Source organism: Malania oleifera, chromosome 2 (assembly GCF_029873635.1).
Source record: "Malania oleifera isolate guangnan ecotype guangnan chromosome 2, ASM2987363v1, whole genome shotgun sequence".
Lineage (NCBI taxonomy): Eukaryota > Viridiplantae > Streptophyta > Magnoliopsida > Santalales > Ximeniaceae > Malania > Malania oleifera.
The window spans coordinates 50,379,258-50,451,346 of NC_080418.1; positions in this window are offsets into that span (position 1 = coordinate 50,379,258).

The window sequence follows — 72,089 nt, forward strand, 5'->3', positions numbered from 1 at the left end:
CATCAAAATAAGAATATTAAGCCTTATTAGGCCAACACCACAGTATAAATTATTCATAGTAGTGGCATTCAATCTAACAACTTTCATATCATCATCATTATATTCTTCCTTAGTTTTAGGAACTCTAGTCTCACCCTCTGTTTTCATAGGAACATAATTTCCCTAAGAGACGATTCTCCACACCTTCCAATCTATATTTTGAAGGTAGATGCACATCCTCTGTTTCCAGAAGGTGTAATTAACACCGCTGAAAACTGAAGGTCATGTGGAAGATGGTCCCTCAGGGAAATGGGCCATGGTGCTATGAGCCATCAAAGATCTTTTGTAAAATAATTATTGAGTATATGTCACATGACTCTAATACTAATTGTTAGCTTTACTGTGATCCCAAGAGGGGAGGTAAATTGATATTTTAAAATTAATGCCCTAAGTCAATATCCTAATAGCAGTATTTTCACAACCCTAAAGTCAATCTAGTGTAAGAAAAATAAATCATTTTCAATATATAGCAAAAATTCAATAGCACAATCTAATCAACTAAGCATGCACTTAAAAGCATTAAAAAATAAGTGACACCTAGAAGTGTTATCGAGGTTTGGCAAATTGCCTACGTCCCCGCCTTGGCTAACAAGCACAAGGATTACCACTAAAATGCTCACTTAAGTGGGTGGAGCAGCACCTAAACAACAAGGTCAATTAGCACATGGCTGATCTCAACATTTACACACAATCCTTACTAGGATGGATTACCACCCTCTCAGGCCAAGCCTGGAATACAACAATATGTTCATAATAATGAAATTGGTACAGTGATTATGCTTTTATGTAAAGAAGATATGTAGCCGATATAAACAGTCACATACACCACTGAATGATATAATGAAGTAAGCTTAATGTGGTCTAAATGTCTACTCTCAAATATTTATGCAAATGTTGCAATCAGTGCATAAGAGTGTAAATAATATGATCTTTGTATCAAAATAATGATTTCAATCAGAATGTTCAAACAAAGATCCTTAGCACACTTTAAATATCTCAAGAAATATTTTTCTCAAAGTATAAGCCTCAAGAGATATTCATAGTTTGTTTGTAAAAATGGTTTGATCTTTGTGTTCGGAAAATAATGCTAATCAAAGAATATTGCAACAAAGATCTTTAGAACATAAGCAAATATCTCTCCAAAAATTTTTCTCAAAATGAAATATACGAGATATTTGAAAATGATTTGAAAATATTTTCAGCAACCAAAATCGAATGAAAACTCCTTAAGATATTGCAATAAAAAGCCAACACTCAGAAGCTCAAATGAAGTTTTCTTAGGGAATACTTATTGATAAAGTCTCCTAAGAAAAACTTAAGGTCTTGCTCTCAAACAAAATAATCTCAATCAATCACAAATTTGAGAGAGCAAACCTTTAAAGAAAGAACACTCAATTCACACTTACAAAGGGATTTTTGACAATATGGCAAGGTAAGTATGAGTGTAGGATACTTGGAAGTGAGTATGAGAGATTATGGATTTCAGAGAATTTTCACTGATCAAGTTTGTTAATCGGTGTCTAATCTTTTCAAATGAGGGGGTGTATATAGACTACCCCATGATTATAACCGCCCAGGACACATAGAGGATTATTAGTACTGTTTTAAACCATTTTAACCCAATTAACCCTATTTAAAAATTTTAACCATGGTAAAAATAATGTAGCAACCCGAGAGCACTGGTCGACCGGACGTGAGGTTTGGTTGACTTGGTGATGAAGTTTGATCAACCGGGTAAAATTTCAACTGGAAGTTTGATCGACTAGAGAAGGGTTCCCAAAGGCCATTCTTCATTTTCATGCGGTTCGATCAACCGTGTGGATCAGAACTAAGTGGTTCAATTGACCGGGGTTGGCCAAACACACGTGGGAACTCGGTCGACTAGATGGTTGGCTTAAGCACTAGGTGCAGTCGACTATATGGTCAAACTATTGACTTGGAGAGAGTTCGGTCTACCAGGTGACTTTAATTGGGCTGGGTTCGGTCAACCGTGAAATGGTCAAACTGTTGACCTTGTGACCGATTCGGTCGATTGATAGATTTTCATTGTGAAGGTACGGTCGACCAAAAATGAATTTTTAATGCATTTCGATTCTATTTCCTCATGCAATCACCCTAACCATATAAACACATTATGTTTATGCATGTATAAGTGTCCTAGGGTCATTCTAGGTTTTTTTCGTTTGAGCTTACCTATCATATCACGTATGTGATGCATTTGATTATTACAACCTAGATCATGTTTAATATTACAAACCCATAATAAATAATGAATTTAAATACAATACAAATTAAGTCTTCAGGGCCTTCAATCTCTACTTCTTGTACCATCATTTTGATTTGCCAATTGTATACCTGCACATATCCTCAGACAGCTATCAAATATAATAAGTATTTGTTACTATCAAAACCAGGTGTGACCTATAAGGTCAACAATTATTAAAACTATTACTAATAATTGACCATGAGTAACAATTATAGGACTGTCACTAATATTTTGCCCCCAGAAGGTTGATTCTATAGTGATAGTGTTAGAAAAGGTGTATTCCCAATAAGGAGGGGGGGGGGGTGAATTGGAATTTTAAACTTTCTTCCTAAGTTCAACTAATCCTACAATCAGTATTGCACAAGCCTAGGGTCTTTCTATTCAATTCCAAATGTGTAGATAAAAATGATGTGGAAATTAAAACAAACGCATCATTCACACCATAACATACATGTGCGGTGAATATAAAGTACAGAAATATAAATAAGGTACACGATATGTTATCGAGGTTCGGCCAACTGTGCCTACATCCCCGCCTCTAGCTCGCAAGTAAGAGGATTCCACCAATAGCTCACTTAAGGGTGGAGCGGCACCATTTACAGTAGGTCAAATTAACACAGGGCTGACCTCAACCTTAACCAGGTCAATTAGCGGGGCTGACCTCAACCTACACGCCTTAACAAGATGACGCACCTAGCTTTCCTAACCGGGTCTAAGCCAATATGGGACTATTCCAAGGCTAGTCTCCCTTTTCAAGCCCATGCTTGGAAATACAACAGATGTGTATTACAATCAAATGGTACAGTGATTATGCTTTCCTTTAAAGCAGATATGTACCCAGATGCACATAATAACATACACCACAATATGATTTAATATGTAAGCTCAATGTGGTCTAGATGGTTCAACTCTCAAAAGTATTTTCTATCAGTGTAATGCATACGTGAGAGTGTCAAATAAGCAATCTTTGTGTCACAAGATATTCAACCATTAAGTTTACACAAAGATCTCAAGTCTCAAGTATTTCAATCAGCAAGGTATCTCAAGCATGTAAGTATCAAATGATGTATATGCTTGGTTTGCAAAAGATGTGTAATCTTTGTATTCAGCAAATAATGTATGAGTGAGTGAATATTGCAACAAAGATCACTATCACAAACACAAATATCTTTTCACAAATATATCAATATAAATCACACAAGATATTTGAGTATGTTTTGAAGATGATTTTTGCAACCCAAATACAAATACAAGCTTCCTAAGATATTGCAACACAAACTCAAAAGCTAAACAAGTCTTCTTAACATAGGCTTATTAGCAAAAGCCCCCTAAGAACACTTAGGTTTTGCTCTCAAATAGAATTGTGTCAAGCAAGTAAAACAAGGAGAGAAAACCTTTTTAAATACATACTCAATCCACTTACAAATGATTTAGACACTAATAAAAGGTAAGCTTGAGTGAATGGGGCTAAAAAAATGAGTCATATAGGCTTTTAGATTTTCAGATAATTTTCCCTTAATCAAAGTAGCTAATCCATACTAATTTTCTCAAATGATCTCATATATATAAACATGGGAGAAAATATGACCGTTGGGGACCTATTGGATATTATTAGGGAAGTTTAATGATGTTTAAAGCATTTTAACCCTATTTAAAAAATATTTAACCGTGGTAAAATCAGGGTAACCCGAGAGGTCCGGTCGACCAGAACAAGTTCGGTCGACCAAGTCTCATATGCTCGATCAACCAGGGGACTTTTGAACTGAAGGCTCAGTCGACCAAGAGAGGGCGATTCTCTATTTTCTGAGGTGGTCGACCAGACCGTTGGGATTTCTCCTGAGGACCCTCCGGTCGACCAGGTAGTTGGAGAACAAAAGTGCTCGGTCGACCATATGGTCAAAATGTTGACCAAGGAGGGTTTCGGTCGACCAAGTCTTTTTGAACTACCTGGTTTGGTAGACCAAATTGTCAAACTTTTGACCCAGGGAGGTTTTGGTCAACCAGGACAAAATGAACTGACTGTGCTGGTCGACCGAAAGTGCACCATGTGTGCATTTCGGTCCAATCTTGAAGCATACAAACCCTAATGAAGTGCCTAACAAATATATGTGTAAATGTGTGTGTCCTAGGGTCACTTGAGGTCCAATTTGAAGACACCGAAAAAGGCTGATGTCGGTCGATCGAAAGTTGACCAAAGGGAAAACCCTAAGGTCTTTCTAAGGTCCTTTCTCATTCACGGTTTGTTTGAACTCACGTAATAAATCATACATGTGATGTGTGTGAGCTTATTACAAACCAAATACCTACTTACTATTACAGACCAATTAAACATATTACAATGCTGAATTATAAATTGGTCTTCAGGCTTTGCTTGCTTTGTGCACATCTTGATCTTAACAGTCTTAGTTCCTCCACAAAAACTCAAACACTCATTAGATACAATGAGTATTTGTCATAATCGAAATTGGGCGTGACCTATAAGGTCAATAGACGGTTTTTGTCATTTAGTGATGGTTTCTAAATTCTCACCAATACTTCATCTTCCCATTATTAGTAACGGTTTTGCAAACCGTCACTAATGCTTTGAAAAAATTATAATTTTTTTAAAATTCCTATAAAAACTTTTAATTACATTTGAAAATACATAAAAATGAACTAGAATTACTAAAACATTCATAAATTATTTAAATTTAAAATAAAAATGGTTGAAAATTAAAATATATACAAGTACAAATTCAAATTAAAATATACAAACTAATTCTTTTCAGTTAACAAGAAATACAAAAAAAGTAAAAATTTGCACACATTCGACCCGACTAAAGTGTTTGGCATTGTCGTAGTGTTCTAAGAGCTGCAAACCTTACAAAATAATAATTTCACAAGATATTAGCTAGTTAGTATACAATGTTTGAACATATATATGTACATAACATGATTTTTTGTTCATAACCAAAGAACAATCCATATTTAATCACTTAATGTATGCACTTTATGGCCAGTTTATCATATTTTATTTTTGGAAAAATCAACTAAAATTTTGGCAGCATGCCATCTATAATAGAGCATTTTTCCATAACAAAACATACATACAAGCCTGAAGCAATTTAGTATACCAAATATTTCAATAATAATCCATTCAACACAATCAATTCAGTATACTCAATATTTGGCAATGTTCCATTCAATACACGCAATTCAGTACGATCAGTCCAAACATTTCATACAAACAATCAAGTTAAGTAGGTCCTTGCAAGCATCAATTAAGCATAATTGTTTTTCATTACAATTTTAAAATAAATAAAAAGTACAAGATGATTTGCATCAATACACCAAAATAGATGCAAATAATCAGTAACATCCTTAAGAGAAGCAATGAAAAAGCTTTCTTGACTTCCAAAAACATCATCAGTTCAAGCACAAAAAACAAACAACATCATCATTACCATCCATTTCTCCCCCTTTGCCATTATCAAAAACAGGGGGTTGTCACTGCTGATGATCTAGGAATGGTGCTTAGCTCCTCTATATATGTTTTTAAGCATGCATTTTCAATTTTGGATGAAGATCAATCTTAATTTAGTAATCACTCATCCTTTCAATAACAATTTAAGCATGCATCATATTATAAACATTTAGCACTTGATTTTTGGGCTTTGATTATTTTGGGAAAAATTTTAACAAAATTTTGGCAGCATGTCATCTGTAAATAGAACATTTCTCAAATCTATAAATCAAAAAGATTATACCAAATAGCCTAGTAGTTTTCTATAGCATACAAAGCATAAATCACTGCATCAGCCATGCAGGTGGCATTCCAGATAAGGCATGCAATCCAATAGCTCAAATAATAGGTCATGCAAAATATAAATCATCCATCAAAGAAATGTAATCATTCACTCAGTTTTCAAAAATGAGACACAAATTTTCACCTGCTTGTTTGAGTGCCCACCTAAGAACATGTCTAAACTCTGCAAGTACTTATTGGGTAGATGTGTGGAGTCTCTTCCGATGCAAGCCACTTGTGCAGTAACTTCTAATGATTTACAAGACCCACGAATAAATCCTTTAGCTCCTTAGCTATCATTTATTATGTGGTTCCTGAGTGACAGAGCTTTAATTCTTCTCCAAGTGTAGCATTTGTGTTCTATAATTCCTACTACAATATAAGAATCATAAAATCAATTATGCAATTCGAAAACAAAGCTCCAACAATAGCACAAAATCTCACTTTTATAGTTGATGATATTTTCTAAAAAATTAATAGAAATAAAAATGAAAAAACTTGCCAGGGACTTCAGTTCCAAGTTCCCCATGAATGGTTTAAACCATCCATGCCTTGGTATCTTTTCAGTTATCACCCACGACCTGTAGAAAATGAACAAAACAATGAAAGCTAACTGACAAGGGAAATATAAGTTCTAACGAAAGCAATTACTCCAAATCCAATATAATTTAGTATAGAAATAGAGGAAAAAGCAAACATTGTACAATCAACAATAATAATGCATTAAGTCAATACCTTCCTGTTGAAGATGTTATAATGTGATTTGGATTGTTCAAAAATTCCCATAATTTATCTAGGTTCTCTTTAGAATCCAACACAATGATTCCCCTTGTGTATGTCTTTGAAGACAAACTTGGGAAAATGCAGACTTGTGTTGATATGGTAGTCTGCTTTTGTATGAATTCAACAACTATTCTTGAGGACAAGTCTTTCTCCAAATTGTCAATTAATACAAAATGGTCTTAGCTAGTGATTCTATTCATAAGTGAAGTTTCTCCTCCCATATCTAAATCTTGCTCTATATACTGAGACAAAATTGACTTGTTCTTGACATTTGAACTATTAATATCCTCATGGTAGGCAGCACTTCCAACATTAGAATCACTGCCTTCTTTTGAATCTGAACCAAAATCTAGTAGAGTGGTAAGCCATTTCTCTATCATTAAATTGTGTTTAAGCAAAATATGTCCAGCTCTGAACAGAGTAAAGTATATTAGTTCATAAACCGAAAAAGGAAGTCAACCTCATACCATATAGAATAATAAGGAGTTAATTTGTAGTTTCATTTTGACTAGTAAACCCCCTTTACAAGACTATACAAAAAAGAACATCCATTATTTTTTTATTCACAAGATATGCTAAAAAGATAAAAACATTCACAAAAGAAATTAATCAAAGTACATGTTTTGGACAACTTGAACCTCCTCCCTCATTTCTTTTCTTGCGCGCATGGGTGGGTTGCTCTTGAAGAGGACCATATTTTAGTATGGTCATTATGAGACTATCTTCGTAGCAGTGGACAGATGAAAACAATTCCCGATATTATCCACGAAGCGAAGGTGAATATATATCTAGTGATATATTGACAATCCTCGCCCGTGTGGTTGACACCACATATGAGAATCTGAATGAGTTGACGATAAAATAGAACGAGTAACCTATGTCATTTTAAGTAAAATGCTAGAAGAGAAAGACCGTCACTAGTAGTATGAAAATATATGCTAGCTTCACCTTTATAAGTCGACTCAAGATCACCCCAAGGGGTGGATTATTAGTGTTGGTTTTACAAACTGTCACTAATATAGTGAATTATTAGTGATTGTTTTTTAAAAATGTCCTTAATAATGCACATTAACGAAAGAACAATCTGTGTTTCATTGGTTGAGTTTAGATCATGAGCTACGGTCTTTTGTTAGGTGTTTAGGTGCTTATAAGCTAGTTGGAATCTCGGTGTATGTAGCAAAGTATCTAATCAAGCAAGAATGTATAGGGAAGGTTGCGATTCCTCTACATCAAGGAATCTTAACAAGCATAGTGAAGGACCTTCCAAGTTAAAGGTAGAGGTGGTAAAGGAATGGAGCAACGAGTAGGAAGATTTCCCTCCAAATATGGAGGTTCAACCCAATGATGCAAGTGAAACTAATGTGAAATCAAAAGTGGCCCCAATGGCTCCACCTGAAAAAGGTGAAAGCAGTTGTCATGACCTAATCACATGAAGGAGTACTCTAAGACCATCACCATGGTGTAATGACAAGCTTTCTTGAGAAGTAGTAGCACCGGGAAGCACTGGTTCATAAAGGAAGATGTTAGAATTGGTGTATTCCCAAGAGGTGGGTGAATTGAAATTTTAAAACTTCTTCCTAGGTTAAACCAGATATCAGCAGTATTTCGAAACCTAAAATCTTTCTAAATGGACTCTAATACCCACAAGAATTTAACTGAGCAAATAATCAAAGAAGGTAAGCAGGCTCAGTAATTCACAATCATACACAACAATAATACATAAACATTCAAGTGCAAGAATTTAAGTTGTGAAAATTAAAATCAGGCACAAGAAATGTTATCGGAGTTCGGCTAATACTGCCTATGCCCTAACCTCAAGTTCACAAGTAAGAGGATTCCACTATGTTGCTCACTTGGGGGTGGAGCAACATCGTTTACAACACCTTACCAGGATGGTGCACCTAGTTCTCCTAACCAGGTTTGAACCAGTATGGTGCTCTCCTAACCGGGTCTAAGCAAATTCGGGACTACTCATAGGGCTAGTCTCCCTCTTCTGACAACCCGTCAGAAATACAACAGATAATCAATAATTTTGTATACAAACATATGTGCTTCTAAACTAAATAGATGACATACAACAGTATGCTCAATACACTCATGTACGATGGGATATTAAGCTTAAGTGAGATCTTGTTTAATCAGTATATCACAACACAACAATATGTGTATTTGTATGTATGTGTGTGAGTAAGTGAGACTTTTGATCCAAGTTAATATATTAACAATATGAATAATCAAAGTGTCTCTACAACCCTATGTAAATATCACAACATTATTTTTCAAATAGCAAGCACAAAGGATATTAGGGTTTTAGCTTGCAAAAAATATTTTTATCAAAACTCAAAGCAAGCTTATGAAACTTGTAATAAGGATGCAAGTTCTTAAGCAGATGTAAAGTTTTCACAAATGATATTTAGGAATGGAAACACAATGGGAAAACTTTAGCTTACTTTAAAAAATCAATACACAATCAAATGCAAGTATGTGAGAGTTTAAGCGAGTGAGTACTATGATATTTGCTCACGAAAATGCACACTCAATCTAACTTCGAAGTGTAAACAATATGCAAGTGAAAAAGGTGAGGAAGTATACTCTTTCTAAAAGATATAATCAAAAGTATATGAGAAAGAGTTTTAAACAATATGCTTTATAAAAATTTGGAGTATGAAAGATTTACCAACAAAAGATTCTGAGAGAAAAAGTTTGCTAATCAAAGTGCTAATCTCATGCTAAAATGGATAAATGAGGGAGTATATACAGGATTCCCACAAAATGTGACCGTTTGGGGATATCAAGGGTATTTTGAAAATTATTTAATTATGTTTAGTGAAAATTAACCCTGTTTTACCTTAGTAAAAATTTTGGCAACCCAAGAGGTTCAGCCGACCATATTTAAGGTTCGATCGACCACTTTAACAAGTTTGGTCAAACATGGCAACTTTGAATTGGAGATATGGTCAACCATCTCAAGGCAATTTTGAACCCTCCGTAGGTTCGATCGACCAAGATAAAGGATGGTCGGATATTCATCTAGGTTTGGTCAACCGTGGCAAAAATGAACTACACATTTTTTCGGTTGAACAATTAGGGGGTCAGACAAGTTCTTGTTTGGTCAACCAAGGACGATACCTTCATTAATGTATAACGGCCGACCACGTGAAGTCAACATGTTAACTTCTAACCGGTTTGGTCGACCAAGGCTTTTACACTGCTTGGGGTTCGGTTGACGGTTGATCAAGGCTTAGTTAACACTTTGACTTTTTAGCCAATAGAGTGTTCGGTAGATCAAGCTAGTTATTACTAGGTTGGTTCGGTCGACCGAGGCTATTAAAAACGTAATTTTAACCCTAAGTTTTATCCCTGTTTGTATAAATGTGTTATTTGAGCTTAAGGGATTTATGTGCATGGGGTCCTAAGGTCAACCTATGGCCTCTTGAGCTAATGCAACCATCATGCATGTAATGCATTAAATTACAGAACCATTATTACAAACCCAAAATATGAAACAAAATGCATTACAATAGAAATGAATATGTCTTCTCCTTTTTCCTTGCTCTTGACTTCATGGAATATGCCGGAGTGAGAATTAAGTCCTATCTTGGCTTCCATGTTTTCTTGCCCTTATGTGTGTGATGAATATTATACATGTTCATGTACTAATTACACACATAAGATACTTGCGGTTTGTCATTATCAAAACTAGGGAGCAGACTCAAAACGTCAACAGAAGAAACCATAATACAAAATATTACTTACCTCTGAAATCCTTCACAGGGATTAGTTTGAAACTTTGATCATTCTCTTGGTTTTGATCATTATCTTCTAATTTCACATGATGATGATCAAACAGTGGGCATTTCCTCTCACAGGCAGTTGAGTCAAAGACCATAATATGAAACACCATGTTTCCTTCATACGTAAATTTTCTATGAAAATAATTTCACGTCCATATTCTCTTAAAATGATGCATTATGATATCTCATAGGGCTTTCTTTAATGTTTTTATAGGTTGGCCACCACACAGTCATGTCACATACTAGATGAGACATATCAAGTTGTTGAAACTTGATATGTCTTCGTGTCGCAAATTTGTTGAATGAGGTTTTACAAACCATCACTAATAGTTCATGAGCTAAAAGAGGAAAAGCTAAATGATTGTCAGACTTGATAAAAAATGATTCATATAACTAACTCCTCTAGTAGTTTGTTGACCTTATAGGTCATATCCTATTTTAATAATGAAAAATATCTGTGTATCTTATATTTGCCCTAAGTTTGTGTGTAGGATCTCTTTACACATGAAATGGAAAAGGATCATATCACTTGGTGGTGTATGGAGAGGCTCAAAGAAAAATGAAGACAAATTGTTTACATTTGTATTTTACACTTTTAATCATTTGAGTCTATAATAATAATCAAAGGTCTGTAATAATTAATGCATGGCATGCATGGTAGGAACTATAAGCTTAAAGACCTTAGATTGACCCTAGGTCCTTACACAATCACTTACATAAATCCCCTCTATCTTACAGATCATACCAAATGTATCAAGTGTAAACTCTAGCAAGAATCCAGACTTAAAATAAAATTTGAAAGGGTCTCGATTGACCAAACCCAGCTGTGCATATTCAGTTCAGTCAACTGAACGGTTTTGAACATATCTTTCACAGTCGACCGAACTGGCTCGTGTCTGACACCCAACTGTTCAGCCGACCGAACCTCTAGTTCATTTTTGATTGGGTCGACTAAACTATATGATTAGTAGACTAAACTTAAAATATAGTTGACCGAACCTTGAACGCTTTCAAAATCACCTTAATTCAGTCGACTCTATCTGTAGTTCAAAAGTGCATCGGTTGACCGAACATGGCAATTAGGTCGACCGAACTTAAAATATAGTTGACTAAAACTCTCGGGCCGCCATAATTTTTAATTGCGGTAACTGAGGTTAATTAATAGTAAATTGGATTAAATGCTTATTAAACAAATTTAATAATTCCCTCTATATCCCAACAGTCATTTTTTTTATAGAGTCTATATATATACCCTCATTTGCAAAGATTAAGAATTGATTAGCACCTTGATTAAAAAATTTTTTTTCTTTGAATTTATTTGAGCTACACATTCCTATACAAGCCTATATTCCTCACCTTTTACTTATTCCATTGAAAAATCATACTAAATGAGAGTATCTTGAGATTACCTACATTTCTATTGCAAGATTATACTCTCTTGGTTGTGATTGTTTGTTGATTTTTTAAAGAGAGTTAAGCCCAAAAGTTTTCCTTATTGATTTAATTCATAAATCCATTTTTTGGGGAAATTCTTATTAGCTTGTGAGTCTTTGCAATTTATTGTAAGACTCTTGAGCTTGTCTTGTATTTTCTTTGAAGAAAATATTTTTGACTAGCTTGTGTTCTAAATATCTCTTGTGCTTGATTTTTTGGAAATATTTTTTTAGATATTTGATTATACTGTTGAAATCTTTGAAACCCTATTTGTGGTTGATATACTTATACATATTGTTTCAAAGATATTATCATATCACACACTCACACTTTGATTGCCACACTGACATTATCTTGAGCATTGTAATACTGTCTTCACTGAACTTATAGGTTTTATCATTGTGAAGTGCATTGGTTATACTTGTACAAATTTTCTACTTGGAGAAGCCCTTATTTTTGTACACAAATTATGTATTGATTATTTGTTGTATTCCAAATGCGGCCTAAAGGGGTGATAGTCTAGCCCGAAATGATTGTATATAAAGGTTGAGATCAATCCTGATAATTTAACCTAGTTGTAATCGGTGCCACTCCACCCATTAAGGTAACCGTAGTGGAATCCTTAGGCTTGCGAGCAAAGCAGGGGACATAGGCACATTTGTTGAACCTCGATAACATATCTGGTGTTATCTCTACTTTACTTGCTTTACTATTCTGTGCATGCTTGGTTAATTTACTTGTGCAAATTTAATTTAGTTGTATTTATTAGTTTATTTTATATATGCTCTAGATTGACCCTAGGGTCGTGAAATACTGCTGCTGGTTATTTGACCTAGGAGAGAAAAATTTTAAAAATCCAATTCAACCCCCTCTTGGAATTACAGTAAAGTCAACAATTGGTATCAGAGCCTAGTTGCTTAGACTTAAACCATTTTCTTGCATAAAGGTCAAAATGACTCATCATACTGTAACCTCTTTCTTGAGGGACCCTCTTCGACATGTCTTCTTGTTTTCAGCGATGTGAATTACACCTTCTGGAAACAAATGATGCGCATTTACCTTCAAACAGTTATTTGGAAAGCGTGGAGAGTTGTCTTTAAAGGAAATTTTGTTCCCATGAAAATTGAAGATGATGTTAGAGTACCTAAGACTGAGGAAGAGTACACTGATGAAGATATGAAAGTTGTAAGTATAAACGCAACTGCAATGAATATTGTATACTGTGGACTTGTTGTAAATGAATTTAACAGGGTTATGGCATGTTCTACTTGTATCGGCCCGAAGGATAATGGTATTTAAATAATAATAAAAATGGAATTGGAAATAGAAGGAGGCAATCGACGATGTTGCATTTTGGATGGGATAAATCCTGAGAAAATTTCCAGGACTAGTCGATGAACATAGGGGTTTCGTCGATGAGGGTTCTTTAGGGTCTCGTTGACGAGAAGATACCGAGAGAGGATTTTTGGAAGCCTGAAATTTTTCGACAAGAGTTGAAGTTCATCGACGAGAACTTTCTACAGGAGTCGTCGACGAGCTGATGTGGCTCATCAATGAATCCCGCAGTATAAGTAGGGTTATATGTGATTTTTCAGTCAATTTTTTGTGCAGAACTTCTCTCTCTCTCATCTTTCGGTTTTTCCTCCTTATCTCTAAGATCTTGAGTTGTTTTTCCTCCGGTTCGACAATCTAAAGCCATGACGACGCTCCTGGGAAAGTTCTCTACAAGTCTGCCAGAGCAGATCATCGGTGGGGCTGAGTTGGAAACCATCCCAAATCGAGGGTAAGACTTTCTACTCAATATTTGGTTATTTGATAGTTGTAGAAAGTATTGTACACGTAAAAATACTGACCTTTAGTTCTGGGGAATGTTGTTTCCAGGGTGTTGAGTAGGGAACCCTGCGGGTGCGAGATAGATTTTCTTAGAGGCTTTTCAAGAATCAGGTAAGGGGATAAACTAAGCTAGTTCTTTTATGGAAATTTAAGAATATTATTACAGCATTTGATTCTAGGAAAATAAATATATTTATATATGATTTATATTTAGAAAGTACTACTGAAAATAATGGTATGTTAAATATACAAAAAACCTATTTCGTGTGGCATGAGTAAAAGTTATAATGAAAAACTATTTTCTGGGAATGTGTTAATGATACGGATTTTTATAATGAAAAATTGGCGTACGGGCCAAGATTTTTATATTTTTTACCGGCGTACAGGCCGTGCTATGTGTATGATTTGCTAGTGTACGGGCTGAACTATGGATATATTTTGCCGGCGTATGGGCCGTGCTATGGATGTGATTTGCAAGCATACGGGCTGAGCTATGTATATGATTTGCCGACATACGGGCTGAGCTATGGAAATGATTTGCCAGCGTACGGGCTGTGCTATGGATATGATTTGCCGACGTATAGGCCAAGCTATGGTAAAATGTGAAATACCACCATACGAGCTGATGATTTTCATGATCTACATATATGTGCAAAATGATATGATTGATTTGATAATTAATGATATGAAATATCCATGTATCACAGTTTTAGTATATGTTTTATGATATCAAATGCTGGTTGGCTTGGTCTAGGCTAGCACTTGCACGGTATCATTGCTATGTGTCCATGGTCATCATGATCATGATATTTATGTCAATGCCACTGTATGGAGTGGTCTGAGATTGGATGTTCGATGTAGTTTTTAAGAAGTGTGTGAGTGCCTCTGGTCTACGAACTAGGTCTGGCAGACCCATTAGATTTACAGACTATACTTTTGACTTGGTAGTGGTTGACCAACCATTGTTACGTCCTGCCTTTGAGCCACACAACCTAGTCATGTGGGGGTAATACATGAAAACAGCTAGCTAACCTACTAGGATTGTTTTCGTATTATTATTTATATGAGATAAATCATGCTATGGAAACCATTATGTTCTGCCATGTTGATTACACATGTTTTCCTAAAAATGATGTATATACAGTTTTACTGGTTCTATTTATGATTATATGTATATCACAGGAATGCTCATGTTGCCACACACTAGTGTTAGTTTATTTCCCTTACTGAGAGGTGTCACACCCCAAAATTTTATAAACATTTCAAGAGCCCCTGATAGGAGAGCAGGTAAAGCCCCGCTGATCTAGTGTTGTTGATCTACCCTTCCTAAAGGGTAAGAGTTTTGATAGGGTTGGATGTATTTTTTGGAATGGCCCTAGATATTTTTTAGGTGGTGTACTATGTGTATATAAATACAGTGGATATAGTAACTCTGGTATTGTGTTGGATGATTCTATATTTATGATATTATGATTGCATGTTTCTTGCTGCTTAGGCTTCCGTTATGTGTTCTGATGTATCCCTGGTACCCACGGGTCCAGTTGGATTATGATCTTCTAGGTTTTGTGATATTGATTTTATTATATTATGAAAAAAAAATATGTGGAAATTAAACAGGTCGTCACACTACTACCAAGGAAATTTGGGATAATTTAGAGGTTACTTATGAAGGTACTAGAGATGTTAAAGGTAATAGAATTGATATGTTGACTAGTAAATGCGAAGCACTTTGGATGAACACTGGTGAATCTATTCAGAGCATGTACACTCGTTTCAATCATATCACTAACTCACTATAGGCATTAGGCAAGACTTATCCCATATATGAGATGATTAGGAAAATTGTTAGGGGATTACCTCTTGTTTGGGAAGCAGAGGCTACTGCTATAGCTGAAAGTAAGGACTTAAAAGCAATTTCCCTAGATGAACTAATAGGGTCACTCATCACATACGAGTTGGCCATTAATGAGAGTGTAAATGAGCAAAATAAAATAAAAAATGTGACTACTTTGAAAACATCAACTAATATGTCTACTGATTGTAGCGAACCAGAATCGGGAGATGACATGGCTATGCTTACGAGAAAATTCAATAGGTTATTCAGAAAGAATAGCAGGCCATATAAAAGGTTTAGAGATTCAGTATCTGAAATGGGAGAACCAAGCAAAAGAAAAGAAAAATCAAATGCTCCCACATGCTACAACTGCAACAAAGGCATATCAAGCCAGACTCCCCATTGCTGAAAAAGGAATAAAAAGAAGAAGAAGAAGAAAGCAATGAAAGTTGGCACATCGTGGTACAAACAAAATAGCAGTGATTCAGACATTGATGGAAGTGGCTCTCAAGTTGTTAATTTGTGCTTGATGGCACACAATGATGAGGTATTATCATCCTACTCTTTATCCTTTTATTATTCTGATGATGATGATTGTGACTGGTAGCATGCCAACGTATAAAGCATTGCAGTATGAATACATTAGTGTGTCAAAATTGCTAAATAAGATGACCAATGAAAATGATGTTTTGAAAAAGAAATGTGAAAATTGGCCAAATCTTTTTGAAATGGTAAAATCTGTTCACTCTACTTGGCAAGAAGAAAAGAATTTGAAAATGGTTGAACTTGAAAGAAAATTGGAGGATAGCTCCAAAATTATCTACAAATTTACAGAGGGCCAAAAAATTTTGAAAAACTTCTCGGGGTCCAAAGAAATTCGCTTAGTAAAGAAGGCCTCTGATTTAATGGAATTGGGAATGTTAGGCAAAATGATCTTTACATGGGATATTTTACTCGTAAATCAAATTCCTATATTTTACCTAAAGAATCAATCAGGAAAATAACATGTTATAAATGCAAACATATAGGTCATATTCAATTTGACTATCCTTTAATAAATAAACATCTGAAAATTAAGAAAGTGTGGAGAGTCAAAGGTGAATCAAGCACTAAACCCTTTGGACCCAACAGAATTAGAGGACCAGCATCAGTTACTTAGATACTTTTGCAGGTGTGCTTAAGATCATCCTCATCTAAGGACAAGTGGTATATGGATAGCGGCTGTTCACGACACATGACTGGTGATAAGTGTTAGTTTTGGTGTATTCCCAACAGGGGGGGGGGGGTGAATTGGGCATTTAAACTTTTTCTCTTAGGTTAACTGGTTTTATCAACAGTACATTCACAACCTATGTCTATTTACCCAAATGTGCAGATAAGTGTAATATGCAGAATTTAAATCATGCACATCATTCACACAATAACATACACGTGCGGTAAATATAAAGTACGAAAATATAAATAGACACACGATATGTTATCGAGGTTCGGCCAACAGTGTCTACGTCCCCGCCTCTAGCTCGCAAGCCCGAGGATTCCACTAATGGCACATTTAACAGGTGGAGCGGCACCTAATAGAACCGGGTCAATTACCACAGGGCTAACCTCAACCTTAACCAGGTCAATTAAAGGGCTGACCTCAACCAACACGCCTTACCAGGATGGCGCACCTAGCTTTCCTAACCGGGTCTAAGCCAATCTGGGACTATTTCAAAGGGCTAGTCTCCCTCTTCAGGTCATGCCCAGAAATACAGCAGTATTACAATCAACTGGTATAGTGATTATGCTTTCATGTAAAGCATATATGTACCCAATTACACACAGTATAATTAATCAACCACACATCAACAATGTAGGAAATGTAAGCTCGGTGATGTGTATATATTGTGCAAATAACACTCAATAAGATATGATCACAATAATTTTCAAGAGTGTTATGATCAAGCTATTTCTTTGAAATAGTATATATCAAATCTCAATAATAAACTATGGTTTCAAAGATGCTAATCAAATATTCAAACGAACTCAAAAATATTTTCTCAAATTGTATCAAGCACAAAAGTTGTTTAAAAGAATAATATAGCTTGTTTAAAAAAATATTTTGCACAATAAAATCAAGCTATAGGAATCTTGGCAATGACAATGCAAAGATCCTTAAACTACTAGGGTTTTCCCAACACAAGATTTATTAAATGAAATCTGTGGGAAAACCTTTGCTAACTCCCCAAAAATAAATCAATCAATCCAACAAAAGCACTGGGAGTATTAGCAACCTCTACTAATTAATAACCCAAGAAAGAACTCTCACAAAGCAGAAAATAATTAATGGAATGAAGGTGTGAGAGTATTTGGAAGTATTATAGGCAAAATGGGATTTTGGGTTTGAGAGGATTTTGGCTAATGATTTTTCTTAATCTCTACTTAATCCTTGCAAATGAACCCCTATTTATAGACAAGGTTAAAAATATAACCGTTTAGGACCTATTGGGTATTCTTAGAAAAATTTCAAAAAGCTTAAACACAATTAACGCAGCTTAACCCAAATTTACTACGGTTAAAATATTTTTAACCCACCAAGGTTCGGGTGGCTGAACCTTTGTTCGGTCGCCCGAATAGACACAGCTTTAAAAGATATTCAATTGAGTTTGGTCACCTGTGTCGTGTTTTGGTAGCTCGAATCAAAGTCAAAAACATTTGTTCATGACTTTGGTAGCCTAAACTCTTGTGTTCGGTTGCCTGGGGTCTGATTTGAACTAAAAGGTTCGGTCGCCCGGGTTGGTCAAAAGTTTCCTTTAAAGGGTTCAGGTGCCCGAGGAAGATACACACAAAATGGTTCGGGTGCCCAAACAAAAGTCAATAAGTTGACTTGTCCAAGGTTTGGTCGCCCAAAGTGTATTAAACGCAATGCCCGAACACTCATAATATTTTCAATTAAGTCCATTTTAATCCAATTTTAATTCCCCTGATATAGTGCATGATAATGGGGACTATTTTGTGCATTTTTTGTAGGGACCTAGGGACTTTTCAAGTACACCAAAAAAGCTGGCGTCGGTCGACAGGGTGTCCTAAGGTCATTCAGTCTCTATGTTTAGTCTATGGCATTTTTGAGCTTACAGAAACCTATATGCATGACATGGAGAGATTATTGCAAACCATATGCTAATTATTATTACAGACCCAATAAAATTACAATAATTAATAAATGTGTCAGGTCTTCACTTCTCTTCAGGTTGCTGCATGCCATTAATATGATCTTCCTAATATAGTCCTACACACAAACTTGGCAAACGTTACCATAGTGTTTGTCATAATCAAAACAGGGTATAACCCATAGGGTCAACAATCTCCCCTTTTTTATGATGACAAATACACTATGCAAAAAGTGGGTATAGCCTCAAAAGGCTCCCCTTAGCATTATGCATAATGTTAAAGATTTCTCAATGCAAACAAATATTTTTCAAGTACCCAATTGTACCTAATTTTTGCCTTTTCTCCCCCTTTTGGCAACAAAAAAAAAGGGCTACAAATATAAAGTATGTAAGCAAGGCATTTGAGTATGAATCATTTAAATACACGATAAGATTGAGAAAAATTTTAGAAATTTCAATAGTATGCCGTTTAAAAATAAAGCATTTCCCAAAAAATACCTATATAGAAATGACCTGTTTGGAGTTTTAAAATTTACAATATATTCACAACAATCAACTCAAACAGTTCAGTATTCTCAAAATGCAAATATAACTATCAACATGTAATAGATATGATAGTTATGCATTTCATGGCACAAACGAATTCATGGAGTATAAAGCATTTACAGGTTTAGCAATTTAGCACACAAACTAAATAACTGGTCATTTAAATGATTTAAATGACATGACAAATGTAACTAGACAAAAATTATCCACAAACGATGGCAATTTAAATCATATCATAAGACTCGTGAAAATTTTGAGTTAAAAGCACATGATATATGATACCAAATAGAAGATTTGAGCATAAAAACAGTCTAATTAGTTCGCATGCATTTTCATGTTTAGTTACAGAACCAGTTATATGACTTAAAAACATTTATGTATATAGTAATAATGAGGCAAGAGAAAATGTTTTAGTTTTGAAATTAGTTCTTGCCATAAAGTATTACACTAAATATATATGTATATATATATATATATATATATATATATATATATATATATATCCCCTTATGATGTTTGCTTAAAGTACTGGGGTTGCTTGCAGAAAATGAAATTTTAATTTTGAAACAAGCAAGCAAGTGCAAATTTTCTGATTTTAGCATTTAAGTACATTCATAACATAACAAGAAAACCAAAACCATAATGATCTTAAAGATGTCAAACAATTTAAAGCAAGGATCACATGACAAACACAAACAACATGTGGCAAAAAAACATATATCAACGTAAGATTTTCAATAAAACATTTCATTCAATCATATGCCACAATACAACTTAAAGCACATCTAAGCCAAAAAACATGTTGGTGAGCATAACATGATAGACATCTTAATTTCAGATGCTCCCCCTATAAATTTGAGTACGTGCTTAGATTCTTTAACTACTTATACTAATCAAGGATTAATGTCATTATGCTCAGTAGTATAAGTCATTCATTTTGACACTTTAAAATCAACTATACTGAATATTTATCAATTGAATTTGTCACTTAATTAGTATAGTTGTCCCTATAGACCATGGACGCATCAGAAGAGTTTATATTAAGGCATACAATAGAGTTCATGACCCATGAACATTCCATATCAAAACATAAAACTTTAAGTGCAAGATATAATGTTCAGGGATTTTCAGAAGAGCCTCAATATTTCAATAGAAGAAAGTGATGCATATAAGTCATTTATGTGCTTCCTATAGGGATGGATTTTAGCCTTTATAAATGATTATGCTAGGATGAAGTTTAATTATTCAATTTATTTTCACTCATCCTTTCAAAAAGATTTTAGCGCTAATTTTATCCTAATCATCTTTAACACAAGGTTTTGGTTTAGGAAAAATCCTGCCAAAATTTCAGCAGCATTTCATTTGTAAATCAAACATTTCCCAAATTTTCATGCACCCAAACTTGATAGATTCAAGAAATCAATTCAAAATAGTAATTTGAGCATGTGAGAACCTATAATCCACTACCAGCACGCAATACCCAACATACTGCATTAGCCATGCAGTTGGCATTCCATACAAGCATGCAAGTAAATAAGTTTCTGCAACAGCTTTGTAGATGGTGTTCCATGCAATCTAGTATTATCAAATAGTATATTCAATAACAGTTCAAAATACTAGATAATCACAAAGCACTATCTATCAAGATATAACATGAACAATGAATAACAGTGGATAGTTATGAGTTTAGTATTGTGTTGCTTTTCATAAAGACATGTGGAAATATAATAATGAGAGCATTCAAAAGAATCATGAAATTTTGAAAAGAAGTGCTCCCCCTGAGTTATGTACTAACCCATTTTATGCCTTATTCATTTTCTAATTACTTAGCCAAGTGTTTAGATTTTTCATGATTTAGTCTTGGCTAATCATGCTTAGGCTTAGAGGACCAAGGATTCACATGCAATACTTCTTCAGGGTCATAAGCCAACGTATGCCTCTTTACTTATGAATTTCAATATTTTATAGAGGACCAAGTTCAAATGGCTTTTCTTTCTTAACATTCATGGATAGGTTTCTTAGTTATTGCATTTCCATATATGTTGAAACCTATGGCCATCATATTAGCCATTTATCTTATTTCTAAGGACATGAAGCTCTAAAAGATATGACTTAATGTTTTGAGAGCTATGCATGTGACGTAGATTAAATACTCTTAAAGATTATAATTCTTGTTATGTTCAAAGAGTATTCAATATAAGTGGACATGATTTAAGATATTTTCATGGAAAGGGATATGTCCACCTGCTTAGGCAAAGAGCATTTATGAGTATTTGAATTTTCTTAAACAATGCTCTTCGAAGAATGGAAAGTATCCTATAGATATGATCACATAGAGGAGCAAGGATACGAACCAAGGAATAGACAAAATTTCTACCTGATATTATCGTGGTGTGGTAAAGATTTCCTATGGATGAGATGAACCAAAATTAGAGGATTTTTATATCTTTATTTCAAAGGGGATATTTTGATTTAATCAATAAAATACAATTCCCTTAGCGGATCCCTCTAATTCTCATTGTGAGAGGGATTTCTTATTATTAGCACAAGATAGATATGGAATTCATTATCATTGGTGCTTATACCTAGAGTGATGACTTAATTTTGATTGATGAGTTTAGGGTAAAATGATACAAGGCAAGACGAATTCCCTAAAGCTCAATTATATGTAATGAACAAAGTATGCTTAACTTAAGATGTTTATATTTAAGTGTGGGTTAAGCATTTTGAATTAAGTACCAAGCATAGATGCCATGTCCATTTGGAAGTGAATAAATATTTTTAGTATAACAAGATAGTGTCTAGTGAATACCTATACTAATATTTGGAATTTTAAGCATGTACCACTTCCTAGCCTTTTGGTCATCACTACCCTTAAACCTAGAAACTAAGAAAAGATTAGCTAGAAGATAATTTCAATTTGAATCCATTTTTCCTTAAGTCCTACAGGGTTTTCCTTCATGATTACCCAAATCATTTTCTTATCTAAGCCTCTTTCATTTTTACTTGACGTAGCATGATTATGGGTTCGATGAACTAACCATGAACGCTTTTTGAAAAATTTATTTCTTTTAATTCTTAAGGATTCATTGTGATTATTCTTTTCATTTTTAATTTCAAGTGTTATGCTAGAATAATCATTTATCTCTTTCTCTAAGCAGATGATTTTCAAGATCTTCGTAACCTTTTTCTTTTCAAGGATGGCATGATACTCTTTTAATTTTTCTAATTGCTTTGCCAACCTATTATTCTCATTTTTCAAAAAGGTTTTCTTCTTAGATATCCCGATTAGAATCTTATGCATTTTAAATGATTCATTTTCTAGTGTTGTATGTGAGGGCATGCTTTCATTGTAAGATTCAATACATGATTCATTACAAAATTTATCACTATAACATTCATATGAATCAATGCATACAATATTATCATCATAACTAATGGATGACTCATCATACAATATGTCACAGGATTTGGCACAAGAATCATCACAACATGCATCACATGGATTATTAAATGAGCTAATAGCATAATTATCACTAGGGTAATCGAATGATTCATTGCATGATATATTCCAATATTCAACATGAGAATCATCAAGTGCATCAATAACAGAACTATCAAAATATTTAACAGATGGTTCAACATTAGATACATCATAGCATTCAATAACATAATCATCTACGGAGGCTGAGATAGGAACATATGCCTCACTGTCTATTAATGCAATTACCGTGTCATTTACCACTTCTTGAGTGGTGGTTTTATTCTCTCGAGATTCTCCATATTTCCTTTCATGTTCATCCTAGATTTCCTGTGCACTACTACATGCCACGATCTCAATAAAAATATTAGTCTCTAAGCACAATACAGTATATCCATGGCATTGGAATTAATCATATTAAAATCATTTTCATTTATTTGTGCACATCTTCCTTTAGCAGTCACAAGCCAGACCCTCCAGTCCATAGATTTCAAAAATATACTCATTCTAATTTTCCATGTGGTGTAATCAACACCAAAAAACAATGGATGACAAGAAAGTGACTGTCCCTCACCAAACGGGGATACACCAAATTGAGCCATTGCGACCTTTTTGTAAAAATGTTTAATTCTAGTGCAACGAGGCTCTAATACCCATTGTTAGCTTTGGTGTATTCCCAAAAGGGGGGGTGAATTGGGCATTTAAACTTTTTCTCCTAGGTTAACTGGTTTTATGAACAGTACATTCACAACCTAGGTCTATCTACCCAAATGTGCAGATAAGTGTAATATGCAGAATTTAAATCACGTGCATCATTCACACAATAACACACATGTGCGGTAAATATAAAGTACGAAAATATAAATAGATACACGATATATTATTGGGGTTCGGCCAACTGTGCCTACATCCCTGCCTCTAGCTTGCAAGCTCGAGGATTAAACTAATGGCTAATTTAATGGGTGGAGTGGCACCTAATATAACCGGGTCAATTACCACAGGGCTAACCTCAACCTTAACCAGGTCAATTAAGGGGCTGACCTCAACCAACACACCTTACCAGGATAGCGCACCTAGCTTTCCTAATCGAGTCTAAGCCAATTCGGGACTATTTCAAAGGGCTAGTCTCCTTCTTCAGGCCACGCCTGGAAATACAACAATATTACAATCAACTGGTACAGTGATTATGCTTTCATGTAAAGCATATATGTACCCAATTACGTACAGTATAATTAATCAACCACAACAATGTAGGAAATGTAAGCTTGGTGATGTGTATATATTGTGCAAATAACACTCAACAAGATATGATCACAATAATGTTCAAGAGTGTTCTGATCAAGCTATTTCTTTGAAATAGTATATATCAAATCTCAATAATAAACTATGGTTTCAAAGATGCTAATCAAATATTCAAACGAACTCAAAAATATTTTCTCAAATTGTATCAAGCACAAGAGTTGTATGAAAGAATAATATAGCTTGTTAAAAAAAATATTTTGCACAATAAAATCAAGCTATAGGAATCTTTGCAATGACAATGTAAAGATCCTTAAGCTACTAGGTTTTTCCCAACACGAGATTTATTAAATGAAATTTGTGGGAAAACCTTCGCTAACTCCCCAAAAATAAATCAATCAAACAAAAGCACTGAGAGTATTAGCAACCTCTACTAATTAATAACCCAAGAAAGAACTCTCACAAAGCATAAAATAATTAATTGAATGAAGGTGTGAGAGTATTTGGAAGTACTATAGGCAAAATGGGATTTTGGGTTTGAGAGGATTTTGGCTAATGATTTTTCTTAATCTCTACTTAATCCTTGCAAATGAACCCCTATTTATAGACAAGGTTAAAAATATAATCGTTTGGGACCTATTGGGTATTCTTAGAAAAATTTCAAAAAGCTTAAACACAATTAACCCAACTTGACCCAAATTTACTACGGTTAAAATATTTTTAACCCACCAAGGTTCGAGTGGCTGAACCTTTGTTCGGTCGCCCGAACAGACACAGCTTTAAAAGATATTCAACTGAGTTCGGTTGCCCATGTCATGTTTCAGCAACCCGAATCAAAGTCAGAATCATTTGTTCGTGACTTTGGATTTCCGATCCTAGGTTCGGTAGCCAGACTCTTGTGTTCGGTCACCCAGGGTCTAATTTGAACTAAAAGGTTCAGTCGCCCAGGTTTGTGAAAAGTTCTCTTTAGAGGGTTCTGGTGCCCGAGGAAGATATGCTCAAAATGGTTCAGGTGCCCAAACAAAAGTCAACAAGTTGACTTATCCAAGGTTCAGTCGCCCGAAGCGTTTTAAACACAATGTCCGAACACTCATAATATTTTCAATTAAGTCCATTTTTATCCAATTTTAATTCCCTTGATATAGTGCATGATAATGGGGACAATTTTGTGCATTTTGTGGAGGGACCTAGGGTCTTTTCAAGTACACCAAAAAAGCTGGTGTCGGTCAACAGGGTGCCCTAAGGTCATTCAGTCTCTATGGTCAATCTATGGCATTTTTTAGCTTACAGAATCCTACATGCATGACATGTAGAGATTATTGCAGATCATATCCTAATTACTATTACAGACCCAATAACATTACAACAATTAATAAATGTGTCAGGGTCTTCACTTTTCTTCAGGTTGCCGTATGCCATTAATATGATCTTCCTAATATAGTCCTGCACACAAACTTGGCAAATGTTAAATACCAAAGTATTTTTCATAATCAAAATAGGGTATGACCCATAGGGTCAACAATAAGGCCAAGTTTGCATCAATTACTCCCAAGGAAGGAGGGTTCGAGACATTTGGGGACAACGCAAAGGGCAGAATCATCGGTGTAGGTAAGGTTGGTAAGGAACCTTCCCTCATTATTGATAATGTCTTACTTGTTGATGGCTTAAAACATAATCTGCTGAGTATTAGTCAATTGTGTGAAAAAAGTTATAAAGTATCCTTTGAAAATGACAAATGCATAGTTGAGAATAAATCTAATAACAAAGTTCTATTTACTGCTGATCGTCATGAAAATTTGTATGCCACTAGTTTTGATAACTTAGCTTCACAGCATGTAACATATTTTTCTACTATAAATGAAGCAAGTTGGTTGTGGAATAGACATCTAGGGCATGCTAACATGGATCTCTTGTCAAAACTTGTGAAAAAGTACTTAGCAAAAACACCTTATGTGAAAAATAAAATTTGTAATGCATGTCAAATGGGTAAGCAAACAAGATCAAGTTTTAAGAAAAATAAAATCATATCCACCACTAGACCACTTGAAATGCTACACTTAGACTTGTTTAGTCCTAATCAGGTTCAGAGTCTAGGAGCAAAATTATATGCATTTGCAATTGTAGATGATTTTTCTAGGTTCAAATGGGAACTATTTCTTACACATAAAGATGAATCATGTGATCAATTTACTAGACTTTGAAGAATTCAAAATGAAAAGGGCTACAAAATAACGCACATTAGAAGTGATAGGAGAACTAAATTAAAAAATGATGGCATAAAGAACTACTATGAACTAAAGGGTATATCTCATAATTTTGCTACAACTAGGACCCCACAGCAAAATGGTGTTGTAGAAAGAAAGAATAGGTCCTTACAAGAAATGGGTAGAACAATGCTTAACAAACATAAATTACCCAAATATTTTTTAGCCGAAGCAGTGAACATTGCTTGTTATGTAATGAACAAAGTATTAATCATGCCCTTTATAGGTAAGACTCACTATGAGTTATGGAATAGCCATAGACCAAACATATCATATTTTCATGTCTTTGGTTGTATATGCTTTGTACTTAGGGATAATGAGCACCTAGGAAAGTTTGACTCTGAATCTGATGAAAAAATTTTTCTAGGTTATTCTATTAATAGTAAAGCATACAGGGTATTTAATAAAAGAACATTAACTGTTATTAAATCCATTCATGTATTCTTTGATGAATCTAATCCTTTTTCAAAAAGAGATGATGAAGATGATATTAGAATTAGAAAAAAGGATTAGATAAGCTCTCAATTGAAAACAACGTAGATAAAGATTCATAGATTAATGATAAATCCATTGAAGGTAATAAAGTTGAAAATGAGATTTAAAAACTTCCTAGAGACTAGAAATTTATTAGGAACCATCCCCTAGATCAAATCATAGGTAAACCCTCTCGTTGGATTGCCACACGGTCTTCTTTAAGAAACTTAGTTAGTCATTTTGCATTCTTATCTCAGGAAGAACCCAAAAATATTGAGGAAGCCATAGAGGATGAATCATGCGTAACGTCAATGCAGGAAGAGCTAAATCAATTTGAAAGAAGCAAAGTTTGGACCCTAGTTCCTAGGCCCAAAGTTCACACTATTATTGGAACCAAATGGGTTTATAGAAACAAAAAGGATGAAAATGGTGTAGTGACTAGAAACAAAGATAGGCTAGTAGCCCAAGGGTATAATCAGGAGGAAGGAATAGACTTTGAGGAAACCTATGCTCCTGTGGCTAGGATGAAAGCCATTCACATGCTACTTGCATATGCCACTTTTAAGAACTTTAAACTATATCAAATGGATGTCAAAAGCGCCTTTTTGAATTGTTATGTAAACGAGGAAGTCTATGTAGAACAACCACAAGAATTTGAAAATCATAAATATCCTAATCACACGTCTAGGTTATCTAAAGCCTTGTATGGATTGAAACAAGCTCCTAGAGCTTGTATGAGAGGCTTAGTGGCTTTCTTCTAGAAAATGGTTTTACCAGAGGCAAAATTGATACTACACTTTTTGTTAAATTTAAAAATGATTATATGCTCCTTGTCCAAATATATGTTGATGATATTATCTTTGAAGCAACAAATGATGAATTGTGTAATGAGTTTGCCAAATGCATGCAAAACGAATTTGAAATGAGCATGATGGGTGAACTAAGCTTCTTCCTAGAACTACAGATCAAACAAGCTAAACATGGGACTTTCATATGTCAATCAAAATATGTTAGGGACTTGCTCAAGAAATTTAATATGGAAGATGGTAAAATTCTAAGAACTATTATGAGCTCTTCCACTAAACTTGACTAAGATGAGCAAGGCATCCCTGTTGATGTCAAACTTCATCATGACATGATTGGTAGTCTCTTATATCTTACTTCTAGCAGGTCTGACATTATGTTAAATGTTTTTATGTGTGTTAGATTTCAGGCTATGTCTAAGGAGTCTCAATTGTTAGTTGTCAAGAGGACACTTAGGCACCTTGTTGGGACTGTTGAGTTAGGTTTGTGGCACCCTAAGCATACTTCATTTAAGATTGTTAGTTACACAGATGCTGACTTTGTCGGTAGTAAAGTAGATCAAAAAAGCACTAGTGGCACTTGTCATTATTTAGAACAATCTCTAGTTTCTTGGTTCTCCAAGAAACATAACTATGTTGCCTTATCCATAGCCAAAGTTGAATATATTGTAGTTGGAAGTTGTTGTGCTCAAACGCTTTATATGAAGCAACAACTTATGAAATTTTGGTTGCACTATGACACAGTTCCAATCAAATATGATAACACTAGTGCAATCAATATTTCAAAGAATCTCATCTCACATTCACGAACCAAACACATTGAAATTAGACATCATTTTATTCATGATCACGTGCAAAAGGAGGATATGGCACTTGAGTTCGTGTGCACTAATGAACAATGGGCTGACATACTCACAAAACCTCTTCAGGAGGGTAGATTTATACATGAGTTAGGTCTAATGCACAACAGAGATGCCACCTAGGAATATAATAGAGTGCACAAATTGAGAGGGAGATATTTAACTCAGAAAACTACAACTCTAAAAATTTAAGTCTATCATTGCTATATTTCATACCTTGTGAGAATATTTATGTTATTCATTTTGCATTGATAGTTGTACTTCTATAAAAAAAATTTTAATCCATACTGGACTGTTTGATTTGATTGTTGTAAATTATTGTAAACTTGAATTCAATCAAGTCCTCGATATACAACTTTTTTTTTTTTTTGGAAAATGCTCCACTTTCAAATGGTATGCTGTCGAAATTTCTAAAAATTCTTTTTCCCAAAACCATATCTTGTATTTGAATGACTATTATCTATTGCTTGCCTATAAGCTTTTATCTTTTCTATCGTGGCCCTTTTCTCTGATGCCAAAAGTGGGAGAAGTAGGCAAAACTAGGGTAAACAATTTGATTGCATATCTATCCTTCCTTATATGTTTGAGCTTTAAAATTCCTTTATGCATATTCTCAGGGGGAGCCTTTCATGGCTATACCCACTTTTGCATGAAGTATTTGTCATTACCAAAAAGGGGGAGAATGTTGACCTTATAGGTCATATCCCATTTTGATAATGACAAATATCTATGTATCTTATCTTTGCCCTGAGTTTGTGTGCAGGATCTCTTTACACATGAAATGGAAAAGGATCATATCACTTGGTGGTGTATGGAGAGGCTCAAAGAAAAATGAAGACAAATTGTTTACATTTGTTTTTATATTTTTAATCATTTGGGTCTGTAATAATAATCAAAGGTTTGTAATAATTAATGCATGGCACACATGGTAGGAACTATAAGCTCAAAGACCTTAAATCAACCCTAGGTCCCTACACAATCACTTGCACAAATCCCCTCTATCCTACAAATCATACCATGTGTATCAATGGTAAACTCTAGCAAGGATCTAGACTTAAAATAAAATTCGAAAGGGTCTTGGTTGACCAAACCCAGCTGTGCATATTCAGTTCAGTCGACCGAATGGTTTTGAACATATCTTTCACAGTCGACCAAACTGGCTTATGTCTGACACCCAACTGTTCAGCCAACCGAACCTCTAGTTCATTTTTTATTGGATTGACCGAACTATATGATTAGGAGACTCAACTTAAAATATAGTTGACCGAACCTCGACCGCTTTCAAAATCACCTTAATTCATTCAACTATATCTGCAGTTCAAAAGTGCCTTGGTCAACTGAACTTGGCAATTGGGTCGGCCGAACTTAAAATATAGTTGACCGAAACTCTTGGGTTGCCATAATTTTTAATCGCGGTAACTGAGGTTAATTAAGGGTAAATTGGATTAAAAGCTTATTAAACAAATTTAATAATTCCCTCTATGTTTTGACGGTCATTTTTTTTATAGAGTCTATATATATACCCTCATTTGCAAAGTTTAAGGATTGATTAGCACCCTGATTAAGAAAATTTGTCTCTGAATTTCTTTGAGCTACACATTCCTATACAAACCTATATTCCTCACCTTTTACTCATTCCATTGCAAAATCATAATAAGTGAGAGTATCTTGAGATTACCTACATTTCTATTGCAAACTTATACTCTCTTGTTTGTGATTGTTTGTTGATTTTTTAAAGAGAGTTAAACCCAAAAGTTTTCCCCATTGATTTAGTTCATAAATCCATTTTGCGGAGAAACTTTTATTAGCTTGTGAGTCTTTACATTTTTATTACAAGACTCTTGAGCTTGTCTTGTGTTTTCTTTGAAGAAAATATTTTTGATAAACTTGTGTTCTAAATATCTCTTGTGCTTGATTTTTTGGAAATATTTTTGAGATATTTAATTATACTGTTGAAATCTTTGAAACCCTATTTGTGGTTGATATACTTATACATATTATTTCAAAGATATTATCATATCACACTCTTATACTTTGATTGCCACACTGACATTATCTTGAGAGTTGTGATATTGTCTTCACTGGACTTATAGATCTTTTCATTGTGAAGTGCATTGGTTATACTTGTACGAATTTTCTTATTAAAAAAGCATGTATTTTTGTAAACAAAATTTGTATTGATTATTTGATGTATTCCACGCGTGGCCTGAAGGGGTGATAGTCTAGTCTGAAAGGATTGTATGTAAAGGTTGAGGTCAGTCCCGATAATTTGACCTGATTGTAACCGGTGCCACTCCACCTGTTTAGTGAGCCATAGTGGAATCCTCAGGTTTACGAGCTGAGGCGAGGACATAGGAACATTTTTCGAAACCAGTGCCGCTCCACCTGCTTGGTCAATTTACTTGTGCAAATTTAATTTAGTTGTATTTATCAGTTTAATTTATATATCCTCTAGATTGACCCTAGGGTTGTGAAATACTGTTTCTGGCTATTTGACCTAGGAGAGAAAAACTTTAAAACTCCAATTCACCCCCCTCTTTGGATTACAGTAAAGTCAAAATAGTTGTACATCTTAATTACCTTTCCTAGTAATAATTTATGGCCCCGCTCTTGAGGTGCTTTTATTAATCCTTTTCATATTCACATATTCTTAATTTGTAGTTTTGTGTAATTAGGTGTTCTAAAGAATGCCTTATTTATTTGGAACTCAAATTATCCTAATATGACCAAGATGTCCCTACTACAAACCCGATGTGGGATCCTTACACAAAGACCCTATATGTAAAAAAAAAAAATCTCTTACAGGTTTATATAATAAATTTATGATGCTAAATTGTTAAATGAACTCCATGAAAACTATGCACATTAGACAATCCACGACCTGATTGAAATACAAACATCACTTTCAAGAATATTTTAGCATGCTTTCTCTATACACTACTTGTATACTAAGAACTTCAGAGAAATCATTCCAATACAAAAAAATTCAAGAAATTTATCCAATTTGAACCTAATGCATCTACATCATAATGATTTGGTAAATATTAAAATTTTGGTCAAAGTATGTCAAAGTAAATCCATTTCCAAATCGACATAGCATTATTTGCTTGGTAAATAATTCAAATTGCTTAACTCACGCTTAAATATGAACATCTTAAATAAAGCAACTTGTAATGACACCCAAAATTTCCATCCTTTTTTTTTTTTTTATCTATTAAACTATATAACATAATCTCTAATAACTTATAAACAAACATCTATCATCTTCACGACCCATAGTAGGCATCGTGGTAACCTGCGCAATCCCTGTATTTTACCTATATAGAAGAAAAACATAACATCCAAAACATAACCAAAAATACAAAATACCAGAGTTCTACGAACCCACCTGTATATACATACACACATATACATCATTTCCAAAAATCCCAAAATACCGTGGTATCTACTATCTAGCCCAAGACTTGCCCCAAAACTATGCCGACTCTGCCACCTCCTCTACTTCTAAGCTGGCCCTGCCCGCCTCTCTGGGTTACCTGAAATATTTATAATGTTGGGGGACACCTCTTAGTAAGGAGAAAACATGTTATTACCAGTGTGTGGCAAATGAGTCTGTACATAAATTTTACTTTTTAATTAAAACTGTAAATATGATATCATGTAAAAAATATCAGTATAACAATCCACATCTGTGTCATTTAAAATACATTATTTTCTGAGTTATCTATTCAATCATAATTCTATCTATAATAAGTAATCTCTGTTTTTTGTGAATGCTATGATACATACATAACTCTGAAAACCTCCCCTAGATGGCTGTATGTCATGAATTAACCCCTCATGGCTAGGTTGTGCAGCCTGTAGGCGGGGCTAGACACTAGTTGGCCCTCCAATGTCAACCTAACTATATGCATTTGTATATGCATCTTGCACGAAAGGCCTCACTCCTCCTGGTTTGGATGCCAGGGAGTCCTCTACTCTACCTATGGCACAATCAGCTATGCCATACTCTATTTGAGACATATGGTTGCACTATCTATACTGTATCGATATGGTACCACGTTTTGTAAATTGTTCTGTTCCATTAGGGTCTGATACTATATAGTACTATTTCTATTTAAGATCTAACTGTTTTACCATGCTTCTATATTATCTATATTAACCATGACTATGTAAATCTCTGTATAACTATATCTCTATATAGTTGTATTTCTATTTAACTGTATTTATGTATTACTATATTTCTATATAATTGTATTTCTGTATGTCATGGTTTTATGCTCTATATGTCATGGTACTATAAAATTCTATGTAATCACGGTACTATAAAACTCTGTATAATCATGGTTCTATAAAATACTATATTAACATGGTTCTGTAAAATACTTTATATTGTAATTCTATATAACCATGTAAACTATAATTCTATAAAACTTTGTATAGTCGTAGCTCTATAAATAAAACTATATAAACTATATTTCACAACTCTATAAAAACTATATAATCATAGGTCTGTAAATCTGTATAAAATTCTGTAAATATTCCAATATTTTTCTCATGCCACACAATTAAATAAAATTCTATAAATATAAATTGTAGTACTGTATAATTTCCATGCTTTATTTAGTTTTAAACCATACTCTGTAACTTATATTCAAATACTGTGTTATACTGATAAAATATCTAAATTATATGGCATAACATATTTCCCCTTACTTGAATATCTGAGTTCTATTTTTTATTTCTCTATCTCACACCTACGGTGCTCGTAATTCCAAACCCTAAAACTATATATATATATATATATATATATATATATATATATATCTCCCTGTCAATCAACTGAATATCCAAAATAATTATCATATCCACTTTTCTAAACTATGAACCATTTATCATTTACCTGGGTTCCTAAAATGATACCCACGGGGGCTTCTCAATCCATGCCTGAAGTATTTGGAACCCCAAACCCTGAAATCGTAACACCCTAGTTTAATCATCCCAAACACCAGTATATCAATATTTAATACAGAATTTGGGCTCAGAAAAGCCTACTAACCAAATAAACCTTAAATAACCCACTTACCATGATTTTGGGATGGTACCTGAACTTTCAAACTAAAATTCTGCTCCAGCCAAGTTGTAGAGAATCTCCCTAGGATCAATGTGGTAACTTCTGATCGTCGAAATGGGGAGAAATGGAGCCGAATTTATAGAAAGAAGGAGAAGAAATCGATGGTAGAGAGATAAAATAAGAGAGATAGATAGAGAAAAAGAGAGAGAGAGAGAGAGAGAGAGAGAGAGATTTCACACTAAATCCCGATTTTAGCATATTTATTAGTGACTTGACACGTGGCCTCGTCGACAAGCCACGTGTACTCGTCGATGAACCAAAGAAGGGAGTTGGTTGACGAGGGTGAAGAGCTCGCCAATGAACCGATGGGTTTGAAATACCCTCCTCGGTATCTCTTCATCAACGAATACTGAAACTCATCCACAAACACTACATGGGAGTTCGTCGATGAAACCAAGGCATTCGTCAACGAACCCTGCTTTAATCCCCTTTTAAATTTTCTTTCCTCTCTATTATTTAATTATTATAATTTTTAGGTCTTTACACAACTGTTCTCCATTACACAAGCCCTAACTTTAAGGAAATCCATTCCATAGATCCCACCTTATTTGAAAAACCATTGGTTATTCTTGAAAAACAAGGAATAAGTCAAAATTGCATTGTTAACTAAGCACAATCGACCAAACATGTATGCCTTGATGACTTCGGTTGACCGTACCATTGACTTTGACCTACTATCAGTCGACCATTGTGTTTACACTTAAGGTCATCGATCGACCAAATACGCTTCAGTCTATTGCTAGCTGACCGAACTCAAAGTTGAATATCATTTGGTCGACCATTCCCTTCAAGAACAAAATCAATCGATCGATCGAACTATGGGAAATGAAACATCACCTTAAGTTTCAATCGACCAGACACTGTAATGGTCGACCGTTCAAACACAGTCTAAGCAACATTTATTACGCCTTGGTGGACCGAACCCTCCCTTAGTTGACTGAACTTCGCGGCTATATATATTCCACGCATGGACAAGTTCATTTTCACAAAAAAACTGAGAGCCTTCCTTCATTTTTCATCTGTTTACAGCCTCTCTCAAAAACTCACATTCTTGCCTACCATCTTCAACCATGGCTAGGCCAAATGAACACATTGATGTTCAGGAAGATGGTATTGCACATGACAGCTAGTTTATCTTAGTGGGAGCAAAGGCGCGATACGCGAGGGACTTCCATCCCAAGGAAGCTATTCTAGGTAAAGCCTTTAATCTCACTTTTATGGAAGAACATTTCAAAAATATTTTGGATATGTTTAGGCATCATGGATGGGACTCTTTCATGTCCTACTAGTCCAGAGGGCATTACCCTACCTTCGTCAAACTATTTTATGCAAATTTGGGCCACGATGACGATGGGTGTTACCCCAAGGTTATGGAAACTGGTCTTAGATTTGATGTTGATTACCTGGCTGAAACCCTTGATATTGGGAGGGGACAGTTTGAATCTCCTAGTGCAGTGTTTACATGGATAAATGAATAGGAGTTTTTAATTGAAAGGTTTTCAAATCTTATGATGACTATCCCAAATGCAAATCCCAATCACCCTTCAGACTATAGGTCCTTTAGTTTAGAGGCAAAAGTAGTTCATCATTTGATTATGTATAATATTCTACCTAAGGTCGGGTCTAAGGTGCATTTGTCCTATCTAGACTGCTTCATCATGTGCTGCCTCTTCACTAGAAAGAAATTAGACTTGCCGAGTTTGATGATAAAATGGATGTTCTCAAGGTTTGTTAGACGCAAAATTGTCATAATAATTATTCTATGCTTAAGAGAAGGAGGAATGCAGATATGTTCTCCTTTGTCACCTTGAGGCTTATGGGATATGAACTTGTCGATAATACGTGGATGCCCACGGCTGGTAAGAGATAGGCTAGCCAGCAAGAAGTTCCACAGGAACAACCTCCACAGCCATCCAATGCTAAATTAATGGCTGCCATCACAGGCTTTACTGGTTCCTTCACTGAGTTTATGGAATCCCAATTCTAGATCAAACAGTCCATAAAGGCAAATATAAGGGAGCTGGCTTCATCATCTAATGCTCCATATACAGCTCTTCAAAATAAGGTCAGAGAATTTGCCATCACCTCATAGCACCGGTATAGAGAGCTAGAGAGGCTTATGGTTGTAAACTTCAATGAGCTTAACGATTGTGTTCATGAATTGAGCAATGAAGGAGATGAGGAGCAAATGGACATAGCTAAAGATGGGGTAGAATCTTGTAATGAAGGAGACGAAACATAGGCCTAGGGACAACATTTTGAAGAAACAATTTTTTTTTTCTATTTGCTCACATGCTTTTCTTCTGGGTTTGTAACTTTAAACATCATACTTCTTTTCATTGACTGCATCACTCAATTGCCCATTCACCTACTATCCACTTTGCATACTACTGATGGTTGGTGATTATGCATCAAAGTTGCATAATTAGGTGTCTAAAATTGTGCATTCGAGATTATAATTCTGATTAAATGCCCAATTATGTCTAATATTTTTAACGTTGAGCTCATTTGATAATCTTGAGATTAATATCTTATTTTTGTCAGAAATTTACAGACATTTGTATTCCATTAATGCAGGACAATTTGTGGACATTAAATTCGAAATGAAAATACGTGGGTTGTGCATGAACCAGGTACGAAGGCTGTGAGCATATGGGTCGCGTTGTGAATATCCATGCAGCTAAGGGGATACAGTCATATGATGGAGCTCAATTAAAAGAGTCTCGATGTAAGAACTTGCTAAATTTACTACATAATCAACAATATTAATTATCATTAACTTAAAACATAACAAAGTCAACTTGAACTTGCGGGTAACGGTGACACACCAGTCATACACAGCAGAAACCTAAGCAGTAGTAAACATAAATTCCATCTACCCAGCCATAAAATACAATATACCATAGTTACCTACATTCCACCATATATTGTATAAATACAATCCTCAAAACATCAAAAGATAAAATTAGGATCTAATACCAAAAACTAGCTGATCCTAGCTTAAAACTCCCCCTCCTAGCGGGGTAGTAAAAACTGCCTCAATGGTGAGCTTAGTCCGCCTTTTTTTCTAGGTTCCCTTAAATGGTTTAAGTTGGGGTGAGACACCTCTCAGTAAGGGAAATAAACTAAATACAATTGTGTGGCAACCTGAATATTTGTGTGCTATAATAAATATATAGTACATGTCATATGCTTGAAAAAGCTGATAATATCATAACTGAGTAAACATACAATTTCATAGTTTTACTAAATCATATTGTATCTCACTCTACATAAAACCATATGATATATCTAGTAATTATGAAATTTACCCAAGATGATTAGCTAGTTGATGTCATGTATTAGCCCCCATGATGGGTTGTGCAACCCGAAGGCAAGACCCAACAATGGCTGGCCGACCACTGTCTAGTCAAAAATGTCTTTAAGTAGGATAGGTTTGCCACACCTTGGTCTGGACTGTCAGGTGGACGTCTACAACTCTACACTGAAAGCCACACTAACTATCCATCTCCTATCCCCTCTACTTGCAGGGGCAGTTAGTACAAGTCTGAACTGAACTGAACCGTAAAGCTATGGTACCGTCTTCCTGATAACTGATCTAAACTATCATCTGGGTTCTTATAACATATAGTAGATGATAATATACCATTTTAACATAAATAAATTATAGCATTTTTTGACTTATGTAATAACATAAATAATTACGGTCTTACGCCGAATACATTCATAACTGCGGCCTTGCGCCAGCTATCAATCACGGTCTTATGCCAAACATATCATACATACTGATCTGAATAAATGTATTGTTCATTGTATATTCTGAAATCATAATTTACATTATCATCATGTTATTCCTGAAAATAACTGAAATATGCTTTTTTTGTAAAATTGACTTAACAAAATACAATACGCGTAAAATAATATTCATGCCACACAAACTGAATAAAACCATGAATTCTCTTCTAAAATCACATTTTTGGACATTTCATACTAAAAACATACTTCGGTGTAATAGTAGTGTTTCCCCATATATTTTCATACATAATACATGTTTCCTGAAAATAAATTTGCTATTAAATAGTAATAATTTTCATGGAAAATTACTGCTTTACTTTACTCCCTTACCTGACTATTGAAAAGTCCCTAAAACCACTAGTCCTACACCCGTAGGATTCCTCGTTCAACACCTTGAAAACAACATTTCCCTAAACAAAATTTCAGTATTTCTTCGAGTACTACATTTTCTACAAATGTAGGAAAGCCAAATACTAAATAAAAGTCTTACCCTAAATTTGGTATGGAATCCAAGTTAGCCCCACCAACGATCTACTTCAGCAAACTTAAAGAGAACTTTTCCAGGAGTAGCGTGGCGGCTTTGGATCGTCAATCCGGTAAAGAATGGACCCAAAATATTATAGAGCAAGGAGAGGGGATGAATAGGAGAGAGAGAGAGAGAGAGAGAGAGAGAGAGAGAGAATCTATTTTGTTATAGAATTCTACGCTGAAATCCGAATTTATGGCTAGTTATACACTTGCACTCGTCTACGAGACACGTCACCTTGTCGACGAGGCCACGAAAGGAATTCATCAATGAACGTATATTCCTCATCGATGAAATTCATAACTCAAAATAGCCTCTTGGTAACTTCTCATCAATGAGACACGTGTCTCCGTCGACGATCCCATCAAGTATGTTCATCGATGAACATGTTGTGTTCATCGACAAGACCCTATTTAAATTAAAATTTACCTTTCTCTCTCCTTTCCCTTATTATTTAATTATTATAATTTATTTGGGTCTCTACATTCTCCTCTCCTTATAAAAATTTCGTCTTTGAAATTTACTATCCATATGATTCACCATCCCCTAAAAATAAACAGTATACTTCTTTTATTACTTACCCTCACTTATAGCGGAGGAATACCGTGGTTAAATTCTGAGATTTGGGAGATTACATATATAAAATAAAATTCTCCCAAAACCAAAATACTACTTACTAGCTAAACTATTACATACATTGACTAACCTACAAAAGAAACATTTCATAACTACTTACACTTTTCTGATTATAACCGAACTCAACTAAGTAAATGTGGATATTTTTGCCTTATTTGTTCCTCGAGTTCCTAAGAAGCTTCTTCTATTGTGTGATTTCTCCACAGGACTTTTATTAGAGGAATCTTCTTATTACATAATTCCTGTTCTTTTCTATCCAGAATTTGTACTGGTACCTCCTCATAAACTAGTGAAACACTAAGCTCTAATTCACTATAATGAATTACATGAGAAGAGTTTGGGACATATTTCTTCAGCATGGAGACATGGAATACGTCATGTATCCTGGACAACACAAGTGGTAAAATTAAGTTGTAGGCAACCGGCCCCACTTTTCCTAAAATCTCGAACGTCCCAATGAACCTGGGGCTAAGTTTACCTTTCTTTCTAAATCTCATAACCCCTTTTAACGGAGCTATTTTCAAAAACACATGATCGCCAATATCAAACTCCAATTTCTTGTGGCGATTATAGACGTAACTCTTCTGTTGGCTACGAGTTGCACTGATTCTATCTCTGATGAACTGAACCTTATCATACGCTTGCTGCACTAATCTGGTCCCACAACTCGCCGTTCACCCATCTCATCCCAACATAGAGGATAAGGACATCTTCTACCGTAAAGTGTCTCAAACAATGTCATGCCAATGCTAGATTGATAACTGTTATTGTACGCGAACTCCACTAGCGGCATAAACTGGGTCCAACTACCACCAAAATCCAGCATGCATGCTTGAAGCATATCCTCTAATATCTTAATCATCCTCTCAGTCTGCCCATCTGACTGAGGATGGAACGTCGTGCTAAAAGATAACTGAGACCTTAAAGTCTCCTACAAGCTCCTCCAAAATCATGATGTGAAATACGGGTCTCGATTTGACACTATAGACAATGGCACACCGTGAGAACAGACGATCTCCTAAATATATATCTTTACCAATTCATTAAGGGAGTAGATGATCTTGATGGGAAGGAAATGGGCGGTCTTAGTCAAACAATCTACAATCACTTAGATTGTTTTCTGACCATGCAATACTGATGGCAGCCCAAAAACAAAATTCATAAATATATGATCACTTTTCCACTTTGGGATAAAAAGTTGCTGCAATTGACCTGCTAGCCTCTGGTGCTCAGTTTTTACCTACTGGCATGTTAAACACTATGCTACATACTCGGCAATCTCCTTCTTCATACCATTCCACCAATAAGACTCTCACAAATCCCTATACATTTTTGTGCTTCCGGGATGAGCAGTGTATTAAGATCTGTGAGCCTCTTCTAAAATGGTCTTTCTGATATCAGCATCAACAGGAACATATAATCTAGAACAGAACCACAAAGCTCTATCATCTATAATACAAAATTCCTCTCCCTGTCCACCTTGTACTCTAACCATTACCTCTGCTAATTTCGTATCCTCCTTCTGAGCAGCTTTAATCCCTTCTTGCAGATCTGCACCACTAAACTGGTGATACATGCCTGAGGATGACTTTTGACCAAATCTATGTCAAATCTCTCCAGATCCATCATAATCGAATACTGAATCTCCATAGCTGCCAGGGCCGGTCTCATAGACTTCCTACTCAGTGCATCAGCTACCACGTTTGCTTTCCCTAAGTGGTAACTGATAGTACAATTAAAATATTTAATAAGCTCCAACCACCTTCTCTGCCTTATGTTCAGCTCCTTCTGAGTGAAAAAGTACTTTAAACTCTTATGGTCAGAGAAGATTTCGCATCGCTCACCATACAGGCGATGCCTTCAAATCTTCAATGCATGTACTACTGCATCCAATTCAAGATCATAGGTAGGGTAGTTTTTTCATACTCTTTCAATTTCTTGGAAGCATACACTACCACCATACTATGCTGCATCAATACACAATTAAGTCCTTTCAATGATGCATCACTGTAGATAACATAACCTTCACCCCTTGATAGGATGATCAGCACTGGTGTCGTAACAAGTCTTTGCTTCAATTCTTGGAAGCTCTACTCACAGCTATCATCCCATTCAAATATGACGTTCTTCCTAGTTAGTCACGTTAAAGGCCCTAATAATGCTAAGAATCCCTAAAAAAAATGACGATAATAACTAGCTAGCCCTAATAAACTCCTGATCTCCTAGACGTTCCTCAGTCTAACCCAATTCATTATCGCATCAATTTTACTAGGATCCATAGAAATTCCATTCCTTGATACAAAATGCCTAAAATACACAACCTTCTCGAGCCAGAATTCACATTTACTGAACTTGGCATACAACTTCTTTTCCTTGAGCGTCTATAAGACCTGCCTTAAATGCGTCTCATACTCCTCATAGCTCCTCAAATAGACTAGTACATCATCAATAAAAATAAAAACAAAATGGTCTAAATATTGGTGGAAGATTTTATTCATCAAATCCATAAATATTGCAGGAGCATTCATCAGACAAAAAGGCATAACAAGAAACTCATAATGCCCATACCTGGTCCAAAAGGCTGTCTTCGATACATCTTTTGCCCTTACCTTTACTTGATGATAACCTGATCTGAGATCAATCTTAGAATACACTCGTGTACCCTGGAGCTAGTCAAATAAATCATCTATATGGGGTAGAGGATACTTGTTCTTGATTGTCACCTTATTAATTTCCCTATAATCTACACACATCCTCATGGACCTATCGAGCAGGTCTGGGTGCTCGAGTAGCTCCAATCTGAGCCTGACAGTCTCTTATCATATGCTCTGGCTCCTCACATCGGTAGCAAATACGTTACCCAGCATGACACTCACCCGAGTGTCTCTTCCCATAAGTTAGGCAAGCTAGAAAAGACTACATACCTTGAAAACCAAGATTCCATGACTCTTATCTCCCATCCCTATAGTAGCCACCTTTCTTCCATGAATCATGACTAAACCCTTGCTGGGAACCAGAAGGCGTGGTTCTCTTCCTCTATCTCTGCTCGTCGGCCTCCAAGCACTCTCCAGCTTCTACCATAGTTGCCCTGTCTATCAGCTCAGCAAAATCTTGCAATTTTAGTATCGACACTTGCTTATATAATTCTCTCCTCATACCACTTTCAAGCTGTCTTACTTTCTTTGTCTCATCTGGAATAATATACGAGGCAAAACAAGATAACTCAATGAACCTCGCCGTGTACTACTGCACTGTTTGTTGTCCTTGCTTCAGATTCAAGAACTCCTTAATCTTGGCTTCTCTGGATGAGACTGAAAAATATCTATCGAAAAATATCTCCTTAAATCACTCCCATGTCATCTCTATAGGCATTGTCTTCTGCTACTCTAGAAGTTTCACGGTCCTCCACCATCTTTCGGCCTCTCCAGTTAGTTTATACGTAGCGAACAGCACCCTTTGCTCCTTAGTACATTGTAGCACTGTAAATACTTTTTCAATCTCATGCATCTAGATTTCAATGACTCTGGGATCAATTCCTTTTGAGAAAGCAGGAAGATTCATCTTAATAAACTTCTTAATCGAATTGTCAAGGCCTATAGACGGACTACCCTACTCTCTAGAATTCCTTGCAATTTCAGCCATGACTTGCTGAGTCACACTACCCAATACTGCATCTGAATCGCCACCTGCAGCGTCCAAAGGCCCAGCACCCTCATTACCACTAGCATGGGCGCTACTACCTCTAGGGTTCATCCTTAAAAGACAATAAACTTAGCTTAGGACCCTATTACCATAACATATCATCTAACTTGTATATTATATGCTTAACTAATTCATCATCCCTGATCTAAATTCAAGGTTCAATCTTACAACCTAGATACCCAACCCGTCAATAGTTTACCATGGCTTTCCTGAAATCGTCACCCTAGGAAAGACACACAAACTATCACGAAAGTCCTGCATCTAGACTACAAAACCAGACCTCAAATTCCTTTAACCTATACTTTGGTATTGTTGTTGTTGCATTCTAAAGTCTACGGAACCTAGCATCCTAGGTTCTGATACCAAATTGTAACGACATGCTAAATTTACTACATAACCAACAATATTAATTATCATTACTTAAAACATAACAAAGTCAACCTAAACCCGTGGGTAATGGGGGCACACCTGTTACACACAGCAAAAATCTAAACAGCAGTAAACATAAATTCCATCCACTTAGCCATAAAATACATTATACTAGAGTTACCTACATTCCACTATATAGTCTATAAATACAATCCTCAAAACTTCAAAAGATAAAACTAGGATCTAAAACCAAAAACCAGCTAATCCTAACTCAAAACTCACCCTCCTAGTGGGGTAGTAAAAACTGCCTCAACGGCGGGCTCGGTCCGCCTGTTTTTCTAAGTTCCCTAAAATGGTTTAAGCTGGGGTGAGATACCTCTCAGTAAGGGAAATAAACTAAATACATTTTTGTGGTAACATGAATATTTGTGTGCTATAATAAATATATAGTACATGTCACATGCTTGAAAACATTGATAATATCATAACTGAGCAAACATACAATTTCATAGTTTTACTAAATCATATTGTATCTCACTGTACATAAAACCATCTGATATAACTAGTAATTCTGAAATCTACCCAGGATGAGTAGCTAGTTGATGTCATGTATTACCCCCCATGACGGGTTGTGTAGCCCGAAGGCGAGACCCGACGATGGCTGGCCGACCACTACGAGTCAAAAATGTTTGTAAGTACGATGGGCCCACCACACCCTAGTCCGGACTACCAGGTGGACGTCTACAACTCTACAGTACAAGCCACACCGACTATCCATCTTCCACCCCCTCTACTGGCAGGGACAGTTAGCACAAGTTTGAATTGAACTGAACTGTATAGCTATGGTACCGTGCTCCTGATAACCGATCTGAACTATCATCCGGGTTCTAATAACATATAGTACATGATAATATATTGTTTTGATGTAAATAAATTGATAGCATTTTCTGAATTCTGTAATAACATAAATAATTACGGCCTTGCTCCTAATACATTTATAACTGCGGCCTTGTGTTGGCTATCAATCACGACCTTACGCCAAACATATCATACATACTAATCTGAATAGATGTACTGTTCATCATATATTTTGAAATCATAATTTACTATATTATCACGTTATTCTTAAAAATAACTGAAACATGCTTTTTTCTATAAAATTGACTTAACATAATACAATATGCGGAAAATAATATTCACACCACACAAACTAAATAAAACCATGAATTCTATTCTGAAATCACATTTCCTGACATTTCATACTAAAAACATACTTTGGTGTAATAGCAGTATATCCCCAAATATATTCATACATAATACATGTTTCCAAAAAATAAATATGCTATTAAATAATAATAATTTTCATGAAAAATTACTGCTTCACTTTACTCCCTTACCTAACTACTGAAAAGCCCGTAAAATCACTAGTCCTACACCCGTAGGGTTCCTTGTTCAACACCTTGAAAATAACATTGCCTCAAACAAAACTTCAGTATTTCTTCGAGTACTACATTTTCTACAACTGTAGGAAAGTCAAATACTAAATAAAAACCTTACCTTGAATTTGGGATGAAATCCAAGTTAGCTCCACAAACGATCTACTCTAGCAGACTTGAAGAGAACTTCCCCAAGAGTAGCGTGGCGGCTTCGGATCATTGATCCAGCAAAGAATGGACCCAAAATCTTAGAGAGAAGGGAGAGGGATGAACATGAGAGAGAGAGAGAGAGAGAGAGAGAGAGAGAGAGAATCTATTTTTTTTTTTTTTAGAATTCTACATTGAAATTCAAGTTTAGGGCTAACTATACACCTGCACTCGTCGACGAGACACATCACCTCATCGACGAGGCCATGAAGGGAATTCGTCGACGAATGTTTATTCCTCGTCAATGAAATTCAGAACTGAAAATAGTCTCTCGGTAACTTTTCGTTGACGAGACACGTGTCCTTGTCGACGATCTCATCAAGCGTGTTTGTCAATGAATGTGTTGTGTTCATCGATGAGAGCCTATTTAAATTACAATTTACCTTTCTCTCTCCTTTCCCTTATTATTTAATTATTATAATTTCTTTGGGCTCTACACTTGAGCTTGGGCTTTGAAGTGCATGAAGATGCGAAGCCCATGTGTGATTGACCCGGCTATGCAAGCCCATGTCCGTGAGTATCCAAGTAGACCCACCATAAAGATAGCAAGGGCTAGACAATAACACAAAAAAAAAAAAAAAAAAAAAAAAACAAGCTAGGCTGGAATGATGTGACCTAGCCATGTAGTGTCTGCATGTGTGTGCTGGGACTGAATTATTAAAAAAGGAGGCATCTAGGGTTGTCAGAAGAGTTTGTTTTTTTCTTTCTTTTCTTTTGCTTTTTTTTTCAGCACCTCAGCCCCCTCTCTTTCTCGACCTTTCTTCTCTGTTCTCGTACCCCTCTCCTCTTCCTTAGTTTTGGTTCTCTTTTTCCCTCTCCTATCCCTCATTCTCAGCTCCTTTCCTCTCGGCTCTATCTCTGCTCTACTGCTACAAGTTGTTGTTGTTGCCTGTCACTACCTATGCTACTACCTACCACTGCCTTTGCTACTGCTACCTTCAATTGCTACACTGCTGCCTTCTGCCAAAGTTGTTGTACTCTCCCCTTGCTGCTACCATGTGTGCTGCTGTGTGCGGGGAAGGGAGAACCTGAAAGCAAGGCTGTCTTGCTGTAAGCCGAACCTCTTCTTCTTCTTCTTCTTCTTCTTCTTCTTCTTCTTCTCTCTCTCTCTCTCGCTCTTGCACTCTCTCTCTCTCTCTCTCTCTCTCTCTCTCTCTCTCTCTCTCATCTCTTCTTTCATCTCTCTTATTTATCTTCTTCTCTTAACTCTCTCTTTTCTCTCTTTTTTTCTCTTTTCCATTTAAACACTTGTTTTGCTTATTGTTATTCTTGTTTTATTTAAAAGTCTCCATTGGAATTTTTAGTTTTTCTAATTGGGTTATTATTATTTGCATTTTCTTTTTTATTCAAAGTCATCGATGGAATTTTAGTTTAGTTGGGTTATTTTGAATAATTAAGTTTAGATTCTTCTTTTCACAGTCTTGTTTTGAATCTTAAACATTTATTGGGTTATTATTTACTATAAAAAATAAGTTTACTTTTCTTACTTAAAGTCTTTGATGGGACATAAATATTTCTTTGGGGTATTTTCAGTATCTAAATTAGTTTTTTTAAGATCTTATTGGAGTTAAATCTTGTTTGAGTTTATTATTAAAGTTAGTTTATTTAGTTGTGCTTTATTTATTATTTAGTTCAGTTTGCTTTTATTTAGTTGAGATATTACAGAATTTATTTATTTTGTTCAAGTTATCATTGTATTGAGTTGGGTATCTATTTTTACATCATTGATGAGTTTAATTTTAGTGTATCTTCATTTGATTAGTGAGTTCATTGGTAATTTTTACGCACGTTCAATCTTTAGTTAGGGTTAAAATTTCATTGTACAAATCTCAAAAATCCCAGGAAACTGAATATGAGTTGTGTTCAGTAGACCTTTTTTTCTTATTTTCATTTGGATTTGTGCAAAATTTGAAATTAAACTGCATTCCCTGATGAGACGATCTGACCCTTTGGCTAATTACTACATGACTGAACTCCTGTACTTGGGATAGCTTCTAAGCTACTCATTTTTAGAGTGAGTCAAGTTTTTGGTGCCATTATGAGGGAGTGCCAAATTTAATTTCAAAATTTGTGTTTTTCCAATTATTTTTATTTTTTATTAAAAAAAAGAAAATAAAAAATTGAAAGATTTGAAAATTTTGATCATTCTTGTTTGCTGCTATATTGGAGAATTTATGCTGCTTGAATTAATGTTTGATGCCTTGGGTTAGAGATCTTTTGAATAGACTGTCTAAAATTTCACTTAGCACCAGTAGTGTAACACAGAGCACAAAATCAGATTGATCTCCTATTACTTTTACTAGTGATTCTAAAATTGATGATGGACCATTACAGACATCAACATTATCGACTCTTCGATCTGCACTCACAACATCTTCCTAGAAGGAGACGCTAGACCGAATCGTGATGCGCAGCTGAGACTGAATCAAACAATGAAGGAAGTGGTAAAGAAAGAAGTGCTAAAATCTATCCGACATCATCTATCCGATCTCCGACAGCAAGTGGGTAAGTCCATCACAAGTAGTTCCTAAGAAATATGGTTTGATTGTCATTGAAAATGCTAATGAAGAGTTGATCCCATATAGGAAAGTAATGGGTTAAAGAATGTGCATTGATTATTATAAATTGAATTTGGTTAGCCGAAAGGATCACTTTCCACTACCCTTCCTAGATCAGATACTCGAAAAAGTAGCAGGTAATTCCCTTTACTATTTCTTGGATGGATTTTCTAGTTATTATCAGATTCTTGTAGCACTTAAGGATCAAGAGAAAACTACCTTCACTTGTCCCTTCGGTACTTTCGCCTTTCGCAAAATGTCATTCAGTCTATACAATGCACCTACTACTTTCCAGCGCTGCATGATAAGTATTTTCTCTAATACGTTAGATGATATGTGTGAAATTTTCATGGATGACTTTTCTTTTTTTGGTAATTCCTTTTATATTTGTCTAAAAAATTTGATTATTATTCTGAAAAGATGTGAAGAAAAGAATTTGCTTTTGAATTGGGAAAAGTGTCAATTTATGGTAAGTAGTGGTTTAGTACTTGGTCATTTGGTTTTTGAGCATGGTATAGAGGTTGACAAAGCCATGGTAGAGCTAATTTCCAAGTTACCTGTCCCTAAGACAATTAGGGATATCCATTCGTTCCTTAGTCATGTCGGCCTCTATAGGTGTTTCATTCAGTGCTTTAGTAATATTGCTAAATCACTGTGTACTTTATTACAAAATGAGACTGAATTTTCGCGGATTGATGAATGTCAACAGGCTTTTGAAACACTGAAGAAACATTTGACTATTGCACCCATTATGCAACCTCTTCGATAGGACTTGCCATTTGAAATCATGACTTATGTTAATGATTTTGCTCTTGGTGTCATTCTACGTCAAAGAGTCGACAACAAGCCGTTTGTCATCTATTATGCGAGCCGTACTTTGAATGATGCTTAGAAAAATTATACCACCACTGATGTAGTAACCCAGGAAAAAAATAAAAATAAAAATAAAAATAATTAATTAATTAAATTAATTAAATAATATAATATAATATATATGTATAATAACTCAAGGATCCTTCAAATTCCAATGAATTGAAAAAAAAAAAAAGAAACTGCACTCTCTCTCCTTCTCTCTCTCTCTCTCTCTCTCTCTCTCTCTCTCTCTCTCTCTCTCTCTCTCTCTCTCCTCGATTTCATTGGCCAAACGAGTGCTGATCGAAAAATGAAATTTACTGCTGGGTTCCATTCTTCGCCACTAACATTCCTACAGAAGTGGATTTTTCGTAGGAGCATTGTAAGCACCACTCTTGGGGTAAGGTAAACCCAGTCTTTCTCCTCAATGTCTCTCGAATCTTCAGCCTAGTTGACAATTTGAAACCACCATGTGGTTCTAAGAGCGTTTCCTTATAAGTCCAGTAAAGCGAATTTTCGAACTGGGCTTTCCAAGCAGCACTCCAAGGCTAAGTTAAGATTTAGGAAACTAAGCAAATTTGTAGCTTTTGGGAAATTAATTATTTATTTGAAGTTTATGAGTTAAGGAAATATTAAAATAGTATTTTATTTTGGGTGGAATTGATATATTAGGATTTATGAATTCAGGGTTCGGGTGAGCACCGTAGGAACAGTAATGGGATCCTTGCGGGCGTAGTTTCTAGAAACCAAGTAAAGGGAATAGAGATTTTCCAGTTAAAATGGAAAAATAATATGTATAAGTATATATTTATTATGCAAATTTTTAAAAAACCAACGGTTTCAACTGTGATTTTGAGCTTAGGGCTTTGTTATTAGTAATTATTTGCGAAAATGGAATGATGAAAGTAATGGATTTTCGAGATAATTGTGAAGATAAGTAAATGTGTATTTTTAGTAATGTGAATGATGAATGTGGTTTGGCGTATTTTTATTAAATGTATAAATATGTGTAATATTTTAAATGGTGTGGCATAAGTAAAAAGAATATATTGTGATGAATTCTTATATATATGAGATGTTGGAAATACCGAAATGTGTTGAGAACATTTATTGTGTGTGATTGTTAAATCAGAGTGGAACTTGAATGTTAAATTGCAAGTTATGGTTTGAGAACTCCGGTGGATTGTGGTTTCGTGTTATGCACAGTACCGTTGCTCATGATTTCTGAAGAGCTAATGTACCCACACGTCTCGTGGAGAGTGTGGAGACGAGATGGTCGATTGTGCTGTGTAGGGTAGAGTTCCCCCTGGAGTCTAAACCAGTGTGGGAAAGCTAATTTGACTTACAGACTGAAGAGGTTTTTTTTTTTTTTTTTTAAGCTCTGGTGGGCTGACCAGGGTCAAGTCTAGCCTTCGGGCCGCACAACCCGTCATGGGAGGAAGCATGACAGTGTGTTATCCATCTGATAGTGAGTTCTAAATACATTATTGTTAATTTAACCAGTGAATAAAATGAGAACATAATTAATGAATACAAACGGGAATACAGAGAAAGTGAAATGTGGAAGTGAGATTTATGTGATGTGAAATACAGAGAAGTGTGAAAACTGAGAACTTGAAAAGATAAATAATACAGAGATAACTGACATAGAGTAAAGTAATAAGTGTATTATACGTTTTAGTATTATATGTATTTGGGGCGAGGTAAACTCTCCGCTCGAGGGCTTATTAAGAAAGGCGAGTGCCCTGATAGGTATCAGATGTAGCCATACTGAGATGCATAATGTATTAAGGCAAAGGGAAGTCACTTGTATGGGCGACTAATCTTCCCTATTCTCAAAAACTTCTGCCTATAAACATTTGTATGAATATGTGTGAATACGAGATAAACTACCCACCTAAGGGTTTACTGAGTAAGGTAAGTGCCCTGATATGCTTCAATTGTAACCATAGGATCATAAGGTATCAGAGCAGAGGGGTGCTACTTGTATGGGTGGGTAATCACCCCAATCTTTGGGAACTCTTGTTAGTAAAATATGCTGCATATGTGTGAGTAAGGATAGAGAATGATTTCATAATTGTGGATTTATTTGTAAATGATGATTATATTTTGTACATTTAACCTCATGATGGTCATACACTAGTATTAGTCTATTCCATCTTACTGAGATGTTTCTCACCCGTTATACAATTCATTTTTTCAACATCACACCTCGGGCCCCACTTGGTGGATTTGGGGTGTGACAAAGTTGTATCAGAGCATTAGCTTGTTAGGTTCTATAAAAGCTAGGATGGATTAATACCAAAGTATAGGATCGAGTTAAGATGGGGATAGGAATGAGTGGATTAAGATATTGTTAGGAATTCTGAGTTAGTTTTCATGGCTTGGATGCAGAAATCCCTTGACAAACTTTTGTGATTTTCTGATTCAGTCGTAAGTTTTATAAAACCATGGTAAATCCATCAACGATGATGTTTCTGAGCATTGACACCGGTTTTCGAAGTTTATCCATTTTCTAGTTTAATATTTGTATCCCGACTAGTGCAAACATTGCCCGTGGTGCAAGAGCAGGTAATAAATTTATATTGTGAGATAAACAATAGTTATTTCCGGTTTTAAATCAATGTAGTTATTTTTAGTTTTAAAGTATAGTGAAATATGTTGTAAGTATTGGTTCGTTAATAATATAATCTAAATAGAATTATCAACTCACAAATTTCGAGGGTGAAATTATTTTAAGGAGGGAAGAATGTAGTAACCCGAAAAAAAAATTAAAATTAAAATTAAAATTAATTAATTATTATTATTAATTAAATAATACAATATAATATATTAATATAATTATATGTATATATATATATATATATATATATATATATATATATAAAGTAACTGAAGGATCCTGAAGGATCCTTCATATTCAAGCGAATTAAAAAAAAAAAAAGCAGAGAACCTGCGCTCTTTCTCTCTCTCTCTCTCTCTCTCTCTCTGCTCTCCCCTCTACCTTCTCTCTCTCTCTTCTTGATTAAGTCGACCAAACAGACGCCGATCGAAAAATGGAAAATACCGCTGGGTTCCATTCTCCGCCACCGACATTCTTACCATAGTGGATTTTTCATAGGAGCATTATAGGCACCACTCTTAGGGTAAGGTGAACCCACTCTTTCTCCTCAATTTCTTTTAAATTTTTAGCCTAACTGATGATCTAAAACCACCACATGGTTCTAGGAGCATTTCTCTAAAAGTCTAGCAAAGCGGATTTTTGAACTGGACTTTCCATGCACCACTCCAAGGCTAGGGTGAGATTTTGGGAATTTAGCAAATTTGTAGTTTTTGACGAATTATTTATTTATTTTAAATTTATAAATTTATGAAATATTAAAATAGTATATTATTTGAGGTTCGAATTGATAAATTAGGATTTATAAATTCAGGGTTCGGGTGAGCGCCATAGGCATAGTGTTGGGGTCCCTGCAGGCATAATTTCTTGAAACCAAGTAAGGGATTAGATTAAGCAAGTAATTTTTTGAATTTACTGGTTAAAATGAAAAAATAATATTTGTAAGCATATGTTTATTATGCGAATTTTAGAAAAACCAATCATTTGAACTGTGATTTTGAGTTTAGGGTTGTGTTATTAATTACTATTTGCAAAAAAGGAATAATAAAACTAATGGATTTTCTAGATAATTGTGAAGATAATTAAATGTTTATTTTTAGTAAATTAAATGATGAATGTGGGTTGGCGTATTTTTAGTAAATGTATGAATATGTGTATTATTCTAAATCGTGTGACATGAGTAAAAAGAATATATTGCGATGAATTATGATACATATATATATATATAAGATCTTGGAAATACTGAAATGCGTTGAGAATATTTATTGTATGTGATTGTTAAATCAGAGTTGAATGTGAATGTTATATTGCAAGTTATGGTTTGAGAACTCCAGTGGATTGTGGTTTCGTGTTATGCACAGTACTATTGCGCATGATTTCCGAAGAGCTAGTGCACCCATATGTCTCATGGAGAGTGTGGAGATGGGATGGTCGATTGTAACGTGTAGGGCAGAGTTTCCCTTGGAGTCTGGACCAGTGTGGGAATGCCAATATGACTTACAGACTAAAGAGTTTGTTGTTCTTATTTAACTCTCATGGGCTGACAAGGGTTAGGTCCAACCTTCAGGCCACACAACCCGTCATGGAGGGAAGCGTGATAGTGTGTTATCCATCTGATAGTGAGTTCTAAATACATAATTGTTAATTTAACCAGCAAAGAAAATGAGAACAGAATATATGAATGCATACGAGAATAGAGAGAAAGTTAAATGTGAATGTGAAATGTGGAAGTGAGATGTATGTGATGTGAAATACTGAGGTGTGAAAACTGAGAACATGAAAAGATGAATAATATAGAGATAACAAATACAGAGTAAAGTAATAAATATATTATACGTTTTAGTAATATGCATACTTGGGATGAGGTAAACTCTCCGCCCGAGGGCTTGCTGAGAAAGGCGAGTGCCCTAATAGGTATCAGATGTTGCCATACCAGGCTGCATAACGTATTAGGGCAGAGGGAAGCTACTTGTATGGGCGGCTAATCTTCCGTAATCTCAAGAACTTTTGTCTGTAAACATTTATGTGAATGTGTGTGAATATGAGATAAACTATCCACCCGAGGGCTTACCGAGTAAGGTAAGTGCCCTGATATGCTTCAGTGTTAGCCATAGGTTGCATAAGGTATTAGAGCAAAAGGGTGCTACTTGTATGGGCGGATAATCACCCCAATCCTTGGGAACTCTCGTTAATAAAATATGCTGCATTTGTGTGAGTAGGGATAGAGAATGATTTCATAATTGTTGATTAATTTGTAAATGATGATTATATTTTCTACACTTAACCTCATGATGGTCACACATTGGTATTAATCTATTCCATCTTACTGAGATGTGTCTCACCCATTATACAATTCATCCTTTTTAGGACCTCCACGTGATGGAGCTTGCTCGCTCAGGGTTGGGTTTGTTGGCATAGTATTTTTGTGAGAGGGTACAAATTTTGATTGTATTTGGTTTATGTTTTCAGTTTTCTGATATATATATATATATATATATATATATATATGGATACTGGATGCTGGTAAATATTATAGGATGTTTATATAGAACTTTCATATATTACTGAGGATGCTTATTTATTTTTCCGCTACGTGATTAAGGTTATGGTATCAAACACAGGTGATTGGATCACATCACACCCTGGGCCCCACTTGGTGGGTTTGGGACATGACAGAGTGGTATCAGAGCGATAACTTTTAGGTTTTGTAGACTCTAGGATGGATTATAACCAGAGTATAGGATTGAGTTAGGATGAGGATAGGAATGGGTAGATTAAGACACTGTTAGGAATTCTGAGTTTTTTTTTTCGTGACTTGGAGGCAGAAATCCATTGACAGACTTCTACGATTTTCTGATTCATTCGTGAGTTTCTGAAAACCATGCTAAATCCATCGATGATGATGTTTTTGAGCACTGACTCTGGTTTTTGAAGTTATTCATTTTCCAGTTTAATATTTGTATCTCGACTAGTTCAGAGATTGCCCGTGGCGCAGGAGCAGGTAATAAATTTATATTATGAGATAAATAATAGTTATTTATGATTTTAGATCAATGTAGTTATTTGTAGTTATAAAGTATACTGAAATAAGTTGTATGGGGTGGTTCGTTAATAATAAAATCTAAATAGAATTACCAGTTCACAAATTTCAAGGACAAAATTCTTTTGAGGAAAGAATATAGTAAGTCGGAAAAAAAAATAAAATTCAAATTAAAATTAGAATTAAAATTGATTAATGAATTAATTAATATTAATTAAATAATATAATATAATATACTAATATATTAATATTATATATATTATGTAATTGAAGGATCCTAAAGGATCCTTTAGATTCAATTGAGTTAAAAAAAGAAGAAGAAGTAGAGAACCTGCGCTCTCTCTCTCTCTCTCTCTCTCTCTCTCTCTCTCTCTCTCTCTCTCTCTCTACTCTCCCCTTTGCCTTCTCTCTCTCTCTTCTCAATTTCGTCGGCCAAATGGGCACCGATCAAAAAATAGAAAATACCACTCGATTTCATTCTCCGCCACCGACATTCCTACCGGAGAGGATTTTTTGTGGGAGCGTGTTAGACACCACTCTTGGGGTAAGATATACCCACTCTTTCTCCTCAATTTCTTTCAAATCTTTGGCCTAACTAATGATCCAAAATCACTACGTGGTTCTTGGAGTGTTTCTCGACAAGTCTAGCGGAGCATATTTTTAAACGGGGCTTTCCTGGCACCACTCCAAGGCTAAGGTGAGATTTAGGGAATTTAGAAAATTTGTAGTTTTGAGAAATTATTTATTTATTTGAAATTTGTGAGTTTAGGAAATATTAAAATAGTATTTTATTTGGGGTGGAATTGATAAATTAGGATTTATGAATTCAGGGTTCGGGTGAGCGTCGCAGACACAGTGTTGGGAGTCCTGCAGACGTAGTTTCTTGAAACCATGTAAGGGGAATAGATTAAACCAGTAATTTTGTGAATTTACCGGTTAAAATGGAAAAATAATATTTCTAAGTATATGTTTATTATGCGAATTTTAGAAAAGCCAACCGTTTGAACTTTGCAAATGGAATGATGAAAGTAATAAATTTTATGGATAATTGTGGAGATAATTAAATAAGTATTTTCAGTCATGGGAATCATGAATATGGGTTGGCGTATTTCTAGTAAATGTATAAATACGTGTATTATTCTAAATCGTGTGGCATGAGTAAAAAGAATATATTGTGATGAATTATGATATATATATATATATATATATATATATATATATGAGATCTTGGAAATACTTAAATGCATTGAGAATATTTATTGTACGTGATTGTTAAATCAGAATTGAATGTGAATGTTAAATTGCAACTTATGGTTTGAGAACTTCGGTGGATTGTGGTTTCGTGTTATGAATAGTACTGTTGCACATGATTTCAGAAGAGCTAGTGCACCCACACGTCTCATGGAGAGTGTGGAGACGGGATTGTTGATTGTTCTATGTAGGGTAGAGTTCCCCCTGAAGTCCAGACCAGTGTGGGAATGCCAATCTGACTTACATACTGAAGAAGTTGTTTTTTTTATTTAACTTTGGAGGGCTGAGCAAGGTTAAGTCCAGCCTTCGGGCCACATAACTCGTCATGGGGGGAAGCATGATAATGTGTTATCCATGTGGTAGTGAGTTCTAAATACATAATTGTTAATTTAACCAGTGAATAAAATGAGAATGGAATAAATGAATGCAAAATCGAATAAAGAGTAAGTGAAATGTGAATGTGAAATGTTGAAGTGAGATTTATGTGATGTGAAATACTAAGAAGTGTGAAAACTAAGAACTTAAAAACATGAATAATACAGATATAATTGACACAAAGTAAAGTAACAAATGTATTATATATTGTAGTATTATTTGTATTTGGGGCGAGGTAAACTCTCCGCCTGAGGGCTTGTTGAGAAAGGCTAGTGCCCTGATAGGTATCTGATGTTGCCATACCGGGTTGCATAACGTATTAAGGTAGAGGGAAGCTCCTTGTATGGGCTGGTAATCTTCCCTATTCTCGGGAACTTCTACCTATAAACATTTTTTTGAATATGCATGAATACGAGATAAACTATCCACCTGAGGGCTTACGAAGTAAGGTAGGTACCCTGATATGCTTCAGTTGTAGCCATAGGTTGCATAAAGTATCAAAGCAGAGGGGTGCTACTTGTATGGGTGGCTAATCACCCCAATCCTTGGGAACTCTTTTTAGTAAAATATGCTGCATGTGTGTGAGTAGGGATAGAGAATGATTTCATAATTGTGGATTAATTTGTAAATGAGGATTATATTTTGTACACTTAACCTCATGATGGCCACACACTGGTATTAATCTACTCTATCTTACTAAGATGTATCTCACTGGTTATACAATTCATCTTTTTCAGGACCTCCGCGTGATCAAACTTAGCGAGCTTAAGGTTGGGTTTATTGGCATAGTATTTTTGTGAGAGGGTACAGATTTTGGTTGTATTTTTTATTTATGTTTTTAGTTTTCTGAGATATATATACTGGATGCTGGGAAATACTATTTTCAGATGTTTATATAGAACTCCGGTATATTATTGAAGATGTTTATTTATTTTTCCACTTTGTGATTGAGATTATGGTATCAAACACAGGTGATTGGATCACATCACACCTTGAGCCCCACTTGCTGGGTTCGGGGCGTGACAAGATGGTATCAAAGCATTAAGTTGTTAGGTTCTATAGACTCTATGATGGATTAATACCAAAGTATAGGATTGAGTTAGGATGATGATAGGAATGGGTAGATTAAGATACTATTACGAATTTTGAGGCAAAAATCCCTTAACAGACTTTAGTGATTTTCTAAATCAGTCGCGAGTTTCAAAAAATCATGGTAAATCCATTGACGGTGATGTTTGGTTTTTTACATTTATTGATTTTTCAGTTTAATATTTATATTCCGACTAGTGCGGACATTGCCTGTGGCACAATAGCAGGTAATAAATTTATATTATGAGATAAGCAATAGTTATTTTTTATTTTAGATAATTGTAGTTATTTGTTGTTATAAAGTATACTTAAATATGTGGTATGGGGTGGTTCGTTAATAATAGAATTAAAATAGAATTATCGGTTCACAAATTTCGAGAACGAATTTCTTTTAAAGAGCAAAGAATGTAATAACCCAAAAAAAATTAAAATTAAAATTAATTTATTAATTAAATAATATAATATATTATATTAATATATCAATATTATATATATATATATATATATATATATATTCAGTAGCTAAAGGATCCTGCAGATTCAAGTGAATTGAAAAAAATAAAATAAAAGAGAAGCAGAAAACTTGCTCTCTCTCTCTCTCTCTCTCTCTCTCTCTCTCTCTCTCTCCTCCATTTCATTGGTCAAACGCGCAACGATTGAAAAACAGAAAATACCGTTGGGTTCCATTATCCGCCACCAACATTCCTACCGAAGTGGATTTTTCGTACGAGCGTTATAGGCACCAATCTGGAGGTAAGGTAAACCCACTCTTTGTCCTCAGTTTCTTTCAAATCTTCAACCTAACTAATGATCTAAAACAATCATGTGGTTCTAAGAGCATTTCTCTACAAGTCTAGCAAAGTTAATTTTTGAACTGGGCTTTCTAGGCACCAATCCAAGGTTAGGGTAAGATTTAGGAAATTTAGGAAATTTTTAGTTTTTTGGAAATTAATTATTTATTTAAAATTTATGAGTTTAGGAAATATTAAAATAGTATTTTATTTGAGGTGGAATTGATAAATTATGATTTATAAATTCAGGGTTCGAATGAGCACCGCAAGCAGAGTGTTGGGATCCCTGCAAGCGTAGTTTTTTGAAACCAGATAAGGGGAATAGATTATGTAATGACCTAAAGAATAATGGTATTTAAATAATAAAGAGGGATGGAAATGGAAACAAAAACAAAAACAGAAGGAGGCAGCAGACTTCGTCGACGACGTTGCACTTTGGATGTAATAACTCAAAAGATTTACATAGTGCCTCATCGACGAACACAGGGAGTTCGTTGATGAGCACATAAGGAGACCTCTTTGATGAAGCCATGTCTCGTTGATGAGGAGATACCGAGAGGGGTTTTGGGCAATATGAAATTCTTCAACTAGGAAGTAAGGTTCGTCAACGAAATCACTTAAGAACTCGTCGACGAGATGACATGTCTCGTCAACAAATTCGGGCCTATAAATAGTGAAAACCTAGATTTTTCACGCGAAATTTGTGCAAGAAACTCTCTACTTCTCTATCTACACCCCTCTCCCCTTCTCTCTTCGATCTCGGCCCCATCTCTTGCCAGATCGACGATCTGAAGCCACCATGACGCTCTTAGGGAAGTTCTCTGCAAGTCTGCTAGAGTAGATCGTTGGTGGAATTGGTTTGGAGTTCATCCCAAATTCAAGGTAAGGTGTTTTATTCAGAATCTGCTTTCCCTGCAGCTATAGGAAATGTTGTATGTAGAAAAATACTAATGTTTTGTTCTGGGGGATGTCATTTTTAGGGTGTTGAGTGGAGAACCCTGCGGGTGTAGGGCCAAAGTTCAACAAGAGCTTTTCAAAAACTAGGTAAGGGAAATATGCTATATTAGGAAATTTGATTATATTAACAGGAATTTTACATATGTGCATGTATACCAGTTATTATGTAGCTTTTATAGAATATGAGATTCTAAAGTATGTGTGGCCCGAGTAGATATTATTTAATGTAGAATTTTATACAGTTTTTCCAATATATGATATTATACAAAAGGATATAAGTACATATACAGTTTTTATTCAAATAGTTTCACAAATAAATAAATAAATATATATACGTACACAAATATTTATTCATATCAGTATACATAGTATTTACAAAATGTCATGTTTTCCTAAATGCCATAACACTCAAAAGTATACAAACAGATTATATAGTTATAGCATCAAAATGCTACAGATTTTACAGTATTTACAATTTAGATTAATTGTGTTATGGTTATTTTGGAAACATAACAAAAACAGTAAAAAGAGTATATTATATATATATATATATATATATATATATATATATATATATATAGTATCAGATCCCTGTGGAAAAATTATAGACAGATATAGTTACAGAGCACGGTACCATTACTATATACAGAATAGAGTGCAACCACATATCTCAAATAGTGTGTGGGTACCGTCAAACTATGCTTGGAGAGGATGCGACTCCCCAGTTCATTGGGTTGAGGGGGCCAGTTTGACGAGGAAGCAGCTAGTCTCGAGCTTAGGAGTGGATGCAGTTTGGCCGAGTTAAGGTAGTGTAGAGTATGATGACTTACCTAGAGGGCCGACTAGAGTTAAGTCCCACCTACGGGCCACACAACCCTGTCATGAGGGGTCAAATCATGACATATAGAGTCCTAGGGAAAGGGCACAGTTATGTATATGTATATGTAAACAATTTTACAGCTTTTATCGTATGTAGTATGATATAGCAGTATGAATGATAGAAAGTTCAGATGATACAAATAATTTAAGCTACTATACATGTGTTTTATAGATTTGCTAAATCATGTAGTTTTAAATACTACAATTGTAGTTTTATGACTCGAATGCCACACACTAGTAATAGCATATTTCCACTTACTGAGCGTCATCTCACCCCATTACTTTAACTTTTTCAGGTGAGCCAGCTAGGTGAGCAGATCAGGCTTGCGAATAGAGAGTTGACTTGGTTACCTTGGTTGTAGGGTAAGTTTTGTGACAGGATTTTGTATTTTTGGGGTAGTTGATACTAGAGGAAGTTATTGTATATGGCTATAGTCTGAATGTACTGAATTTTGATATTGTTTAGTATATATGGTTGTATGACTTATGTTTCCGCTACATAGGTATGGTTATATAGATATTTTTAAAAAAAAAATGGTGTCAATTTTGAGGATGTTACAGATTAAACTAGTAATTTTATGAATTTACTGATTAAAATGGAAAAATAATATATGTAAGTATATGTATATCATGCGAATTTTAGAAAAACCAACTGTTTCAATTGTGATTTTAAGCTTAAGCCTATTTTATTAGTTATTATTTGTGAAAATGGAATGATGAAAGTAATGAATTTTTTGGATATTTGTGAAGATAATTAAATGTGTATTTTCAGTAATGTGAATGATGAATGTGGGTTGGCATATTTTTAGTAAGTGTATAAATATATGTATTATTCTAAATCGCGTGGCATGAGTAAAAACAATATATTGGGATAAATTATGATATATATATATATATATATATATTTATGAGATGTTGGAAATATTGAAATGCGTTGAGAATATTTATTGTTTGTGATTGTTAAATCAGAGTTGAATGTGAATGTTAAATTGCAAGTTATGGTTTGAGAACTTCGGTGGATTGTGGTTACATGTTATGCATAGTACTATTGCACGTGATTTCTAAAGAGGTAGTGCACCCACACATCTCGTGGAGAATGTGGAGACGGTATGGTCGATTGTGTTATGTAGGGTAGAGTTCCCCCTGGAGTCTGGACTAATGTGGGAAAGCCAATATAACTTATAGACTGAAGGGGTTGCTTTTTCTTTTTCTTTTTTAACTTTGGTAGACCGACCAGGGTTAAGTCCGGCCTTCAGGCCGCATAACCCATCATAGGTAGTGAGTTCTCCATCTGGTAGTGAGTTCTAAATGCATAATTGTTAATTTAACTAGTGAATAAAATTAGAATAGAATATATGAATGTAGACAGGAATACAGAGAAAGTGAAATGTGAATGTGAAATGTGGAAGTGAGATTTATGTGATGTGAAATACTAAGAAGTGTGAAAACTAAGAACTTGAAAACATGAATAATACAAAGATAACTAACACAGAGTAAAGTAATAAATGTCTTATATATTGTAGTATTATATATATTTGGGGCAATGTAAATTCTCCGCCCGAGGGCTTACTAAGAAAGGCGAGTGCCCTAATAGGTATCAAATGTAGGCATACCGGGCTGCATAACGTATTAGGACAGAGGGAAGCTACTTGTATGTGTGGGCAATATTCCTTATTCTTGGGAACTTCTACCTATAAACATTTGTGTTAATGTGTGTGAATACGAGATAAATTATCCACTTGAGAGCTTACCGAGTAAGGTAAGTGCCTTGATATGCTTCAGTTTTAGCCATAGGTTTCATAAGGTATCAAAGCAAAGGGGTGCTACTTGTATGAGCGGGTTACACCCCAATCCTTGGGAACTCTCATTAGTAAAATATGCTACGTGTGTGTGAGTAAGGATAGAGAATGATTTCATAATTGTGGATAAATTTGTAAATGATGATTATATTTTGTACACTTAAGCTCATGATGGCCACACACTTGTATTAATCTATTCTATCTTACTGAGATGTGTCTCACCCGTTATACAATTCATCTTTTTCAAGACCTCCGCGTGATCGAGCTTAGCGAGCTCGGGGTTGGGTTTTTTGGCATAGTATTTTTGTGAGAGGGTTCAGATTTTTGTTGTATTTTTGGTTGATGTTTTTAGTTTTCTAAGATATATATAGATGACTACTGGATGTTGGGAAACACCATTTGGGGATGTTTATATAGAACTCTGGTACATTATTGAAAATATTTTTTTTTTTTTCACTGCATGATTGAGGTTTTGGTATCAAACATAGGTGATTGAATCACATCACATCCCGAGCCCTACTTGGCGGGTTCAATGCGTGATAGAGTGGTATCAAAGCATTAGGTTCTTAGGTTCTGTAGATTCTATTATGGATTAATACCAGAGTATAGGATCGAGTTAGGATGAGGATAGGAATGGGTAGATTAAGATACTATTAAGAATTTTGAGTTGTTTCTCATGGCTTGGAGGCAGAAATGCCTTGATGGACTTTTGTGATTTTCTGATTCAATCGCGAGTTTTAGAAAACCACGGTAAATCCATTAATGGTGATGTTTCTGAGCACTGACTCCGATTTTTGACGTTTATTGATTTTCCAGTTTAATATTTGTGTCCCAACTAGTGCGGACATTGCCTGTGGCGTAGGAGCAGGTAATAAATTTATATTATGAGATCAGAAATAGTTATTTCCGGCTTTAGATCAATGTAGTTATTTGTAGTTATAAAATATACTGAAATATGTGGTATGGGTTGGTTCATTAATAATAGAATCTAAATAGAATTATCGGTTCATAAATTTCGAGGATGAAATTCTTTTACAGGAGGGAAGAATGCAATAACCGAGGAAAAAAATTTAAAATTAAAATTAAAATTAATTATTTATTTATTTATTTATTTTTAATTAAATAATATATTATTATATATACATAAATATATATATATATTAAGTAATTGAAGGATCCTTCAAATTAAAGTGAATTGATAAAAAAAAAAAAAAAGAAAGAAGAAGCAAAGAACTTGCTCTCTCTCTCTCTCTCTCTCTCTCTCTCTCTCTCTCTCTCTCTCTCTCTCTCCTCGATTTCTTCGGCCGAACGGGTGCCGATCGAAAAACGAAAAATACCGCTGGGTTCTATTCTCCGCCACCAACACTCTTACCAGAGTGGATTTTTTGTTGGAGCGTTGTAGGCACCACTCCTAGGGTATGGTAAACCCACTCTTTTTCCTCAATTTCTCTCAAATCTTCAGGTTAACTGATGATCTGAAACCATCATGTGGTTTTAGGAGCATTTCTCTACAAGTCTGGCAGAGCGGATTTTTGAACTAAACTTTCCAGACACCACTCCAAGGCTAGGCTAAGATTTAGGGAATGAAGCACATTTGTACTTTTGGGAAATTAATTATTTTTTGGAAGTTTAAGAGTGTAGGAAATATTAAAATAGTATATTATTTGCAGTGGAATTGATCATTTAGGATTTGTGAATTCAGGGTTCGAGTGAGAGCCGTAGGCATAGTGTTGGGATCCCTGTAGGTGTAGTTTTTGGAAACCAGTTAAGGGGAATAGATTTAGCTAGTAGTTTTGTGAATTTTAAAATGGAAAAATAGTATGTGTAAGTATATGTTTATTATGCGAATTTTAGAAAAGCCAACCTTTTGAACCTTGATTTTGACCCCAGGGCTGTGTTATTAGTTATTATTTGTGAAAATGGAATTATGAAAATAATGAATTTTCAAGATAATTTTTTAGATAATTAAATGTGTATTTTCAGTAATGTGAATGATGAATGTGGGTTGGCGTATTTTTACTCAATGTATAAATATGTGTATTATTCTAAATCGTGTGGCATGAGTAAAAAGAATATATTGTGATGAATTAAGATATACATATTTATGAGATGTTGGAAATACTAAAATGCGTTGAGAATATTTATTGTGTGTGATTGTTAAATCAGAGTTGAATGTGAATGTTAAATTGTAAGTTATGGTTTGAGAACTCTGGTGGATTGTGATTTCGTGTTATGCACAGTACTGTTGCACGTGATTTTTGAAGAGCTAGTGCACCCACATGTCTCGTGGAGAGTGTGGAGATAGGATGGTCGATTGTGCTATGTAGGATAGAGTTTCCCCTAGAGTCCGGACCTATGTGGGAAAGTCAATCTGACCTATAGACTGAAGAGGTTTTTTTTTTTTTTTTTTTAACTCTGGTGAGCCTATCAAGGTTAAGTCCCGTCTTCGGACCGCACAACTCGTTATAGGGGGAAGCATGACAGTGTTTTATCTATCTGATAGTGAGTTCTAAATGCACAATTATAGTCTCTCCTTGCTGCTGTCATGCGTGCTGCTATGTGTAGGGAAGGGAGAACCTAAGAGCAAGGTTGTCTTGCTGTAACCCGAACCACACCACACGGCTTGCCTTCTCTTCTTTTTTTCTCTCTCTCTCTCTTTCTCATCTCTTCTCTCATCTCTCTTATTTCTCTTCTTCTCTTATCTCTCTCTCTTCTCTCTCTTTTTCTCTTTTCCTTTTAAACACTTGTTTTACTTATTGTTATTTTATTTTTATTTAAAAGCCTCCATTCAAATTTTTAGTTTTTATGATTGGGTTATTATTATTTGTCTTTTCTTTTTTATTCAAAGTCATTGTTGGAATTTTAATTTAGTTGGGTTATTTTGAATAATTAAGTTTAGACTGTTCTTTTCACGGTCTTATTTTGAATCTTAAACCTTTGTTGGGTTATATATTATACAAAATCATTTTTTTTTCTTATTTTAATTCGTTGTTGGAACTTAAATATTGCTTTCGGGTATTTGGAGTATTAAAGTTAGTTTTTTTAAGATCTTATTGGAGTTAAATCTTGTTTGAGTTTATTATTAAAGTTAGTTTATTTAGTTGAGCTTTATTTATTTTTAGTTCAGTTCGCTTTTATTTAGTTGAGATATTACATAATTTATTTATTTTGTTCAAGTTATCATTGTGTTGACTTGGGTGTCTATTTTTACGTCATTGATGATTTAATTTTAGTTTATCTTCATTTGATTAGTGAGTTGATTGGTAGTTTTTACGCGTGTTCAATCTCTAGTTAGGGTTTAAATTTCATTTCACAAATCTCTAAAATCCCAAGAAACTAAATATGAATTGTGTTTAGTAAACCTTTCTTTTCTTATTTTCTTTTGGATTTGTGTAAAATTTGGATTTAAACTGCATTCCTTGAGGATACGATTTAGCTCTTAGGCTGATTATTACATGACTGAACTCCTATACTTGGGATAGCTTCCGAATTGCTTATTTTTAGAGTGAGTCAGTTGGGTTATTCTCTTTTACCTGCTTTTATCGATAGCTACTGCTTAGGGGGAGTAACCTCGACTGCAAGACTTTATATGATTAACTATCACAATATGTTTGATATCCTGCGTTGTTTACTGATTGTTTTGGACGGATGACATTTATGCCTACATTGCATGATCATATATTTACTATCACTGCAGTTTCTGTTTTACTTATTATATCTGGAAAGCCACCTACATGGCTGATGCAGCAATGTGTAATACTGGTAAAATATTTGATAAAATATTTATTACTGATAAATTATTTTTGAAATGATGAGTGAAAACTAAGAATATTAAACTTCATCCTTACATAATCATCGCATTTTTAGAAAGGCTAAGATCCATCCCTATTGTAAGAGAAAAAATGACTTATATGCATCACTTTTTTCGGATCATGAACTCTATAGCATGTCCTAATATACATTTTCTGATGCATTTGTGGCCTATAGGGACAACCATACTGATCAAATGACAAAATATAGTTGACAAATGTTCTATATAATTGGTTTAAGGAATGCAAAAGTAGTTGCTTATACTGCTTGGCATGCTCAATAAGATTAATACTGATTAGTATAAGCAAGTCACTTCATCTAAGCTATGATTCAAATTGATAAGGAAAGCATCTAAAATTAAATATTCATCTTCTTATGCTTACAAATACTTTTAGCTTAGATCTATTAGGAACACTTGTGCCTTGTGCTTAAATGTAATGTTTTTATTGAAAACCATAATTTGAAATATGTTGATTAACCACAAATGTTTGTGTTGACGTTTGATCCTTGTTTTAAATTTTTTGATATATTTAGGATCTGTGTAGTTGATTTTTCTAGTCATATTTTATGTGCACTTAAATGATAAACCAGAAAAATGTTGCTTGCATGAATTCTTTTTCAGCAAGCACACCCTCAGTACTTCTTGACAATATCAGAAAGGGGGATATATATATATATATATATATATATATATATATATATATATATATATATATTGGCAAGAAATGATTTTACATGAGACATATCTTGTTTCTTGCTTGTGTGCTAAATTGCTATGCCTGAAATTTTTTTTCTTAAATCAAAAAAGGAAAGTTATACTTTCAAATATTCAATCATAACGGGGGAGTGTTTTAAAGAGGGAGATCTCTTTTAAATAAAATGAAAATTATTTTAGAAAGGGGGACTGCCATTCTCAAGCTAAGACTTCTTTTAAAGCAATTAAATATTTTTTTTTTTCTTAGCTTAACCCTTTTGTTGATGCCAAAAAGAGAAGAGGTTTGTGAAGCAAAATGCATGAGTGCTTGTGTCTTACTACCAAAACTAAATGCATATAATTTTGAAATGTCTTATGTCTTCTTTCCTGAATATACCTAAATTACATTGTTTATTTTTATGATATGCATATTCTTAGGAGGAGCCTTTTCAGACTAGATCCATTTTGCTCATGCGTGTTTGTCATCATCAAAAAAAGGGAGATTGTTGACTTTTTGAGTCCGATCTCTATTTTGATGCTGACAAAAACACAGTGAACTTATGTATGTATTTAGCACGTGAATAGGTCCATATTTGAGATAACACATAAGAGATACGGAAAATGGAGGCCAAGATGGATCTTAATACACATACACCTAGCGTACTCCACGAAGTGAAGAGCGAAAGATCAAAAAGAAGACATTTTATTGTATTGCATTTAGTTTATAATTTGTTGGTATGTAATAATTGTCTCTAATATTTGCATATCATGCATGATGGGGTGTATATGCTCAAGAGGCCTTAGAATGACCATAGGAACAATCACCCATATTACTTAAATGTCTTATGCTTATTCACACTGGGTTGATGAAGCATAGAAACCAAAATGGGACTTAAAAGCACAAATTTAGTGGTCTCGGTCGACCGAACCCTTGGCATTATAAATGCCTTGGTCGACTGAACCGGCCAGAAGTCAACATGTTGACTTCTCTCGGTCGATCATTCTATTTTAAATGCACCATCGTAGGTCGACCGAATTATAAAGTGTCTAACACCCCAACTACTTGATCAACCAAACCTTGTAGTTCAAATTGGCCTTGGTCGACCAAATATATATGAATGGTCAACCGACCTTTTTCTTGGTCGACCAAACCCACGAAGGGTTCAAAATCGCCTTAAGATGGTCGATTGCCCTGGTTGACCGAACTTATTAATGTGGTCAACCGAACCCTCTCCTTGGTTGACTGAACCACTCGGGTTGGCGCATTTTTACCATGGTAATTAGGGGGTAATTTTTAATTAAACATGATCAATTTTTTTCTAAAATTCCCCTTGTATCCCCAACGGTTATATTTTGTGGGAATCCTATATATACTCCCTCATTTGTCCTAATTAAGCAATTAGCATATTGATTAGCAAATTTTTTCTCCGAAAATTTTGTTGTGCTAAATCTTTCATACTCCCACATTTTACTAGCATATTGTTATAATCTCTTTCTCATACTCATTTAATCACATATTTTTTTAAAAAGATCATTTTGCTTTTCATCTTCATTTGTAAAGTTATTGAATCTTGAGGATTGAGTGAAAACTTAATTTTTTGGGCATTCTTTCATTCTTTTTGCAAGCTAGCAACTCTCCCATACTTGCATTTGTTGATTGTTGATTTTGGAGAATAACTTAAAGTTTTACCCATTGTATTTTACTTATAAATATTAGATTGGGAAAAACTCTTCAATTGCTTAAGAATTTGCATCCTTATTGCAAGTTTCATAAGCTTGCTTTGTGTTTTGATAAAACATATTTTTAGCAAGCTTAAACCCTAATATCCATTATGCTTGATAATTGAAAAATATAATTGTGATATTTGCTTAGGGTTGTAGAGACTCTTTGACTATTCATATTGTAAATATATTTACTTGAATCAAAGGTCTCACTTACTCACACATATACATATAGACACACATATTGTTGTGAGTTGATATACTGATTAAATAAGATCGCATTTGAGCTTAATATCTCATCATTTGCAAGTGCATTGTGCTGCATTGTGTACACATGCTTAGTCTAGAAGCATTCTTTGTTGTACAAAAAAATATTTTATTTGATTATCTGTTGTATTCCTGACGGGTGGTCGGAAGAGGGAGACCAACCCTGTGAATAGTCCTGAATTGCTCGGACTCGATTAGGAGAGCACCAAACTAGTTCAGACCCGGTTAAGAGAACTAGGTGCACCATCTTGGCAAGGTGTTGTAATCCGTGTCGCTCCACCCGTTAAGCAAGCCTTAGTGGAATCCTCTTACTTGTGAGCTTGAGGTGGGGACGTAGGTAGTATTGGCCAAACCCCGATACATATCATGTGCACGCTTTTCAATTTCTGCACTTTATTTACTGCACATGTATGTTATTATTTATTGCTCTGATTGTTTTATATACTGAGTTTGCTTTATCTACTTAAATATTTGCTCATTAGAATATTTTTGAAATTGGGAAATAATTAGACAAACCCTAGGTTGTGTTTTACTGAATTATGATTTGAACTGAACCTAGGCAGAAATTTTTAAAATACCCAATTTAGCCCCCCTCTTGGGAATACACCAATTCTTATAGGTATTTTCTAGTCACAAAGCACACTTGAAGCACTTCTCCATTTTACACAACCTACTTTAACTTTATGAATTACATCATCTTCAATTTCTCCTTCAACTTGCATAATAGATCCAAGGTATCGAAATCTACAAGTGTTATTTATTTTTTCATCATCAAGTTTAACTTTGTCTCCAATACTCTTCCTACCATTACTGAAAATACATTTTATATATTTTGTCTTATTTCTACTTATCGTAAAGCCTTTAGATTCCAAAGCTTATCTCTATAATTATAACTTAGCCTCTACTCTATCCCAGTTTCATCAATCAATACAAAATCATCTGCAAACAAAATACACCATGGAACCTCATTTTGAATGCTCTTAGTTAGTTGGTCGATCACTAAAGCAAAAAGATAAGGGCTCAAAGTAGATCCTTGATGTACATCTATGATGATTTAAAATTATCTAGTTTCTCCATCTATAGTCCTTACACTAGTCATTACTCCATCGTACATATCCTTAATGACATTAGTATACATACTAAATGCACCTTTTTTTTTTTCTAAAACCCACCATAAAACTTCCCTAGGCACCCTATCATATGCTTTCTTAAGTCAATAAATATCATATGCAAGTCGCACTTCTTTTCCCAAAACCCTTCCATTAATCTTCTTAAACTACATATAGCTTCAGTGGTAGATCCCCCAGGCATAAAACCAAATGGATTTTTATGAGACCTTCGTTTCTAGCCTTAATCTTTGTTCAACTACCATTTTCTACAGTTTCATCGTATAACTTATAAGTTTAATTCCACGACAGTTATTATAATTTTGAATATCTATTTTATTTTTGTATATAAGTATTAAAGTGTTTTTCCTCCACTAATATGACATTTTCTTAGCTTTTGTAACTGTGCTAAATAAATTTTTTAATTATATAATTCCATTATCACCTAAGAATTTCGAAATATCAATTGGGATGTTATCTGGTCCTATACCTTTTCCATTTTTCACCTTTTTTTAGTACAAAATTAACTTTGTTAACTCTAATTTTGGAAATAAATCTCAAATTTTTAGTATTTGCCTCATTTTTCAATTTTAAGTTTAAATCTTCTATTTCGTTTTCATTAAACAACTTTCTAAAGTAACTTCGCCATCTATCTTTTATGTCTTTGTCCTTAACCAAGACAATATCATTCTCACTTTTTATACATTTTACTAACTTGATAGGTCACACCTAGTTTTGATCATGACAAATACTTTTGGTACTGATGGTTGTACTAAAGCTTGCATGCAGGTTCACCTTCCGCGCGTACTCGAACTAAAAGACATATCATGATGGCGTGCGGTGTTTATGCCGATGAATGAAGAAGTTTGTGCTGTATTTGTAATTTTTTTTCACTTTCCTCATTCTGGGATGTAATATTATTATGAACTGTACACTCCTATGACTAATAATAATTTGCATCATGTAAGATAGGTAGGCATGCTCAAATCGACCCTAGTTGGACTTTAGGTACCTACAAAAACCATAGAAAGACCTTAAGTGTAGTAACCCGAAGAATTAAAAATGATTAAAATAATTAGAAAAAAATAATAATAAATAAACAAATAAAAGTAATAGTATAAAAAAAATAATTAAAAAAAATTATGAAATAAAATGAAATTAGATTAATTATTATTTAATTAATTATTTATTTAATTGAATTAATAAATTAACTAAACGTTATTTAATTGAATTAATTAAATTAAGTATATGATATATATATATATGTGTGTGTGTGTGTGTGTGTGTGTGTGTGTGTATGTAAGGATGAAGGAATATATATATATATATATATATATATGTTTATATAATAAGGTATAATATTATAATATAATATATTTTATTATATATTAGTATATGAAATCTGGATGCTTAGAAGCACCCAAATTGGAATTTACAGATTTCAAACAAAGAAAGGCCACCCCCCCCCCCTGATTTCTCATACTCACACTCACCTCCGTCTCCATCTCTCTCTCTCTCTCTCTCTCTCTCTCTCTCTCTCTCTCTCTCTCTCTCTCAATTTCTCGATGGATTTGTGGCGGATCGAGAACCACCCATATTTATACTGGAGTAGATTTATCGTGGGAGTGGCGTAGGCACCATTCTTAGGGTAAGGCAACTTTTTCCTAATTTCTCAATTTCTCTTTAAATATGCCGCTAAATCGACAATCAGGCACCACCACGTGGTCCTCGTCGAGATTGTTGTCATTTTGGCATGAGTAAATTTCCAATTTGGGTTTTCTAGGCTCCACTCCAAAGCGAGAGTTGGATTTGGGAAATTAGGTAAATTGGTTATATCTAAGGGTATAACTATTTATTTGGAATTTATCGTCGTAGCAAATACTAAAATAGTATTTTATTTAGGGTTAATTTATGGAACTAGAGTTTTTCAACCAGGGTCTAGGTGAGCGCCACGGGCATCTGTGTGGGATTCCTGTCGGTGTAGTTCAAGGATTCAGGTAAGGGGAAATTGTATATTAAATCATATTTTTTGAAATTAAAGGTAATAAATTATTTTATATTTATGTATATGTTTTGGTATGTATTATTAAAATGTCTGTTGGCCTAACAAGGTCTTTCAATTGATTTTGGTGATAACAAACAAATGATGATTTAACTTGAAAGGTTGAGTTTTGATATTTCAGGAAATACGGATCAAGTGTGGTTCAAAGCAAAGCTCAAATAAAGCTCAAGTATGGTTTAAGCGAAAAATAAGTTTAAGTCAAGTATGAAGATATCTTCTCAAAGATCCAAATAGGGTCTAACACATTTGAAGCTCAAGAAAATTGTTCAAAGAATCTCAAGAGCAAAAAGAACTCAAGCTTGAAGGCTTAGGAAACATATTTGTAAGTATTTCAAAAGGCAAAATATCTTTGAAATATAATTTGAAGCTTTTTCTAAGAGATTATCGATGTTTAAAGACTTATTTAAATATATTGAATTCAGTTTTTATTAAATTCATGAGAAAGCAAAACAGTTTTTAAAGAAAGCTTTTTATAAAACAGATTTTAGTAAGTTCAGTTGACTGAACTTTTCAGTTCAGATGACTGAAGTAGAGACTTCAGATGACTGAACATTAAGTTCAGACATCTGAAGAATTACTTTAGACATCTGAAGAATAAGTACAGACGACAGAAGAATTTCGAGAACAAGCAGAGAGTTACAGCAGTGAGTTCAGACGACTGAACTTGCGACTTCAGTCATCTGAACCTGCAACATCAGATGACTGAATCCTGATTTCAGTCAACTGACCCTATATCTAGTTCTATTTTTGAAGGGTTTAAAGAACTTCAGTTGACTGACCTTGACACTTCAGACGACTGAATACTGTTCAACGAGCAAAAATTTTAAAACTCTTATTTTTAAATTGTAGCCATTTGAAACCCAAATTTTCTAACAACTTGGGAAACTCTTTAAGGAAACTCTTGCAACAAGGGAACCTACTTGGAAGTCTATAAATGCATGGTTCTTGTGAATTAAAAATTTATCCCAAGCATTGAAACTCTCTCAAAGCTCTCTTGCTCTCAAAGTCTCTTACTCAATCTCTTGCAAAGCTGAAAGTAGTGTTGTTCTGATCTTTTGTTTATCAAATCCTAAAGAATTACTAATTTCTCATCTGGAGAAAAGGATTTTGGTGAATTCTTTGAAAAGTTTCAAAAGTTTATTTCATTCTTGATATTTTATCTTTTGAAGTACATAATTCTTATTTGTACTAATCTGCTCTTTCTGTGAGCTTCTCTTGTACATCAGATTTTGATATTTCTCTTGTAGATTTTGAACGATTCCAGGTTGTTGGAACGTTGACCAAACAAAGACATATTGTTTGGAGAAGGCGGGCTCTAGCCTTGACCAAAGGAGTGATTGTAAACAGGTGTTGTTCCACCCGGTAACGAAATTGCTATAGTGGAAACTTTTGGTATTTTGCCAAGGGCGAGGACATAGGCTGTGTTGAGACCGAACCTTGTAAAAATCTTGTGTCTTTCTCTCTATTTTATATACTTTACTTGCTGTGTGGTATGATTTCAAAGTGCAGGTAACAAGTTTCAAAGAGAAAGAAATAAAGATTCTTGGTATTTAAAAAGTACGTTCCGATTAACCGTTTGCGGAAACCCAAAATGGAGTATTTTGATTAATCTGTGGAAATCTTAAATCAAGTGAGGCACATACTAAAGGTTAATTCAAAGCAAGAGATACATATTCACAAGGAAATCAACAAAAGCAATATTATCCTTGATTGAGTGATTAAATTGTTTTAGTTTTATTGATTGTCTTGTTTATTTAAATTACAAGTATTCTAAGGAGTGTTTATAAATTATCTGTTGTGTTCTATTCAGTATCTAAAGAAAAGGATTA